The sequence below is a fragment of the Ranitomeya imitator genome, chromosome 3, assembly GCF_032444005.1.
Source record: "Ranitomeya imitator isolate aRanImi1 chromosome 3, aRanImi1.pri, whole genome shotgun sequence".
In the NCBI taxonomy this organism is placed as follows: Eukaryota; Metazoa; Chordata; class Amphibia; order Anura; family Dendrobatidae; genus Ranitomeya; species Ranitomeya imitator.
The window spans coordinates 380,392,559-380,464,647 of NC_091284.1; the positions used below are offsets into that span (position 1 = coordinate 380,392,559).

Below are 72,089 nucleotides of genomic sequence, written 5' to 3' on the forward strand. Positions count from 1 at the left end.
TCTCGTTTAGTAGTTGTTGGAAACTACACTGCATTAGGCCTACAAATTGGGTATGGGGTGTAGAGAGACGGTGTGTTACACTCCAAGGTGTTCCCCAGGTTTCGTCCTCATTGCTTCGATCTTCCTACTCTCGTTTAGTAGTTGGTGAAAACTACACTGCATAAGGCCTACAAATTGGGTATGGGGTGTAGAGACGGTGTGTTCCACTCCAAGGTGTTCCCCAGGTTTCCTCTCCATTGCTTCAATCTTAATGCTCTCGTTTAGTAGTTGTTGGAAACTACACTGCATTAGGCCTACAAAATGGGTATGGGGTGTAGAGGGACGGTGTGTTCCACTCCAAGGTGTTCCCCAGGTTTCCTCTCCATTGCTTCAATCTTAATGCTCTCGTTTAGTAGTTGTTGGAAACTACACTGCATTAGGCCTACAAATTGGGTATGGGGTGTAGAGAGACGGTGTGTTCAACTCCAAGGTGTTCCCAAGGTTTCCTCTCCATTGCTTCAATCTTAATGCTCTCGTTTAGTAGTTGTTGGAAACTACACTGCATTAGGCCTACACATTTGGTATGGGGTGTAGAGACGGAGTGTTCCACTCCAAGGTGTTCCCCAGGTTTCCTCTCCATTGCTTCAATCTTAATGCCCTTGTTTAGTAGTTGTTGGAAACTACACTGCATTAGGCCTACAAATTGGGTATGGGGTGTAGAGAGACGGTGTGTTACACTCCAAGGTGTTCCCCAGGTTTCGTCCACATTGCTTCGATCTTCCTACTCTCGTTTAGTAGTTGGTGAAAACTACACTGCATAAGGCTTACAAATTGGGTATGGGGTGTAGAGACGGTGTGTTCCACTCCAAGGTGTTCCCCAGGTTTCCTCTCCATTGATTCAATCTTAATGCTCTCGTTTAGTAGTTGTTGGAAACTACACTGCATTAGGCCTACAAATTGGGTATGGGGTGTAGAGAGACGGTGTGTTCCACTCCAAGGTGTTCCCCAGGTTTCCTCTCCATTGCTTCAATCTTAATGCTCTCGTTTAGTAGTTCTTGGAAACTACACTGCATTAGGCCTACAAATTGGGTATGGGGTGTAGAGAAACGGTGTGTTCAACTCCAAGGTGTTCCCCAGGTTTCCTCTCCATTGCTTCAATCTTAATGCTCTCGTTTAGTAGTTGTTGGAAACTACACTGCATTAGGCCTACAAATTGGGTATGGGGTGTAGAGAGATGGTGTGTTCAACTCCAAGGTGTTCCACAGGTTTCCTCTCCATTGCTTCAATCTTAATGCTCTCGTTTAGTAGTTGTTGGAAACTACACTGCATTAGGCCTACACATTTGGTATGGGGTGTAGGGACGGTGTGTTCCACTCCAAGGTGTTCCCCAGGTTTCCTCTCCATTGCTTCAATCTTAATGCTCTCGTTTAGTAGTTGTTGGAAACTACACTGCATTGGGCATACAAATTGGGTATGGGGTGTAGAGAGACGGTGTGTTACACTCCAAGGTGTTCCCCAGGTTTCGTCCACATTGCTTCGATCTTCCTATTCTCGTTTAGTAGTTGGTGAAAACTACACTGCATAAGGCCTACAAATTGGGTATGGGGTGTAGAGACGGTGTGTTCAACTCCAAGGTGTTCCCAATGTTTCCTCTCCATTGCTTCAATCTTAATGCTCTCGTTTAGTAGTTGTTGGAAACTACACTGCATTAGGCCTACACATTTGGTATGGGGTGTAGAGACGGTGTGTTCCACTCCAAGGTGTTCCCCAGGTTTCCTCTCCATTGCTTCAATCTTAATGCTCTCGTTTAGTAGTTGTTGGAAACTACACTGCATTAGGCCTACAAATTGGGTATGGGGTGTAGAGAGACGGTGTGTTACACTCCAAGGTGTTCCCCAGGTTTCGTCCACATTGCTTCGATCTTCCTACTCTCGTTTAGTAGTTGGTGAAAACTACACTGCATAAGGCCTACAAATTGGGTATGGGGTGTAGAGACGGTGTGTTCCACTCCAAGGTGTTCCCCAGGTTTCCTCTCCATTGCTTCAATCTTAATGCTCTCGTTTAGTAGTTGTTGGAAACTACACTGCATTAGGCCTACACATTTGGTATGGGGTGTAGAGACGGAGTGTTCCACTCCAAGGTGTTCCCCAGGTTTCCTCTCCATTGCTTCAATCTTAATGCTCTCGTTTAGTAGTTGTTGGAAACTACACTGCATTAGGCCTACAAATTGGGTATGGGGTGTAGAGAGACGGTGTGTTACACTCCAAGGTGTTCCCCAGGTTTCGTCCACATTGCTTCGATCTTCCTACTCTCGTTTAGTAGTTGGTGAAAACTACACTGCATAAGACCTACAAATTGGGTATGGGGTGTAGAGACGGTGTGTTCCACTCCAAGGTGTTCCCCAGGTTTCCTCTCCATTGCTTCAATCTTAATGCTCTCGTTTAGTAGTTGTTGGAAACTACACTGCATTAGGCCTACAAATTGGGTATGGGGTGTAGAGAGACGGTGTGTTCCACTCCAAGGTGTTCCCCAGGTTTCCTCTCCATTGCTTCAATCTTAATGCTCTCGTTTAGTAGTTGTTGGAAACTACACTGCATTAGGCCTACAAATTGGGTATGGGGTGTAGAGAGACGGTGTGTTCAACTCCAAGGTGTTCCCCAGGTTTCCTCTCCATTGCTTCAATCTTAATGCTCTCGTTTAGTAGTTTTTGGAAACTACACTGCATTAGGCCTACACATTTGGTATGGAGTGTAGAGACGGTGTGTTCCACTCCAAGGTGTTCCCCAGGTTTCCTCTCCATTGCTTCAATCTTAATGCTCTCGTTTAGTAGTTGTTGGAAACTACACTGCATTGGGCCTACAAATTGGGTATGGGGTGTAGAGAGACGGTGTGTTCCACTCCAAGGTGTTCCCCAGGTTTCCTCTCCATTGATTCAATCTTAATGCTCTCGTTTAGTAGTTGTTGGAAACTACACTGCATTAGGCCTACAAATTGGGTATGGGGTGTAGAGAGACGGTGTGTTCCACTCCAAGGTGTTCCCCAGGTTTCCTCTCCATTGCTTCAATCTTAATGCTCTCGTTTAGTAGTTCTTGGAAACTACACTGCATTAGGCCTACAAATTGGGTATGGGGTGTAGAGAAACGGTGTGTTCAACTCCAAGGTGTTCCCCAGGTTTCCTCTCCATTGCTTCAATCTTAATGCTCTCGTTTAGTAGTTGTTGGAAACTACACTGCATTAGGCCTACAAATTGGGTATGGGGTGTAGAGAGATGGTGTGTTCAACTCCAAGGTGTTCCACAGGTTTCCTCTCCATTGCTTCAATCTTAATGCTCTCGTTTAGTAGTTGTTGGAAACTACACTGCATTAGGCCTACACATTTGGTATGGGGTGTAGGGACGGTGTGTTCCACTCCAAGTTGTTCCCCAGGTTTCCTCTCCATTGCTTCAATCTTAATGCTCTCGTTTAGTAGTTGTTGGAAACTACACTGCATTGGGCATACAAATTGGGTATGGGGTGTAGAGAGACGGTGTGTTACACTCCAAGGTGTTCCCCAGGTTTCGTCCACATTGCTTCGATCTTCCTATTCTCGTTTAGTAGTTGGTGAAAACTACACTGCATAAGGCCTACAAATTGGGTATGGGGTGTAGAGACGGTGTGTTCAACTCCAAGGTGTTCCCAATGTTTCCTCTCCATTGCTTCAATCTTAATGCTCTCGTTTAGTAGTTGTTGGAAACTACACTGCATTAGGCCTACACATTTGGTATGGGGTGTAGAGACGGTGTGTTCCACTCCAAGGTGTTCCCCAGGTTTCCTCTCCATTGCTTCAATCTTAATGCTCTCGTTTAGTAGTTGTTGGAAACTACACTGCATTAGGCCTACAAATTGGGTATGGGGTGTAGAGAGACGGTGTGTTACACTCCAAGGTGTTCCCCAGGTTTCGTCCACATTGCTTCGATCTTCCTACTCTTGTTTAGTAGTTGGTGAAAACTACACTGCATAAGGCCTACAAATTGGGTATGGGGTGTAGAGACGGTGTGTTCCACTCCAAGGTGTTCCCCAGGTTTCCTCTCCATTGCTTCAATCTTAATGCTCTCGTTTAGTAGTTGTTGGAAACTACACTGCATTAGGCCTACACATTTGGTATGGGGTGTAGAGACGGAGTGTTCCACTCCAAGGTGTTCCCCAGGTTTCCTCTCCATTGCTTCAATCTTAATGCTCTCGTTTAGTAGTTGTTGGAAACTACACTGCATTAGGCCTACAAATTGGGTATGGGGTGTAGAGAGACGGTGTGTTACACTCCAAGGTGTTCCCCAGGTTTCGTCCACATTGCTTCGATCTTCCTACTCTCGTTTAGTAGTTGGTGAAAACTACACTGCATAAGACCTACAAATTGGGTATGGGGTGTAGAGACGGTGTGTTCCACTCCAAGGTGTTCCCCAGGTTTCCTCTCCATTGCTTCAATCTTAATGCTCTCGTTTAGTAGTTGTTGGAAACTACACTGCATTAGGCCTACAAATTGGGTATGGGGTGTAGAGAGACGGTGTGTTCCACTCCAAGGTGTTCCCCAGGTTTCCTCTCCATTGCTTCAATCTTAATGCTCTCGTTTAGTAGTTGTTGGAAACTACACTGCATTAGGCCTACAAATTGGGTATGGGGTGTAGAGAGACGGTGTGTTCAACTCCAAGGTGTTCCCCAGGTTTCCTCTCCATTGCTTCAATCTTAATGCTCTCGTTTAGTAGTTTTTGGAAACTACACTGCATTAGGCCTACACATTTGGTATGGAGTGTAGAGACGGTGTGTTCCACTCCAAGGTGTTCCCCAGGTTTCCTCTCCATTGCTTCAATCTTAATGCTCTCGTTTAGTAGTTGTTGGAAACTACACTGCATTGGGCCTACAAATTGGGTATCGGGTGTAGAGAGACGGTGTGTTACACTCCAAAGTGTTCCCCAGGTTTCGTCCACATTGCTTCGATCTTCCTACTCTCGTTTAGTAGTTGGTGAAAACTACACTGCATAAGGCCTACAAATTGGGTATGGGGTGTAGAGACGGTGTGTTCCACTCCAAGGTGTTCCCCAGGTTTCCTCTCCATTGCTTCAATCTTAATGCTCTCGTTTAGTAGTTGTTGGAAACTACACTGCATTAGGCCTACACATTTGGCATGGGGTGTAGAGACGGTGTGTTCCACTCCAAGGTGTTCCCCAGGTTTCCTCTCCATTGCTTCAATCTTAATGCTCTCGTTTAGTAGTTGTTGGAAACTACACTGCATTAGGCCTACAAATTGGGTATGGGGTGTAGAGAGACGGTGTGTTCCACTCCAAGGTGTTCCCCAGGTTTCCTCTCCATTGCTTCAATCTTAATGCTCTCGTTTAGTAGTTGTTGGAAACTACACTGCATTAGGCCTACAAATTGGGTATGGGGTGTAGAGAGACGGTGTGTTCAACTCCAAGGTGTTCCCCAGGTTTCGTCCACATTGCTTCGATCTTCCTACTCTCGTTTAGTAGTTGGTGAAAACTACACTGCATAAGGCCTACAAATTGGGTATGGGGTGTAGAGACGGTGTGTTCAACTCCAAGGTGTTCCCCAGGTTTCCTCTCCATTGCTTCAATCTTAATGCTCTCGTTTAGTAGTTGTTGGAAACTACACTGCATTAGGCCTACAAATTGGGTATGGGGTGTAGAGAGACGGTGTGTTCCACTCCAAGGTGTTCCCCAGGTTTCCTCTCCATTGCTTCAATCTTAATGCTCTCGTTTAGTAGTTGTTGGAAACTACACTGCATTAGGCCTACAAATTGGGTATGGGGTGTAGAGAGACGGTGTGTTCCACTCCAACGTGTTCCCCAGGTTTCCTCTCCATTGCTTCAATCTTAATGCTCTCGTTTAGTAGTTGTTGGAAAGTACACTGCATTAGGCCTACAAATTGGGTATGGGGTGTAGAGAGACGGTGTGTTCAACTCCAAGGTGTTCCCCAGGTTTCCTCTCCATTGCTTCAATCTTAATGCTCTCGTGTAGTATTTGTTGGAAACTACACTGCATTAGGCCTACAAATTGGGTATGGGGTGTAGAGAGACGGTGTGTTCAACTCCAAGGTGTTCCCCAGGTTTCGTCCACATTGCTTCGATCTTCCTACTCTCGTTTAGTAGTTGGTGAAAACTACACTGCATAAGGCCTACAAATTGGGTATGGGGTGTAGAGACGGTGTGTTCAACTCCAAGGTGTTCCCCAGGTTTCCTCTCCATTGCTTCAATCTTAATGCTCTCGTTTAGTAGTTGTTGGAAACTACACTGCATTAGGTCTACAAATTGGGTATGGGGTGTAGAGAGACGGTGTGTTCAACTCCAAGGTGTTCCCCAGGTTTCCTCTCCATTGCTTCAATCTTAATGCTCTCGTTTAGTAGTTGTTGGAAACTACACTGCATTAGGCCTACAAATTGGGTATGGGGTGTAGAGAGACGGTGTGTTCAACTCCAAGGTGTTCCCCAGGTTTCCTCTCCATTGCTTCAATCTTAATGCTCTCGTTTAGTAGTTGTTGGAAACTACACTGCATTAGGCCTACAAATTGGGTATGGGGTGTAGAGATACGGTGTGTTCAACTCCAAGGTGTTCCCCAGGTTTCGTCCACATTGCTTCGATCTTCCTACTCTCGTTTAGTAGTTGGTGAAAACTACACTGTATAAGGCCTACAAATTGGGTATGGGGTGTAGAGACGGTGTGTTCAACTCCAAGGTGTTCCCCAGGTTTCCTCTCCATTGCTTCAATCTTAATGCTCTCGTTTAGTAGTTGTTGGAAACTACACTGCATTAGGCCTACAAATTGGGTATGGGGTGTAGAGAGACGGTGTGTTCAACTCCAAGGTGTTCCCCAGGTTTCCTCTCCATTGCTTCAATCTTAATGCTCTCGTTTAGTAGTTGTTGGAAACTACACTGCATTAGGCCTACAAATTGGGTATGGGGTGTAGAGAGACGGTGTGTTCCACTCCAAGGTGTTCCCCAGGTTTCCTCTTCATTGCTTCAATCTTAATGCTCTCGTTTAGTAGTTGTTGGAAACTACACTGCATTAGGCCTACAAATTGGGTATGGGGTGTAGAGAGACGGTGTGTTCAACTCCAAGGTGTTCCCCAGGTTTCGTCCACATTGCTTCGATCTTCCTACTCTCGTTTAGTAGTTGGTGAAAACTACACTGCATAAGGCCTACAAATTGGGTATGGGGTGTAGAGACGGTGTGTTCAACTCTAAGGTGTTCCCCAGGTTTCCTCTCCATTGTTTCAATCTTAATGCTCTCGTTTAGTAGTTGTTGGAAACTACACTGCATTAGGCCTACAAATTGGGTATGGGGTGTGGAGACAGTGTCTTCCACTCCAAGGTTTTCTCCAGGTTGCCTTTCCTGAGCTTCTATCTTCAGGCTCTTGTTAAATAGTGGTTAAATGGAACAACTGCATTTGGCGTACTAGTTGGTTTGGGGCCTACTAACAGTGTCTGCCGCTCCTTGCTGCTCTCCTGGTTTCCTGTTCTGAAATTCCATTTTCAGGCTCTCGTTAAGTAGTTGTTAATGTTAGACTGCATTTGGCCTACTAGTTGGGTTGGGGCCTACTATCGGTGTCTGCCACTCCTTGCTGTTCTCCTCCACTGAACAAAGCTGTGCCGCCTGTTTACTACGGTTGCCAATTTTGAACTGCATTTCGACTACTTACTGATTTGGGCCTACTCTCTGTGTCAGCCTCTCATTCCAGTTGTCCTCCACTGCAATGCCCCCTGGTTAGTCCTGTGTTACCAATTTTGAACTGCATTTAGCCAACTTTATTCTTTGGGCCTATATCTGTGTTTCCTCCTCATCCTGCCCATTGCCCAGCCAGTGATAGATGAGTCTGCTGATACATTGACCCATAACGCAAGATTCCCCGTGCACGCTACACAACAAGATTGTGACCCTGCTGAAAGTCAGGTTCCTCTTCCCGCATACCATACCACCTTACACGGGGACAAAGAGGAAGGTGCAGATGAAAGTGCAGGTTCCTTCATCAGGTGGGGGGAGGAATACTAGTTGGCGACGTCACTGGCACAGGGCCTCTCATAGTACGCAAAAGTGTTTCTGCCGGTGGGAGGCGCCCCCGCCGTGCAAACACACCGCTGTACTTTGAGGGGCCCTGTGCCAGTGCCAATGCCACAGCACTTGCAAAGTTGAAATACTTACCTCTCCCTGCTCCACTGCCGTGACGTGGTCCAGATTTCCTGGGCCCACTAATGTCACACACCGTGCAAACACACCGCTGTACTTTGAGGGGCCCTGTGCCAGTGCCAATGTCACAGCACTTGCAAAGTTGAAATACTTACCTCTCCCTGCTCCACTGCCGTGACGTGGTCCAGATTTCCTGAGCCCACTAATTACTTGAACCAGCCCTACCCCCCACAACTTTAGCCAAATGACCCCCAATTTCAAATGCCTTCCAATTATTATAAGGTAAATTACGATTGACAAACTTCTGTAACAAGAATGGATGTTTTTGCATTAAAATGGGCAGTGTAGGTGTTTTCCTGGCCTCCACTCACTGCCGACTATGCTCCCCCATTGACTTGCATTGGGTTTCGTGTTTCGGTCGATACCGGAATTTTCGCGATAATCGGCCGATTCCACTCGACTCGACTTCTAAGATAGTCGGGTTTCGCGAAACACGGCTCGACTCTAAAAAGGTGAAGGTCGCTCAACCCTACCCTCCATAACAGGTTTCTGCATGGTCAGCCTCTGGGTAGACAGCCATGAGTGGCTGTGCGGCCCCCAATGAGGACATCAGGTTCGACCTTCCTTCAACATTTTATGTATAATACTCACATTCCCTGATTCATGTCTTGTAACTGCTGCATGATTCTTAGTTTTTGATTATAGGCTACAATGACAAGATGGGCGTTAGCTAGTCAAAAGGCATTTTGTGGTGCGGTAACTGCTCACCTGATCAAGTTGTGAGAAAGCACAACTCTTAGAACGGCTTAGAAACACTGGATCCAGCTATTGGTGCTCCGCTGACTGGCAGAACCAATGTTGAAATCAAAATGGTGTAGTGAGGTGGCTATGATGCGCTGCCGAAATCCCAATAAATAAGGATGTCCAGAATCGAAACCTACTTCTTCATCAAGAGAAACACAAATTCTACATATTCTACTAATTTAAATCTATTCTGGACTTCATTCACTGAGGCGCTAGAGCACAGCCCACGTAGTATATAGCACAGCCCACGTAGTATATAACACAGCCCACGTAGTATATAACACAGCCCACGTAGTATATAGCACAGCCTACGTAGTATATAGCACAGCCCACGTAGTATATAGCACAGCCCACGTAGTATATAACACAGCCCATGTAGTATATAGCACAGCCCACCTAGTATACAGTATAGCACAGCCCACGTAGTAAACAAAATAAAACATGGCTACCTATTCCCGAACATTTTGCCAAGTGTAGATACACGGTAGCACAACTACAATACCAGGTAATTGAGCAGGTACCCAGACCCAGGCGAGGGGGTAACCATATCAAACAACTAAAGCTTAGGGAAGCGTTCTGGATCCACAAGCTCAAGACCTTAACCCCTAAAGACCTTAACCCCTAAAGGCCTCAACAAAGAAATGGACTGGTTACTGTAACATCATATTAACCTTTGCACCCTTTTGCCTTCCAGACACGTTGAAATCTACTACCTAATAGGTGAGTCCCCTACCTCCATTTTTTCCTTTTTTTCCTATAACCAGTTTTTTATGTCATTTTTAATTTTATTTTTTATTTTCAATATTATTTCTCATTTCCTATGTTTTTGTTTTTTATTCTTTCACCATCATTTTTCATAATCATGTTCATTTTTTAATATTATTTTTTTATGTTTTTATTTTTCATCATTATTTTATTATTTTCATCCATTTTTCAACTTTTCTTCATGATTTGTATTTATTTCATCCCTTTTTATTTTCATTTTTTGTCCCATCTATTTTCCATATATTCTTTGTCCGGTCTCTTTGGCATCCGTGGCATCCACCCATCCACAATCCATTCCATGGCATCAATTAGCCCCACACTTTATTTATTTGGCGTATACTATGCAGGTAACCACGGCTTGCCTGCGGGATTCACTCACTACATCCCCTCTTAGTGTTCATTATGTAGTCATCCACCGCACGCTTTACAGTGCCTGGATACTCCCACAATTGGGCATTACCATGCCCATACTAGCTTATAGCATCATCTGCGCATGCGAGGCTCCCTCTGAGCATGGCATCGCGTCACTTCCGGTCTGGGAGCGTACACTTCCGGTACGGCGGTACTTCAGGGCGGCATCCCAGTCCACCCTCACTTCCTCTCCAGGACAGCACCTGCAGCAGGGCGCGGGAGCGCCGCTGACCTCGCATTACATGACAGGACACACAGGTACTTCAGCCCCTCTCCCCCCATCTCCTTTCCCCGCGTCACCGCCTACTTATCCATGGGTACCTTCCTACTTTGCAGGCCACTTCTAAGTGTGACGGCCCCTGCAACCAGCCTTCCTCCACCCGGGACACAGAGGCCTAACACTGGCCCTATAACAAGGTATCCAGCGACACCCTTATCATCTTGCCATTCAGTAGTTACACCATATAGGTTGTTTTATCTGCTACCACCTCTTATTTATTACGGCTTTCCACCTATAACCACCTATGATTATGATGCCTCTCAAGGGACCCTTACCTATACTCCATTATAATACCAGTTTCATTAGTATGGGGACTCTACCACTATATTCATAGACACTACTATATTCATAGACATATTAGATCCTCTAGGTTGTACTATACTTATTTGGGATCTCCTGGGCCCCTTCCTCGCAATCGGTTGTAGTATGACTCCTTGATATAGACTGTCTATCTACCTATACACTATATGTTTTATCATGATGACAGGTTATGCTTTAAAGGAATCGGTCACCCACCTTCTACTACTGCCACTCTTTTCCATTTGTAACAAAGGATCAGAGGTAAACTCTTTGTGCTCTACTTGCCATTACTTACCTAATGTATCATATTAGCTGACGTTGCTCCTTATCGCCAGCCCTCCACCACTACTGGCGGTTTTTTTAGTGTTTTATGTATTATTTTGTATCTGTTTCCTTTTTTATTTTTTTGGTATTCTTTACTTTTGTGTAGTGTTAATTAATTCCTTGGCTATTGTGGTTTTTATTTTTCTTTCATGATTATAATGTTATATGATGAACAGCCACTTATATTGTTTCCTTGTTTCCCTAGTAACCCCATGAATAAGACCCAGGAGTGTCGAAACGTTGGATTTCTGTCTACATTTATATTTCCGTCTGCAAAAATTTGTGGCAACCTTTTTGTTTCTTTTTTGAATAAACCTGGCATATACCTTTTTCTGCATCATACCAGTATTGTGTGCGGTAAATTTTCTCAATTTTTTTTCACGTAGTATATAGCACAGCCACGTAGTATATAACACAGCCCACATAGTATATAACACAGCCCACGTAGTATACAGCACAGCCTACGTAGTATATAGCACAGCCCACGTAGTATATAGCACAGCCCACGTAGTATATAACACAGCCCGCGTAGTATATAACACAGCCCGCGTAGTATATAGCACAGCCCGAGTAGTATATAACACACGCAACGTAGTATATAACACAGCCCACGTAGTATATAGCACAGCCCATGTAGTATATAGCACAGCCCACGTAGTATATAGCACAGCCCACGTAGTATATAACAGCCCATGTAGTATATCGCACAGCCCATGTAGTATATAACACAGCCCACGTAGTATATAACACAGCACACGTAGTATATAGCACAGTCCATGTAGTATATAACCCAGTCCACATAGTATATAACACAGCCATGTAGTGTAGTATATACAGACAGTAGTCTACAAATAACAAGTCCCAGCATCACTCTCACTCAGATGCAATACTGTAGGTCTGTAGGACTAGTCTACAAGTCCCAGCAATGCTTTGCTCCAGGAAGGAAGACTGCTTAACTTTCACCATCATGGACACAGGTGCTGCACTGCTGCTCGTCTTTCTGCTTGGTGACGCGCGGCTCATTCTCCGGGCACTGGATGGTCGGACCCCACGTGGTGCTGGATGATCCCAGGATCAGGATGGACGTCTCAGAGCTCGTCCTCACTCTCACTTGGAAGTGACGACACAGAGCGGAAGTCACTTTGCGTATCCATGGTGAGACTGAGGACTCGGACAGAGTATTCTAATCAATGGCGACGTGTCATGTGGCTCAGCAGCTGCGAAACTCCCAGAGCTCTGTGCCGCCTGCTGCCGGGGATGTGCTCCGAGTCCTGGGAGTTGTAGTGTGTAATACAGGGGATGTAGTCCGGCTGCGGGGCCCCCCAGGACTCCTCAGTGTCGTACCTAAAATGGGCCCCCCCATCTTGCCAGGGCCCGGCACTTGCCCCGATGCGCCGGGTGCTGACGCCGGCCCTGGCCCCCTTCCTGATTTCCTATTCTTTTGCATGTTTGTCACACTTAAATGTTTCAGATCAGCAAACAAGTTTAAATATTTGACAAAGATAACACAAGTAAACGCAAAATGCATTTTTTAAATTAAGGTCTTTATTATTAAGGGAATAATACTAATAATAATCTTTATTTTTATAAAGCGCTAACATATTCCGCAGCGCTTTACAGTTTGCACACATTATCATCGCTGCCCCCGATGGGGCTCACAATCTAAATTCCCTATCAGTATGTCTTTGGAATGTGGGAGGAAACCCACGCAAACATGGAGAGAACATACAAACTCTTTGCAGATGTTGTCCAGGGTGGGATTAGAACCCAGGACTCCAGCGCTGCAAAGCTGCAGTGCTAACCACTGCGCCACCATACTGCCCCAATCCATACCTACAGGGACTTGTGTAAAAAAGTGATTGATGGGACTTACACCTTCCAAAAAGTTCAACTTTTGTCTTATCAGTCCAGAGTATTCTCCCAAAAGTGTTGGGGATAAGAAGATTTTTTCTGGCATACCTGAGACAAGCCTTTATATTCTTATTGCTCAGCAGTGGTTTTCATCTTGGAACTCTGTTACGCATGCCATTTTTGCCCAGTCTCTTTCTTATAATGTAGTCATGAACACTGACCTTAAGTGAATCATGTACAGCCTGTAGCTCTTTGAATGTTGTTATGGAGTCTTTTGTGACCTCTTGGATGAGTCGTCGCCGCACTCTTGGGGTAATTTTGGTCAGCCAGCCACTTGTGAGAAGGTTCAACACTGTTTCATGTTTTCGTCATTTGTGGATAATGGCTCTCATTATGATTCACTATAGTCCCAAAGCTTTAGAAATAGTTTTATAAACTTTTCCAGACTGATAGATCCCAATTACTTTGTTTCACAATTGTTCCAATTTTTTTTGGGATCGTGACATGATGTCTAGCTTTTTAGTTTTTTTTGTCTACCTTTGTCAGGCAGGTCCTATTTGAGTGATTTCTTAATTGAGAACAAGTGTGGTAGTAATCAGGCCTGGGTGTGGATAGGAATAATTGAACTCAACTTCCCAAAGATGTCATAAAATCCAGCTAATTTATGTTTTAAGGTGGAGGGCAATTATTTTTTCCCAGAGGGCCCTGTAGGTTTGGATTTCTCTTTCCTTTATAATAATAAAAACCTTCATTTACCCCCTTAGTGACAGAGACAATTTGGTACTTAACTCCTTCACCCTCGAAGCTTTTTTATTTTTTTAGTTTTCGTTTTTCACTCCCCTTTTTTCCAGAGTCATAACTTTTTTATTTTTCCGTCAATATGGCCATGTGGGGGCTTATTTTTTGTGGACGAGTTGTAGTTTTGAAGGATACCATTGGTTTTACCATGACAGGAAACAGAAAATGGGAAAAAATTCCAACTGCGCTGAAATTGCAAAAAAAGTGCAATCCCACACTAGTGTTTTGCTTGGCTTTTTTGCTAGGTTCACTAAATGCTAAAACTGATATGCCATTATGATTCTCGAGGTGATTACGAGTTAATAGACACCAAACATGTCTAGGTTCTCTTTTATCTAAGTGGTAAAAGTTTGCTTAAAAAAAAATTGCGCAATTTTCCGATAACGGTAGCGTCTCCATTTTTCGTGATCTGGGGTCGGGTGAGGGCTTATTTTTTGCGTGCCGAGCTGATGTTTTTAATTATACCATTTTGGTGCAGATACGTTCTTTTGATTGCCCTTTATTGCATTTTAATGTAATGTTGCGGTGACCAAAAAAAAAGTAATTTTGGCGTTTTGATTTTTTTCTTGCCAAGCTGTTTAGCAATCAGGTTAATCCTTTTCTTTATTGATAAATCGGGCAATTCTGAATGCATCGATACCAATAATGTTTAGGTTTGATTTTCTTTTTATTGTTATTGTTTTATTTTGATTGGGGCGAAAGGGGGGTGATTTGAACCTTTATATTTTTTTAATTTTTTTTATATATTTTTAAACACTTTTTTTAAATTTTGGCATGCTTCAATAGCCTCCATGGGAGGCTAGAAGCATGCATTACTCGATCGCCTCTGCTACATAGAGGTGATGCACAGATCACCTCTATGCAGCAGAATTGCAGGCTTGCTACTGCTATGAGCGCCGGCCACAGGGTGGCGCTCATAGCAATCTGCCATCAACAACCATAGAGGTTTCAATGAGACCTCTGGTTGTGATGGCAAATCACCGATGACCCCCGATCACATGACGAGGGTCAGGGGTGCGAGCACCCCCTGGCCTCGTGGCCGGGAGCGCTTGTTAAATGCCGCTGTCAGAGTTTGACAGCGGCATTTAACTAGTTAATGGGCGCGGGTGGATCTCAATTCCGCTCACGCCCATTGTGTGCACATGTCAGCTGTTGAAAACAGCTGACATGTCGCGGCTTTGAGGTGGGCTCACTGCCGGAGCCCACCTCAAAGCGGGGGAAATTGCCAGCTGACGTACTATTCCGTCAGCTGGCAGAAAGGGGTTAATGACCTGGTCAGTTTTTACAATTCTGACCACTGTCACTTTATGAGGTTATAGCTCTGGAATGCTTCAACAGATCCCACTGATTCTGAGATTATTTTTTCATGATATAGAGTACATCATGACAGTGGTAACATTTTTCAACATAACTTACGTTTATTCATGAAAAAAATGGAAACATGGCAAAAATTTTGAAAATTTTGCAATTTTTAAACTTTTAATTTTTGTTCCCTTAAGGCCGAGGTCACACTAGACCGTAATACAGCCGAATGCAATGCGAAAAAATATCGCATTACACTCGGACCAATGTTACCATATGAGGCAGCTCCCACCAGCCGACTTTTTGTCGGCCGTTTTCCTCGGTCCGAGACAATCGCAGCATGCTGCGATTGTCTCGGACCGAGGAAAACTCTAGGCTCACTCGCACCCATATAAGCCTATGGGTGCGAGTGAGACAGCGCACACCACTCGGATATCATCCAAGTGATGTGCGCAATAAGCGGACCCCAGCAATGGAGGAGATGGAGAAATTCATTTCTCCACCTCCTCCGCAGCTGTGCTCCGATCCTCCCTGTGCGAGAGAATCGGAGCACAGACGCATGACACTCGGCTTCTGCTCTGCTGCGAGCAGGAGCCGAGTGTCATTAGCATATTGCATCCGATGCTCTCGCATCGGATGCAATACACTAGTGTGACCCCGGCCTAAGTCAGAGAGTGGTGTCACACAAAATAGTTAATAAATAACATTTCCCACATGTCAACTTTTGGAAGTGATTGCTGCTGAGGGGAAAAAAAAATCTCTTTAAATCTTCTAAATGTTTTTTTTTTTTGCCTTCCTCTGGATCAACATGTTAGGGCATGTTAGGTTAGGATATGGGTTGAACTAGATGGACTTAAAGTCTTCCTTCAATCTTAATAACGATGTTACTATGTTACTTTGTAACTTAACATCAGCACAATTTTGAAAACATAATTTTTTTTTTGTTAGGATGTTATAAGGCGTAAAAGTTGACCAGCGATTTCTCATTTTTCCAACAAAATTAACAAAACCAATATTTTCTGGGACCACCTCACATTTGAAGTGAGTTTGGGGGGTCAAATAACAGAAAATACGCAAAAGTGACACCATTCTAAAAACTGCACCACCCCCCAAGGTGCACAAAACCACATTCAAGAAGTTTATTAACCCTTCAGGTGCTTCACGAGAACTAAAGCAATGTGGAAGAAAAAAATGAACATTTTACTTTTTTTACAAAAAATTTAGTTTTTTTTTTTTATTTTCACAAGGATACCAGGAGAAAATTAACCACAACATTTGTTGTGCAATTTCACCTGAGTATGCCAATACCCTGTATGTGGGGGAAAGCCACTGTTTGGGCGCATGGCAGGGCTCAGAAGGGAGGGAGCACCATTTGACTTTTTTGAACGCAAGATTCACTGGAATCAATGGTGGGGGCCATGTCATGTTTGGAGACCCCCTGAAGTACCTAAACAGTGTAAACCCCCCCGATTCAACCTCCAATCCTAACCCCAACACACCCCTAACCCTAATCTCATCCCTAACTGTAATCCCAACCATAACCACAACCCTATCCACAACCCTAACCCCAACACAACCCTAACCCAAAGCCTAATCCTAGCCCAACCCTAACCCTAGCCCCAACCCTAGCCCAACTACAATCCTAGCCCAACGCTAACCCTAGCCCAACCCTAGCCCCAACACTAACCTAAGCCCCAACCCAACCCTAATGGAAAATTTGAAATAAATAATTTTTTTGTTCTATTATTTCTACCTAACTAAAGGTGGTTTGATTTCCTTTTTTTTTTTTTTAAATAGAACCAATACAAAACTTGCCTATTGTTGCTGGGTGACCGCCCTGCAGATCTCGGCGGGTGCACTTCTTCCCAGGAGAAGACGCTGGCGGCCAGGGGACAGGACCAAGGGAACGCAGAAGGGTCCAGAGACACTGAAGGTACCGAAATGGGCTCCAGGGACCCCATTTCTCCCTCCTCTGATGTGCTAGATCACATCAGAGGAAAAATTAAATGGGAAATCAGACTTATTTTTTTGTGGTCACCGTTATTCCATGAATAACGGTGATCGCAACACTGGGGTCGGTAAAAACCAACCCAAATCATGTTCTCCGGGGTCTCAGGTACCCCCAGTAGCCGAGACAACAGAGAATTTCTGACACTGGGGGGGAGCTATACAGTTATTTCTCGGCGCTGTTAAAAAGAGGCGCTGAGGAATAAGTTCCTTTAACTGCCGCCGTTAAAAGGCATATTGGCAGTTAAGGGGTTAAAAACTGCATGTTGTGTTTACGTGTTATCGTTGTTTAATATTTAAATTTCTTCGGTGATGTGAAACATTTAAGTGTGACAAACATATATATACGTGTATATAGATTTTCTGACCCTTCAAATCTCTTGTTTTGATAGTAGTGTGGTTCACACACACACTTGGCACTTCTGTTTGCTGGGAATACCATGGTGTCCAGATTTATGGCTCCAAAATCTCTTTTTCCTGGCACATTACAAGGCCAGAAGGGATAGCTGCTGAGGAGCGGGACGCCATTTGTGCATATTATAGGGTGCCAACCTCCGCTGCAAGGCAGGGAGAGTATAGTAGCTGTGCAGTGTCATGCACTGTTCCCAGGCTCTTCTATGTGTGCTGATTATTTTGGTGGTGGTGGTTCTATTCTGGTTTATTCACTTTTTGGTTGTTTGAGATTGTAATAAAATCATTAAAAATTATATTTTGTTATATCTTTAAAGTACAGAGTTTTTTTACGGTAAAATATTTTGTGATTAAATATTTGTATTATGCTATGTGCACACATAGGAAATGTGGTGCAGAATTTTCTGCACTAAATCTGCATCTCCTGGCAGAATCCGCAGGTGCGTTTTTGATGCGTTTTTATGCGGTTTTAGTTCGTTTTTTGTGCGGAATTGATGTGGATTTTGTGCAGTTTTTGTGCAGATTTTACCACTGCAGATTTCTATTAATGGAGGGGTGCAAAAACGCTGCAGAACTGCACAAAAGAAGTGACATGCACTTCTTTGAAATCTGCAGCGTTTCTGCGCAGATTTTTCTGCACCATGTGCACAGCTTTTTTTTCACATTGAATTACATTGTACTGTAAATCACAGTGCAGTTCTGCAGCGTTTCTGCTGCAGAAAAAAACGCTGCAAAACTGCACTAAATCTGCATCGTGTGCACATACCCTTATGGTATCTTGAGACTGTGAATTCCTGCTACCGTTGATCAAATTCTTTTGTTCCAAAAATTTGCTATTGTCATCCACATAGTTTAACCTGCTTTGTGTAAAATTACCGTGGTTTAAAATGATTAAAATCTGCTTGGCCTGCTATAGGTGATCAAATTTTTTTTTTTTTATTAAAATTTTTTTGTTTTAATTAATCAAGGAAACTTGGTTTCCATAGACCTAGAATTACAAAATAAGTAAGGAATGTTGTAAGGGGCATGGAAGTGGAAGTGCTGATGGCAGTGCACACAGACGACAAGGACGTGGGACAAGTGCGACTGTGCCTGTTGTTTGAGTACAAGCAACATTCCAATCCACAACACATAGTTTCCTGTCCCACTTTGCAGGGAGGCATAGGACACGACTTCTGAAGCCAAACCAGTGCGAACAGGTGGTTGGTTGGATAGCTGATGATGCTTTCAGCATGCATGCCAGCACCACTCAGGCTTACACACGTTCCAGTCTCTCCACCCAAGAGTCTGGATCACTTAATTCTCATCCTGATCCTCCTTCCTCCCACCTTGTCAAATCCCAGGAGACCAGTGACCCCACACTAGGACAGTTTAAGGAGCTCTTTACATTGTAATTTCTTGACTGTGGCCTCTCACCCTGCATGTTACAAGAGGGAAAAGAGGACATGTTGTTTAGTGATGCACAAAACGTACAGCAGCCACGGTCACTAGAAGATGATGGTGGGGAATAGAACATTTTTGTCTAAGGAGGTAGTTGATGATGAAACACAGATGCCCATAAGTCAGGTTGTTGTTAAGTCACCAAGTTAGGAGGACCAGGGTGCAGCGGTGGAAGATGAAGTGGCCGATGACGAAGTCATGCAGGGGAAGCCCAGAAGTGCTGAGGAGGAGGGATCGGCAGCCCCAAAACAGGCAGTGGGGTGATCAGCGGGAGAAGGCAGGTAACTGTTCCATAGAGCACCGACAATTTCTTCGTCAAAGATTTAGGTATTCCCCAGTCTGGGACTCTTTTAAAGAGAGTTCTGAGACAATAAAAAAGCATTTGCAACCTGTGCCATGCCACGATCAACAGGGGCATTACCGCTTAACAACCTCCAGTATGATCAGGCACATGTCATCTAGGCACCCAACTTGGTGGGCTGAACGCATGGGTTCACAATTGCTGCCATCAGGTGACACCACTGCTTCTTCCCCTGTGCCTGGTGCTTGCCAATCCCTGCCCGAGAAACTGGTGCAGATACCTCCTGCCCTGCACCTTTCCTTGAAAATTCGGAGGCACCATTATCGGACACTTCCAAATCCTTGTTACAGCACAGCGTTCAGCTGTCCCTATCCCAGGCCTTAGAACAAAAGATAAAGTTCCCAGCCACCCACCCACATGTCCAAACTCTAAACAGACACATTTCCAGGTTGCTTGCCTTGAAAAATGTAGCCGTCTAGGCTTATAGACACGGTGGATTTCCCTCCGACTCATGGAGCCAGCTGTCCCTCAGCCAACAATATTTCTCCTTGTGTGGCGTCCCCGCCTTATACCAGTATGTCTTCAGTAATATTACTTCAGAGTAAGGCACTTACTCTGATTGTCCACTTAACGACTGACACGTGGACAAGCACTTGTGGCCAGGGACACTACATTTCCTTGATGACACACTAAGTGAACATTGTGGAAGCCAGGGCTGAGTCCCACCCTGGCATGGCACATGTACTACCGTCGCCGAGGATCAGGGTTCCGACAACTTCTACCCCATTTCCTGCACCCCCTCCTGCTGTTCCTCATCTTCATTATCCGGTGTGTTATCTCAGAGCACGTAGTCCACATTAGCCGAAAACTGGAAGCTCTGCAACACTTCCTCAGCGAAGTGGCAAGAGGCTCTGCCGAAGTGAATTTGTCTAGGAGACACACAAATCGGTGCTCATACTGCTAAACCTACAACCAGGCATGGTCATGTGTGAAAATGGGTGTAACCTGGTGACTGCTGTGAAGCTTAGCAAGCTCACACACGTACCATGCTTGGCCCCAAGTGCTCAACTTAGTAGTTCATCGGTTTCTGAAAATGTATCAAGATTTGCCAAAGCTTCTGGTGAAGGTACACCATGTCAGCACCCATATCTGCAAAACAGCTACAGTCGCTCTGGCAGTGCTGCAGCAGCGTATGCAAGTGCCAGTTCACCAACTAGTGTGCACATGCTTGCAAGGCTTTGTGAGCAGCAGAAGCCAGCTGTTGAATACCAGATCAAATACACCCATCAGTATTCTGGTCAGCCTCCGCACATAACAACTGGAGAGTGGGCATGGATATCTGACATTTTCACCAAGACATTGAGGACTACACAAAGAAGGTGAGCGGCGATGATGCCATAATCAGCACAACAATCCCACTTTTATGCCTACTTAAAGAGTCGCTGATGACAAATAAACATGAAGCTTTGAATGCGGACCAGGTGGAGATGGAGGAAGACATGAAACAGGGAAATACTACCCAGCCCAACCTCATCTAATCTGCTCAACTTGGATTGGGTAACAATGAGAAGGTGGAGACTGAGGAGGAGGAGAGGAAAAGGAGCTGTTTTCTAGCACAACAAAGGCTAATACTCACACAAGATTTATCCCATCTCTCCTATGTGGATTGGCTGAGGAGGGGAATGAGGAGGAAGAGAGAGAGGAGGAGATGGAGAGTCGTCATCATGGTGGAGACAGGTAGGTGTTGGCTATAGGGAGCTTGGCACATATGGCTGACCTTATGTACAGCTGCCTTTACCATGACCCTAATGCTATATTCATCTTTGCCAAAAAAAATCTCTCCTTCCTGAGACGGAGAGGTCTAGTAAAATGGTGCTATTACAGAGAGCCATAGTGGAAAATATGTTGAAAAAATTCTTTAGAAGAAAACCTCTCCTGCATCCTCACCATAAAATGTCAGAAATTTGCAAAAGAACAATTGAACAAGCCTGATGTATTTTTTAAACAAGTCCGGCGGACAACAGATGTTAAAATAGAAGTCTTTAGTCACAATATTCAAAGGTATGTGTGGAGAAATAAGGGCATAGAATTTCAAATCAGTCATTCTTTTGGGTTGTGTGGCAACAATGGCACAGGGATATTTCATGGGTAGATGCAAGAATGGATTCAATGAAATTTCAACAAATTCTTGATGCAAACAGAACACCATTTGTAAAAAAGTGGAAGTTGAAAAGAGGATGGTTTCTACAAATGGATAATAATCCTAGACACTGGTGATGAGCAAGCATGCTCGCCACTACTCGGTACTAGCCCGAGCATCTCACTGCTCGAGATGCTCAGAGCTCGCCAAATATTTCCGGGGTTGCTCGGCAGGAGCTCGGGTCCCCGCCCTGCATGTTTGGTGCTCTTTAGAGAGCTAATGAACATGCAGGGATTGTCTGCCACACGCTGTAATGTTGCAGCCATATTGGTTGTGGTATCACAGTGATTAGATGGCCGCACAGCCTCATCAGGTCTATATCAGACCTGGCACCGCCATGCTCATCACATTCTACTATGGAATCAGGCAGCGTGGGGAGAGTTGTTGCTGAGCTAGGGAGAGATTTGCTTGGTTCTTACTTAGTGTGGGTATACCATATATTATACACATATCTATCTCAACTAACAGTCCTTCTGAGGACTAATAAAGCTGCATAGATATCAGGCAAGGTGCGTGGCAGGGGATGGGGAACTGGACGTGATGGTGCATGCAAAGGCCAAGGCCGGAGGCAAGCAAAAATTGTGCCACAACACCCACATCTTCTCGCCCGACCTTCCTGTCCCAATTACTAGAGGACTGCAGCACACCACTATTGAACTAAGAGCAGTGTCAAAAGGTTGTTGGTTGGATAGCACATAATGCTTCCAGTCACTTTGCCACCACCACCACCACCACCCTGTCTTCCGCATGGTCAAGTCTCAGTAGCTGTAAGTCTGGACTGCATTTTCCATATCCTGATCCTCCTTCCTCCCGGCCGAGTGCCCGGAGACAACGGATCCCACACTTGGACACTCCGAAGAGCTGTTCACTTTTCCATTTATAGATTCGGGCCCCTCACCCGGTTCACTTGAAGCAGAGCAAGAAGAAATGGCATGTAGCGATGCCCAAATATTTGAGCAGCCATGGTCACACGAAGGCGACAGTGGGAAAGTGTCACAAGAGGTGGACGATGATGAGACACAATTGCGAGAAAGTCAGAAGGACCAGGGTGCAGAAGTGGAAGACGAGGTGGTGGATGATATAGTAACTCACCCAAGCTGGCAGGAGGACATGCAGAGCGAGGACAGCAGCACACAGGGGGAGGGATGCGTAACACCCCAACAGGCAGGAAGAAGCAGTGAGGTGGCCGCAGACAGAAGGCAGGCAACCATTCCCCATAACACCAACACAACAGAACTTGCCAGTCCAACTGTTAGGTCTTCCCGAGTCTGGTTGCTTTTTAAAGACTCTGCCAGTAACCCCAAAAAGGCTATTTGCACCACCTGCCAGGCCAGCATCAGCAGGGGTAGCAAAACTACCAGCCTGACCACCACTCAGCATGATAAGGCACATGGCAGCAATGCACCTGACTTTGTGGGCCAAACCCCAGGGTCCAGGAACAGTGTCTGCGGGTGACACCACTGCTTCTTCCTCTGTTGTGCGTGCAAGTCAATCTCCTTTCCATGATGCATGCGAAGATGCCTCCTGCCCTGCAACTGTCATTGCACACACTCAACTACCACCATCAGCAAGGACGTCCTTGTCCCAGTGCCGCGTTCATTTGTCCATACGCCAGTCCTTGGAATACAAGCGCAAATACACAGGCAACGCCCCACAAGCCACAATACTAAATTCATACATTTCGCAACTGCTTGCGCTCAAAATGTTACCTTTTAGGCTCATGGAGACGGAAGCTTTTCGCAATCTGATGGCGGCGGCCATCCCTTGGTACAAGGTCCCCAGCCGCAACTATTTCCACCCATTGTGCCGTCCCCGCATTACACAAGCATGTGTCCCACAACATTAGCCGTACCCTCAACAATGCAGTTACTGGGAAAGTCCATCTAACCATGGACACGTGGACAAGTGCTTGTGGGCAAGGATAGAACATCTTGCTGATGGCACACTGGGTTAATACTGGAAGATGGGACCCAGTCTGACCTTGGGATGGAACATGTCCTCCCCACGCCGAGGATTGCGGGACCTAGGTCAATCAGGGTTGCCCCCACAGTCTATAGCTCCTGCAACTCAGCCTCCTCCTCTTCAGCCTCCATCTCCAAAATGACCACATCAGTCACAAGCTGGAAGCACTGCAGCACTGCCTCAGCCTAGCGGCAACAGTCTGTGCTGAAGCTAATATGCTTAGGAGACAAACCGCACAATGCTGAAGAGTTCTGGACAGCTCTGAAAGAGCAGGCAGATCTGTGGCTGACACCGCTGAACCTACAGCCAGGTATGGTCATGTGTGACAGTGGACGGAATCTGGTCGCAGCTCTGGGGCGTGGTGAGCTCACACACGTACCATGCCTGGCCCTCGTGCTTAACCTCGTGGTTCAGCGGTTTCTCAAAACCTACCCAGAGCTGCCGGATCTGCTTGTCAAAGTGCGCCACCTGTGTGCCCATTTTAGAAAGTCAGCTACAGCTTTCGCCACCCTTGCCGTGCTTCAGCTGCGTTTGTAGCTTCCGACTCACCGACTGGTGTGTGATGTCCCCAAGCATTGGAACTTTACACTGCAGATGTTGGAAAGGAATTGTGAGAAGAGGGCAGTTGTTGACTACCAGCATCAACAAGGCCTTTGGTATTCAGTTCAGACTCCACACATAAGACCTCAGGAGTGGACATGTATGTCAGACATATGTACCATCCTCCAAAACTTTGAGGACTCCACCAAGATGGTGAGCGGCAATGACGCCATACTTAGCATCACCATCCCGCTTCTCTGTGTTCTGAAACGCTCTCTGCTCACAATCAAAGAGAATGCATTGCAGGCAGAGCACAATGAGATGGAGCAAGGAACCATACAGGGTGATTACACACAGCCCAGCCTCATCTCATCCCCACGTGGGTCGGGTGACAATGAGGAAGAGGAGGAAGAACAAGAGCTAGTTTCATTCGCTATACAGTACTACCTGCACAACAGTCATACCATCTGTTCAGGGTGGATGGCCTGAGGACTGGCAGGAGGAGGAGGGCATGGTCAGTCATCCACTTGGTGAGGACACGGAAGTCTTGCCTGTTAGCAGTCTGGCAAGCATGACTGAATTTATGTTACGCTGCCTTTCCGATGACCCTCACATTCTCAAAATTTTGGGCGACAGTCATTTCTGATTGGTGACACTTCTAGACCCATGCTACAAGGAGAACTTTCTATCTCTTATTCCCGAGGCGGACATGTCTACTAAAATGGGGCAGTACCAGAAGGCCCTTGTTGCGGAATTATTAAAAAAATTCCCATCTGAAAATGCTGGCGGCAGAGGTCACAGTTCGTTGGACAACCAAGGAGTACAGTCGAGAACGACACAACTCCAATCCAGCAGAGGTAGGGGAACACTGGCAAAGTTCTGGGAGAGTTTTCTCAGACCCTCCCATCGCACAGGCCCTGAGGCGTGGAGTACTCTCACAAGGAATGCAAAGTTTGGAAAGATGCTGAGGGAGTACCTTGCTGACCGTACCAACGTCCTCCGTGATTTCTCTGTGCCTTTTAATTATTGGGTATCCATGCTGGACACGTGGCATGAACTGGCTCTCTTCACCTTGGAGGTCATGGCCTGCCCTGCCTCTAGCGTTTTGTCAGAGCAGGTTTTTAGTGCCACTGGTGGAATTATAACGGATAAGTGCATCCGCCTGTCAACTGAAAATGCTAACAGGCTGACTCCTATGAAAATGAACAAGGGCTGGATTGAGCTCAACACCACCGAATGATAGCAGCGTACCATAAACTCAAATCCAGTCTCTTTTTTTGGAAGGTCTATTCCCATGCACCTCTTTACACCCACACATGGGTATACGCTTCCTGATTTTGGCTACTTGCTGTTGTCCTCCTCCTTTTCCACATCCTCCACCACCATATCACCAGGGTGACCGTGGTCTGTGATGCAACACCCACATAATTTTTTTAAAGGGTGCTTATGATGCTCGTAAAACAAAAAATTGGTATACAGAATGTTCATGTATACCCCCTGGGGTAAATGTTTGTCAGCCCATACACTTAGTGCATGGGCATTACAAGTATAGGAGACCCTATTGGAACATTTTTTGATAAGGCCCTTCTCCATGTCTCTTCAATGGGGCATTGGAGTGCCTCCAAATTTTTGGCAGCCCTTGCATTCATTGCATAGAAAAACACTATGGGGGACCCACTTCCTAATAATGGGAACATTGTTTTCATAAGGCCCTCCTGCACTTCTCTTCAAAGGGGCATTGGAGTGCCTCCAAATTTTTGGCAGCCCTTGCATTCACTGCATAAGCAAACACTATGGGAGACCCACTTCCTAATAATGGGAACATTGTTTTCAGGAGGCCCTCCTGCACGACTCTTCAAAGGGGTATTGGGGTGCAAAGCATAGCTGGCTGATGGATCTCTAAGAATAGTGAGGGCCGAGTGCTGGCCCTTTAATAATAGTAAAGTTCACCTGATGGCCCTATAAAAACAGGCTTTGTGACTTTCAGAGTCCCTACTTCATAAATTAAACAGGATGTATGTCTGATGATGTGTCACACACCACATGGTCAGATAAGTTTGTAAAATGTTAAACTGAACATTTCCCAGTGAATGCATTTATCTTGGTTCAAAGCAATTCTAAAGTTGAAAAACGCATCAAAAACGCTACGTGTGAACATAGCCCAAGGTGTGGAGGAGCATTTTTGTTTTGCCTTATATACAAGTCATTACCCTGGAAAGGATGTTTCTTAACATATTTCCCAGGAAAGTCCATTTTGGTTTAGTTTTTGTATGTTTTATTGTGAGTCTGTAAAAGTGGCGCTAGACTCTGACAACATTGTTCACAGCAGTGACCTGAGAGTCAGAAATGCTTCCAGGAGTCTTCCCGATGCTGTTCCCATGTCGTTTGAGCACTGTAACCATCGATTTCCGCAATTTCTTGTCCCTCTGCAGACTGCCAGGGGGGCCGCCGGAAAAATGCTTGAGTTTCCCATAGACTTACATTGGGCTCATTGCTCGGGTCAAGCACCCGAGCATTACAATTTGCTCGACCCGAGCAACGAGCACCTGAGCATATTAGTGCTCACCCATCACTACTAGACACACGGTAAAATCCACAATACACTACCTCAAAAGGGTCAAGCTGAAGGTTTTACAATGGCTCTCAAAGTCCCCTGATCTGAACATGATTGAAAACCTGTGGCAAGGCCTCAAAATAGCAGTGCATGCAAGACAACACTGGAATCTCACAGAAATAGAAGAATTTTCCAAGGAACAATGGATGAAAATCCCTAAAAAAATAATTGATAGACTCTTAGAGGACTACAAAAAGCATTTAAAAGCTGAAAGTGATACTGTTAAAAGGGGATGCTGCTAAGTACTATCCATGCAGGGTTCCCAAACTTTTGCATCAGCCCATTTTGCTTTTTGTAATTATTAAAATGTAGCAGATGAAAATATTTTTTTTGTGCAAAATAAAAAAAGAAATGAGTCATCATTAGCTTTAGGCCTTTTAGAGATCATTTCATCTTCATCTTGCTAAACTGTTCACAATAACAGTAATTTTGACTATTGGTACCCCAACCTTTAAATGTCACTGTAATGTTGCTTTGCATTTTGTTGTAGAATTCTGCAACTTTCGAATCATCTGAAGCAAATTTATTCAGATGAATGAAACCAATTGTTGATCAGAAATGTTTGCAAAAAAATAAATCATTATATAGCTACTGAGCAAGTAGTAATAACGCTCCAAAATTAGTTCAGAAAAGAGAAAAATCTGAATATTGCCACTAGTTATCACTTGATACGTATTTGATTAGTACTGGCCCATGACTGGATCAACAAAAGAAAGGTGATGTAAGAAGAATTTTATGGTGTTCCATGTGGACGGATATTCGAAATGATTTAACCCGTTAGTGACAGAGCCTATTTGGTACTTAAAGACCAAGCCAATTTTTACAATTCTTACCACTGTCACTTTATGAGGTTTTAGCTCTGGAACGCTTCAAGGCATCCCACCGATTCTGAGACTGTTTTTCATAACATATTGTACTTCATGTTAGTGATAAAATTTCTTCGATATAACTTATGTTTATTATGAAAAAAAATCGAAATTTGGCAAAAATTTGGCAATTTTCAAACTTTTAATTTTTGTACCCTTAAATCAGAGAATGGAGTCAGACAAAATAGTTAATAAATAACATTTCCCACATGTCAACTTTACATCAGCACTATTTTTGAATTTTTAAGGTTAAAAGTTGACCAGTGATTTCTAATTTTTCCAAACAAAATTTACAAAACCATTTTTTTAGGGACCACCTCATATTTGAAGTGAGTTAGGGGGATTAATATAACAGAAAATACCCAAAAGTAACACCATTCTAAAAACTGCACCCCTCAAGGTGCACAAATCCACATTCAAGAAAATGTGCAATTTCTATGTGGGGGGAAGCCACTGTTTGGGCGTATGGTGAGGCTCAGAAGGTAGGGAGCACCATTTGATTTTTTGAACGCAAAATTCCCTGGAATCTATGGTGGGGGCCATGTCGCGTTTGGAGACCCCCTGAAGTACCTAAACAGAGGAAACACCCCAATTCTAACTCCAACCCTAACCCCAACACACCTCTAATCCTAATCTCATTCCTAACCATAACACTAACTACAACCCTAACCCAAACACACCCCTAACCCTAATCCCATCCCTAACCATAACCCTAACCTCAAACCTAACCCTAACACACCCCAAACCCTAATCCCAACCATAACCATAACCCCAACACACCCCTAACCCTAATCCCAGCCCTAACCCTAATCACAACCCTAACCCCAACACACCTCTAACCCCAACCCTAAATATAACCCACAAACCTAACACCCCTAACCCTAATCCCAACCCTAACCATAATTCCAACCCTAAACATAGCCCTAACCCTAGCTCTAATGCTAACCCTAACACTAACTCTAGCCCAACGCACTTTAGTCCAACTCTAACCCTGATGGAAAATGGAAATAAACATATACATTTTTTATTTTATTATTTTTCCCTAACTAAGGGGATGATAAAGGGGGTTTTTATTTACTTTTTTTATTTTGCTCACTGTGATAGGGTCTATCACAGTGATCAAAATGAACCAATAGGAAAAATTTCTTACTGTTGCCAGGTGCCGGCCGGCAGATTTCGGTGGGCGCACTGCGCATGTGCCTGCCATTTTATCCCGGAAGAAGACACCGCAGGCCAGGGAGACATCACGGCGGGATGCAGGGACACCAGAGGTACAAGGGGAGTGATCGGGGAACCCTATTTCTCTCTCCTCTGATGTGCAATCACATCAGAGGAGAAATTAAATGGAAAATCTGACTTTGTTTTTTGCGGTCGCCGTTATACTGTGAATAACGGCGATTGCAACACTGGAGTTGGTAAAAAACGACTCAAATCATGTTCTCTGGGGTCTCAGCTACCCCCCTTAACTGAGACCCCTGGAAAGTTCCAACTCTGGAGGGGCCATACACTTAAACCTCAGTGCCGTTAAAAGGCATATTGACAGTCATTAAGGGGTTAGGCGTGGCCTAAAAATGCATTTATTTAGACTGGCCTATCACCCAACCTCACTTACCTAACTATCCACATTTTGACCATACAACATTTTCTTCAAAATCATGACCATCATAGCATCAGTTCACTCACCCTCCATGCACTTAATAGCCACCTGTGTCTGTACTGTACACATACTGGTTGGTGACCGATTCATGCAGCGTTATGTGCATACCTTATTTAGTATATTATGGCTGTACCATACAATACAAGCACATTTTATCATTTACCTTTCCTGTCTCCCCTATTTCCTCATAGATTGTAAGCTTGCAAGCAGCAGGGCCCTCACTCCTTTTGTTTTCTGAATTGTGTTTTTTTTATAATTACTTTATTGTCTGTACAAGTTTCCTCTAAAATGTACAGTGCTGCGGAATATGTTGGCAATAGTGATGAGCGAATATACTCGTTACTTGAGATTTCTCGAGCACGCTCGGGGTCCTTCGAGTATTTTTTAGTGCTCGCAGATTTAGTTTTTGTTGCCGCAGCTGAATGATTTACATCTGCTAGTCAGCATAAGTGTCACGGCCACTCCTTCTGCTGCTGTGCCTGCTGCTGGGGCCACCTCCGCTCCCCCGCTCATACTTACCTACTGTTGTGTGCTCCTCCTGCAGGCGCGCGTCCTCTCCTTCATTCTTCTCCGCTCTCTGGTTCTCATCAGGTGCTTGTGCGCACAGCCCACTCCAGCACTTCTTCTTTCTGATTTACAGGTGCTCTCCTCTCTGTAATCCTGGAGGATTCCTTCCTCTTTTCCTTGCCTGTCTGTCATTTGTACTTCTGTGACTCAGTTCCACCTTTAGGTACCGTCACATATAGTGACGCTGCAGCGATATAGACAACGATGCCGATCGCTGCAGCGTCGCTGTTTAGGTCGTTGTGTGGTCGCTGGAGAGCTGTCACACAGACAGCTCTCCAGTGACCAACGATGCCGAAGTCCCCGGGCAACAAGGGTAAACATCGGGTTACTAAGCGCAGGGCCGTGCTTAGTAACCCGATGTTTACCCTGGTTACCATTGTAAAAGTAAAAAAAAAAAAACAGTACATACTTACATTCTGGTGTCTGTCACGTCCCTCGGCGTCAGCTTCCCTGCACTGTGTCAGCGCCGGCCGGCTGTAAAGCAGACCAAAAAAAAGGTCCTGATCATTCCCAGCGACCAACGATCTCCCAGCTGGGGCCTGATCGTTGGTTGCTGTCACGCATAACGATTTTGTTAACGATATCGTTGCTACGTCACAAAAAGCAACAATATCGTTAACGAAATTGTTATGTGTGAAGGTACCTTTAGTCTTTGCAGTGCCTGTTCTGAGTCTCCGCCTGTCCAGCCAGTTCAGCTTCTCTGCCTTTCCCAGGCTTCCTTGTCTCCTCAACCAGTCCAGCCTTCCCAGTGTCTGCTCCGTACTCTGTTAGTCTAGTGTCTCTGTCCTGTCCTGCTTTCTTTGTGTCTTCCCCTTCCCAGTGCTCCTTTGGTCTCGCCTGTACCCAGCTCTTACCAAACTATACTTCATCTTACCCCGCTCTGTCCGTCCTACGCCCAGCTTCTCTATTTTGTACCTCCTACTACCTGTCTCCAGGTTCCAGCTTCTGCGGCAATAGTCTCCCTTGGGTCTGCCTCTAATGCTCCCTGTATAGGGGGTGGTCTACCTGGTCAGCTCACCCTTGGGAGGTTCGTTGTCATGGATCTGCGGGTCCACTCCAGGTGTTCCAAAAGATCTCACAGTACAGACAGGCCATGGACCCCGCTGGTACCCCGACTCCTACCCAGAAGGAATTATTGTTCCTTAGGGAGAATCAGTTTAGGATTATGTCCTTTTTGAAAACCTTGGAATCTCGTCTCTCGTCCCTGCAGGCCTCCAATCCTGTGAGCTCTTCGCAGTTAGCAAGTCTCCAACAGGAGCTGGCCCAACAGCGTGACACTCAAGCTCATATTCTAAATTTTATGGCTTCTGTGAATGATCGTCTTCGCGCCCTCCAGTCTTCGGCTCCCGTCTCTTCTCTGGCCTCGGCTCCTCACCCACCTCCCAGCCTGGCTAAACCTCCTCGCTATAGTGGGGATCCAAAATTGTGTAGAGGGTTTTTAAATCAATGTTAGCTTCATTTTGAGCTACTTCCCATGCAGTATCCCACTGACCATTCTAAAGTGGCTTTTGTAACCTCTCACTTAGAGAGTGAGGCTTTGGCATGGGTTAATCCTCTCTGGGAGCGCCATGATCCCCTTGTTTCTCAACTCTCCACCTTCTTTGATACTTTTCGCAAAGTGTTTGATGAATCCGGTTGTTTGGCCTCTACCACCGAGTCTCTGTTCAACCTTCAACAAGGTACACTTTCGGTGGGCCAATACGCTATCCAGTTTTGCACCCTTTCATCCGAAATAGGATGGAATAATGAGGCTTTGGTGGGAGCCTTCTGGCGGGGGCTTTCTCCTCGAATTAAGGAAGAGTTGGCGGGTTGTGATACTCTGACTTCCTTGGAGGATCTCATCTCGTTGGCAACCCGCATTGACTTACGTTTTCAAGAACGTTCTCAAGAATCCGCTAGAGAGAGATTTCCTCGACTTCCTCCTGTTTCTCCTAGCTCTTCCCGTCCTCGGTCTGAGTCTTCTTCTGCTAATTCTGCCCCAGAACCCATGCAGGTGGATCGTCTTAAGCCTTTCGAGCAACGTCGGAAAGAGAGACTAACTCAAGGTCTCTGTTTCTATTGTGGTAGTGCGCCTCATCTCTTGCGTTCCTGTCCTTTGAGGCCGGGAAACACCTCCACCTAGGACTGCTAAGAGAGGTCTCCATAGGTATCCCAGAACCCTCTCAAGCCCTCACTCTTTCTGTTCTTTTACATCTGGGTAATAAACGTTTCTCTGACTCTGCTTATATAGATTCCGGGGCAGCCGGGAACTTTATTCAACTCGAGGCAGTTAGGAGAGTGCGGATTCCGGTCAGATCCCTGGAGACTCTTGACAGATTGCGTCAGTCGATGGCCAACCTCTGCGGGAGTCCGTTACGTTGGTTACCGAAGAATTGGAACTCCAAATTGGAATCCTGCATCGTGAGAAGATCGTCTTGTATGTGCTGCCTTCTTTATCCCACACGTTTCTTCTTGGACTTCCTTGGTTGAGGACTCACGAGCCATGTATTGACCTGCGGTCTGGCGAAATCCTGCATTGGGGACTCTTCTGCCAGAGTAACTGCTTCCTGTTTTGCCAAAAGAACGTTCTTGTCCAATTTCAGTGTCTTCAAATTTACCTTCTTCGTATTTATCTTTCCTGGATGTCTTCAATAAGAAAGAGACAGAGACTTTACCTCCGCATCGACCCTACGATTGCCCAACTGATCTTGTTCCGGGCTCTACTCCTCCCCGAGGTCGAATCTACCCGTTGTCTCCTACTGAGACTCAAGCCATGACTGAATACGTCCGGGAGAATTTATCCAAAGGTTTTATTTGCAAATCCTCCTCCCCTGCAGGTGCAGGTTTCTTCTTCGTTAAGAAGGACGGGTTCCTTCGTCCTTGTATTGACTACTATGGTCTCAACAATCTCACGATCAAGAACAAGTACCCGCTACATCTCATTCCTGAGTTGTTTGATCGCCTGAGGGGAGCCCGAATTTTCACGAAATTGGATCTTCGTGGAGCTTACAATCTAATCCGTATTCGTTCAGGAGACGAATGGAAAACCGCTTTTAACACTCGAGATAGCCACTATGAGTATTTAGTCATGCCTTTCGGCTTGTGTAACGCTCGAGCGGTGTTCCAGGAGTTTGTGAATGATGTTTTTCGTGATCTACTCTACTCTTGTGTGGTGGTATATTTAGACGACATTTTGGTGCTCTCCTCAGATCTTGCTTCCCACAGAAGGGATGTCCGCCAAGTGCTGTCTCGTCTTAGAGAGAACCGTCTTTATGCCAAACTCGAGAAGTGCGTTTTTGAGCAGTCTTCGCTACCATTTCTTCTTCTTTCTACTCATTTCTGACACTGGCTTGCAAATGGACCCGGAAAAAGTGTCTGCTGTGCTTAACTGGCCACGTCCTCAGGGAGTAAAAGCTATCCAATGCTTCCTCGAATTAGCAAATTACTACCAGCAGTTTATATCACATTTCTCCACTCTAGTTGCCTCAATTTCTGCTTTGAATGGCAAGGGGTCCAACCCCCACATCTGGTCTTCTGAAGCTGAAGATGCTTTTTGCTCTCTGAAACAAGCCTTTGCTTCGGCTCCTGTACTCCGTCGGCCTGTGATCAACAAGTCCTCTATTCTTGAGGTAGATGCTTCTGCCATTGGTGCTGGTGCGGTACTGTCACGGGGCTACCGCGACAGAGAGGTTCCAGAGAACTGCAGCGCTCTGGGACTCGTTCACACAAGATGAACAGAAGCTCTTCTCCTAAATTCTGACCTGACTGTCTTGTGCCAGCAGGGCAGGAGTTAAACCTTGTTACTGAAGTTACTGAGAGCTATGTCTCTCAGCTGATTTGGTTTTGGTAATCTGCGCTCCTATATAGACTGAGCTTTGTCTACAACTGTTGTCAGTGATCAGTTCTGCTGCCTGGCTTGGTGTGTGAAGGAGCGTGGTAATAAGAGCTTGGAGGTTTATTTACAGAGATTGGTGTCTGCTGTTTTTGTTGCATGTTAAACCTGTTTTCCTTACTAGTTTTTTCCTTCTCTTCCCTTCTCTGTGTTTCCTCTGTGGTTGTGTGAGCATTTGGTGAGTTTGAGACTTTTAGTTGCCTTGTCTGTATACCCTGTTTATTGTTGTATTTATACACTGGTGCAGCCAACTTCTCTTGGGGAGAGAGGGGGCAACTGATAGGGCCTGCACAGGAGACAGGGATACGCTGGCGGCTCATGCCTCCTAACCATCATAGGTACCCCTGAGATAAGGGAAAGCCAGGGCCCATTATAGTGGCAGGGACAGGTGCGGGTCCCAGTACGCCGTCCTGCCCCTTTATCGCCGTTAACGGCGTGACAGTATCACTGACCTTAAAAATCTTCTTGGTCCAATATGGATCCCATTGCTGCTTTAGCTGGACAATTGCAGCAACTCAGTCTAGAGGTGTATACCTAATCTGAACAAACGGGAGCAAATGCCAATATAAAAATCTTTCAAATCTTTATTGTAAACACATATTAATAACGAAGTACAAAATAATTAAAATAGAGGAAATACGACTGCACAATACAGCCGCCTCACTCAGTAACATACCCCTTACAAATCCTCAGTATAATTGTAGGTAAACGCCCATTTGGCTAATCAACACATATACACTTAGAACTACCTATGTATGACCATAGTTAACTAATGGATCATTCCAATATAGAAATGTTAATATATCCTATCTAACAAATGTTCCCTGCACAAGTAGTTGTTGGGGATTGCTCCCAGATAAGATGCAGAGTATAGAGACGGAGTCTGTCTAATGATCCATAAGGATACAGCAAAGTTAACAGCCCCCATATACTAATGTCAGGGCTGTTCACAGTGGTAACTGACTACAGATACTGTGCTCTAATTAGAAGGCAAGTGCCAGAGTATAAATACAACTTCTTAAATATACATGCAAAGTACAGTCAATAGTGCTTAACCAGCGTATCCAAGGCAACATTTAGCAACACCCAATACATGGTATCAGTTAGAGTGGTAAATAAAGGGGTATACGACCTAGTGTGGCGGCGAGGGTCCCCGACGCGCGTTTCGCGTTCCGCTTCTTCCAGGGGGATTCTTACCTTATGTGTGAGCATGTCCAGCGTGCTTTTATCCCTGCATGTTACAATGGTGGCAGTGGTTTGAACGGCGCTTCCGCCCACATCCCGGGCATGACGTACGTCCCCGTCACGTGCTACCGGCGCGCACACCCATCCGACGCGTCAGGACTGGGGGGCGGAGCCGGCAGCTGAAGAGACGCGTCTCCGGGACAACACATACCCGGAAGTCTGCAGAAGCGCTCACCGCTGCATGGAAAAGAGTGTAAGTCTCAGCCTGCCCTGTTCTAAATGGAGATGACAGTGTACCATTGGATCATACTAAAGGTCCCAAAAAGTCTAATACGCACTGCAGAAATGGTGATAAAAATGTTAGTGAATAATAAAGTGCATGTAGGTAACAGTGAATGTAACCATGATGCTAGGTAACTAGAATTGGTGAACTCTATTAAAATTGGTGCCCTGAATAAAGTGACTACTACATCTAGTCTAATTTATCTAATTATTCATCTTATGAGTAGTGTGTGAATAATGTGTAAAGGATAAACCTTTGAAAATTGCTGAATAGTGTGGGGGGGGGGAGAAGTCCCACTCGAACTGATCCCATATAGTGCATATCATGCCCTCAGCTGCAGGTTCGGTCTCTGCTGTGAAGGGAGACCGGCACCTTTCACACAGCTCCACTGGTACTACTCACCCTGTCCGTGGCTCCAGACGATCAGCGGCTCCTTTCTCTGCTAAGAACCTGCATCCTCTTGGCAGGTCTCCTGGAAATGCTCTTAGGAGGCGCGCCCCGCTTCCTGCACATACTTAAAACAGCAGAACACCTGTTCTCTATTAAGGCTCTCTGTGCTATGATGCTCTGTGCATAAAAGGCATCCTCCCATTATGGGAGGTGCCTGGACAATGTGTTCATTCTATTGTTTATGGCCCTCTGCTCAGTCCACACTCTGCTGTGCTCTGCAAAGTGTAGTTTACTTTTGGTTTTCTAATCCCTCTGTCTCCTCAGTATCCTCCGCTGGCAGTTCCCTATTCTGGATCCTTCTGGACTCCCCGGTTTCCACTCCAGGCTGACTGAGCTGCTCCTCGCAGAACTATCCTGATATTGCTGCTGGCTGGATCAGCCTTTCCGAAACTACACAGAGCTTCCAGGATCCTCTTCACGGATAGAGCTTGAATTCCACCATCTTGTTTATATGGTCTGTACGGGTCGTCCCTCTGGTCCGGGTACTGCGGCATTTAGGCCATCTGGTGTTGTGACGGGGGAATCCCTGTATAGGGGTACACCTTGCCCGGTGCTCCACTACGTGGTTCGGTGTTGTGGTCCAGAGGGTTCTTCTCTCAGGCACCTTTCTGTTTGTTTAAAACTTCATTTAATTAAATACCTTTGCATTTTGAAGCCATTCTCTTGTCTCTTGTGTACCGGGTATACAGCTGCCACTGCTCCATCAGTGGTCTAGTGAGTCCACTATATTTCCCCATGCCCCGTGGGCGTAACAGTTTGTCCAGGCCATGGACTCCGCTGATACCCGATACTCAGTTCAGAGAGAGCTGGCTACGCTTTGTCAGGGCCAGGATCAGCTAGTTTCCTTCATGCAAACTCTGGATACCCGCTTATCTACTCTACAGGTTGCCGAGTCCACCAACATGACACAGCTAGCAGAGCTCCGTCTGGAATTCAATCGCCAACTTGAGACGCACACCCGCTTGTTGGACTACATGACCTCTGTGGATGACCGGTTAACTAAGGTACAGCATCTGACGGTTGAGCCCACCATGAACCTGTCCTGGATTGGCTGTCTGGGGATATCCTTCATTGGGGTCAGTCCTGTTTCGATCACTGCCTCAAACCAGTTCGGCCTGGTTCTATCCTGCGGCCTCCTGCAGCTTTACCCGGGTTACCTCGTGCCTACTGGTCCTTCGCAGATGTGTTCGACGAGAAGGAAGCTGAGACTATTCCTTCTCACAGGCCTTACGATTGTCCCATCTATCTTGTTCCTGGATCTTCTCCGCCTCGAGGTAGGATCTACCCTCTTTCTCCCACTGAGACTCAAGCCATGACCGAGTACATTAAGGAGAATTTGGCTCGAGGGTTTATCCAGAAGTCCTCCTCTCCGGCTAGAGCTGGATTCTTCTTCGTCAAGAAGATGGATCTCTTCGCCCGTGCATCGACTATCGTGGTCTCAACCTAATAACTGTAAAGAATAGATATCCTCTTCCCCTAATTCCAGAGCTTTTTGATCGTCTTCGAGGTTCCCGAATTTTCACCAAGTTGGATCTCCGTGGGGCTTACAACCTCATCAGGATACGATCTGGGGATGAGTGGAAAACTGCCTTCAACACGAGAGATGGTCACTATGAATATCTGGTGATGCCCTTCGGGTTAAGCAATGCACCCGCCGTCTTCCAAGAGTTTCCTCTCCTTCAGACCCTGGGAACCATATGCACCGCACACGCCGAAGATGACTGGGAACACTTCCGATTCCGATATCGCAAAAATATCGGAACTCGGTATCGGAATTCCGATACAGCAAATATCGGCCAATACCCGATATTTGCAGTATCGGAATGCTCAACACTAATTACGTATAGGCCAGGAAGCAAGAATGTCAAGGCTGATGCATTATCCCGTTGTTTTCCAGGGGGTGGGGATAATTGTGAGCCAGGTACTATACTTCAGAAGGGTGTAATTGTTGCCGCAATTAATTCGGATCTTGAGAGAGAGAGAGGTCCTAGAGGCGCAGGGGGACGCCCCAACAGCCTGTCCTTTAGGTAAACTTTATGTTCCTGCTAATCTTCGTCTTAGGGTCATTAATGAACATCATGATTCGGTCCTGGCCGGATACCCTGGAAGTAAAGATACTACGGACCCTCTCACTCGGCGTTTTTGGTGGTCTGGGGTAAATCATGATGTACAGGAATATGTCGCTGCCTGCGGTGTGTGTGTGCGTTCCAAGACCCCTCGTACTCGCCCGTCTGGGACTCTCCAACCTCTGGAGATTCCCAGTAGACCTTGGACCCATTTTTCAATAGACTTCATCACTGACTTACCGATTTCTGAGGGTAATACAGTTATTTTAGTCGTAGTTGACAGATTTAGCAAGATGTCACATTTTATTGCCCTTCCTGCGTTACCTAATGCCAAGACTCTGGCGCAGATCTTTATCAAGGAGGTTGTGAGATTACATGGTGTTCCTTCAGATATTGTGTCAGACCGTGGGGTACAGTTTATTTCTAAGTTCTGGAGGGCTTTTTTGCAGCCGGCTGGGGATTCATTTGTCGTTTTCTTCAGCTTTTCATCCTCAATCTAATGGTCAAACAAAACGTGAAAATCAAAATCTTGAAACTTATCTCAGGTGTTTCATTTCAGAAAATCAGGAGGACTGGGTTAAATACTTACCGTTGGCAGAGTTTGCTATAAACAACCGTACTCATGAGTCCACTGGTAAGTCCCCGTTTTTCGGGGCATATGGTTTTCATCCTCAATTCAGTTCAGGAAGGATTCCTCGGGGGTGCCTGAAGAGGAGAGGTTTTCTTCGTCCATCACTTCTGTATGGCAAGGGGTTCTGGATAAGTTAAACAGGATGAGTTCCAGATATAGGAATGCGGCTGATCAGAGACGTATGAAAGGTCCGGACCTATGTGTGGGTGATTGGGTTTGGTTGTCTTCAAAGAATATTAAACAGAGTTCCCTCGTGGAAATTAGGCCCTAGGTTTATTGCCCCTTATAGGATTGTGACCGTCGTCAATCCTGTCGCATTTCGGCTGGCTTTACCTCAGTCGTTTAGGATCCATAATGTTTTTCATCGCTCCTTACTCAAGAGGTTTGTGGCATCATCTAATCCATCACCATTACCTCCCTCTCCGGTCCTTGTTGATGGAAATCTCGAGTTCCAGATAGCCAGGGTCATGGATTCTCGATTTATTTGCCGGTCTCTACAGTATCTTATACATTGGAAAGGGTACGGTCCTGAGGAGAGGATGTGGGTACCTGCAACTGATGTCCATGTGGTTAGGTTAGTCCGGGCATTTCATACAGCTCCTCCTGAGAAACCTGGCCTTGAGGTTCCGGAGGTCCCTCGTAGAAGGGGGGGGTACTGTCACGGGCTACCACGACAGAGAGGTTCCAGAGAACCGCAGCGCTCTGGGCCTCGTTCACACACGATGAACAGAAGCTCTTCTGAATTCTGACCTGGCTGTCTTGTGCCAGCAGGGCAGGAGTTAAACCTTGTTACTGAAAGCTATGTCTCTCAGCTGATTTGGTTTTGGTAATCTGCGCTCGTATATACTTTCAGCTTTGTCTACAACTGTTGTCAGTGATCAGTTCTGCTGCCTGGCTTGGAGTGTGAAGGAGCGTGGTATTAAGAGCTTGGAGGTTTATTTACAGAGATTGGTGTCTGCTGTTTTGGTTGCATGTTAAACCTGTTTTCCTTTTAGTTTTTTCCTTCTCTTCCCTTCTCTGTGTTTCCTCTGTGGTTGTGTGAGCATTTGGTGAGTTTGAGACTTTTAGTTGCCTTGTCTGTATACCCTGTTTATTGTTGTATTTATACACTGGTGCAGTCCACTTCCCTTGGGGGGGGGAGAGGGGGCCACTGATAGGGCCTGCACAGGAGACAGGGATACACTGGTGGCTTAGGCCTCCTAACCATCATAGGTACCCCTGAGATAAGGGAAAGCCAGGGCCCCATTATAGTGGCAGGGACAGGTGTGGGTCCCAGTACGCCGTCCTGCCCCTTTATCGCAGTTAACGGCGTGATAGTTACTTTCCCAAAGATCCTCTTCCGGACATCTGGCTTCTTGTGGTTTCTTTTTTGAAAAATCTTCTCCGCCTCGGAGAGGAACTACGCCATCGGTGACAAGGAACTATTGGCCATAAAATTGGCGCCGGAGTTGTGTTATCTGTTGGAGGGAGCTGTTCACCCTTTCAAGAACTTCACAGATCATAAGAATTTGGAATATATTCGCTCGGCGCAGATTGAATCCTCGACAAGCCAGATGGTCGTTGTCCTTTGCCCGTTTTGACTTCGAATTACATTTTCGTCCTGGAAACAAGAACTTCAAAGCCTATGCTTTGTCCAGGTCATTTCTTGCATCTGATGTTGAGGAGGAGCCAGCACACATCCCAGCAAAATTATTCTTGTGGCTCCGGTCAGCATGTCTTCTTTACCACCAGGTAAAACCTTTGTCCAGGGGAACGAAAGGTCTCGAGTCCTACGTTGGGGCCATGCCTCAAAACTAGCAGGCCACGTACCACGTAGGCTACAAGAAGACACTCGCTCTCATCACGGCCACTATTGGTGGCCGTCTCTTCTTCCGGATGTTCAAAGTTTTGTCGTCTCATGTCCTTCCTGTGTAAGAAACAAGATCCCCAGACATCTGCCCTCCGGTCTCCTACATCCGCTTCCAGTTCCTTCGGCTCCCTGGCAGCATATCGCTATGGATTTTATTACTGACCTTCCTCGGTCTTCTGGTCATACGGTCATTTTTGTCATCGTGGATCGATTCTCCAAGATGGCTCATTTCATCCCTTTGCCAGGATTACCTTCAGCTTCTGAATTGGCGAGAATCTTCATTGCTCATATTTTCCGGATTCACGGTTTTCCGTTGCACATAGTCTCTGATAGAGGAGTCCAGTTCACCTCTCGTTTTTGGCGAGCTCTATGCAAACTGATGCATGTTACCTTGGTTTTATCTACAGCTTATCATCCAATGGACAAGCAGAGCACAAACCAAATACTGATGACTTATCTCCGTCATTTTTCCAACGGTCATCAAAATGGTCTGATTTGCTTCCGTGGGCTGAGTTCACGTACAATAACCACATCAATGAGTCTTCTTCCAAATCTCCCTTCTTCATCATCTATGGGCAACATCCTGGTATCCCTCTACCGGTATTTCCTGTCTCGGGTGTGCCAGCGGCTGATCTTCTGTCCGAGGAGCTCTCCAGGGTCTGGCAGGAGACCAAAATTGCCTTGGAACGAGCACAGGCCTCCCTTATCTTCCCGATTACTGTTGGAAGAATTAATGGAGGAAAAGTATATGCTTTCTGAAATGTCCATGGAACCTGAAGGGCGTCGAGAATATCGGGATTGTTGGTCCGGAACAATGAAGCAAATCTTTTTAACTGCCTGTTGTCTCTTGTAGTGAAGAGATCTATATCAGGTATACCCCATTTCACGGCTATCATTTTGAAGATTTAGAATCCACTCCCCTTGGCGGAGGGTATGACGACTGAGGAAGTCCGCTTTTGAGTTGTCCACTCCTCTGACATGTAGCGCTGACAGGGACAGATGTTCTTCGGCTATAGACATGAGGGTTCCTGATCTTGTTCCTCCTTGATGATTGATATAAGCCACTGATGTCATGTTGTCTGACAGAATTCTGGTATGTGTCCCGTGTAGCTGCGGAAGGAATTCACATAGAGCATGATAGCTTTTAGCTCTCTTATGTTAGAAGAGTCGTCTGACTCCGCAACTGACCATAGTCCTTGGACTAGGTGGTCTCCTAAATGTGCTCCCCAACCACTAGGACTGGCATCCGTATATATTGTGTTTGAGGGTTTAACTACCCAGGGGACCCCACTAACCAAGTGTTTTGGTTCTAGCCACCAGTCCAGAGATTGGATTACCTCACCCGAAAGGGAAATTTTACCGTCTAAACGACCTTGTGATTTTACCTCTTCATGTAAAATTGCATACTGTAAATGCCTTGCATGGAATTGAGCCCATGGAACAGCTGGGATACAAGACGTGAAGGAGCCAAGAAGGGAAATGCCTTCTCTCAAAGAAACTATAGGTTTATCTATTACAGACTGAACCTTATTTCTATTATTTGTTTAGTTTCCGGGAGGAAACATCTCTGGCTTATAGAATCTAATATAATCCCCAGAAAAATTTGCTGAGTTGTTGGGAATAGCCTAGATTTTTCCCAGTTTATTAACCACCCTAACCCCTGTAGAGATGAAATCAAATCACACAATCGTTGCTGACATTGTGAAGGGGAATTTCCTACTACCAAAAGGTGGTCTAGGTATGGAATTATGAGGGTGTCTTTTAACCTTAGGTATGACATTACCTCCGCCATTAATTTAGTGAACACTCTTGGAGCTATTGATAGTCCAAAGGGCATTGCGGCATACTGAAAGTGCCGTATACACCCATTCAATACAATCGCCACGCGGAGATATTGTTGATGTTCTATATAGATTGGTAGATGGTAATACGCAATGGGGAAACAGGAGTTTTATGGTGGACCGGATAGACTTCATTTTAAAGGTTTGATTTTCGAAGATGTTCAACTTTTTAAGGTTTATCATGGTTCTGAATGATCCATCCGGTTTTGGAATCAAAAATAAAGGGGAATAGAATCCCTTTCCCTCCTGAAGGAATGGAACTTCCACCAAAACTCCCTTGGATAGAAGATTCATTACTTCCTGCTCCAATGCCTCCTGTTGCAACTGAGACTTTAAAGAAGTCAATAGAAATGAGTCCGGAGGGACTCGGGAAAATTTTAATCTTAAGCCAGAGGTGATGAGGCTATTTGCCCAAACATTTGACGTTATCACTCGCCACTGATTTGAGAAGGAGGACAATCTACCTCCCACAGGTAGCTCTGCTCTAACGGGGTTTGTCTTCAACTTTGAAAGGGCGCTTCCCAAAGAATGCACCTCTTTGTTTGGTGTCTCTTGTGGCCCAGCGGTCTTGGTTCTTAAAATCCTTCCTTTTATTAAACGCGGGCTTTCAGAACGCTCTCCTATAGAATGGAAGGTAATTATTATTATTAGGGAAGCCCTTTTTTCTCTCTCCCGCTTTTGGTTAGGATCTCATCCAGTTTAGTACCAAACAGGTACTCACCCTGACATGGGAGGCCACACAATTTGGATTTTGTTTGGGGATCACCCTTCCAGCCCTTAAGCCACAGGGCCCTACGTGCTGCATTCGTCAGTCCTGCCGACTTGGCTGCCAGGCGTATGGAGTCAGCAGATGAGTCCACCAGAAAAGCTGTAGCACCCCTAATTAGGGGTATAGAGGATAACAATTTTTCTCTCGAGAGACCTCCTTTCAGCCCTTCCTCCAAGTCACTTAGCCAGACTAGCATGGACCTAGCGGTGCATTGTAGCCAATATAGCCAGTCTAAAAGCCCCCGTAGAAGTCTCCCAGGCTCTTTTTAAAAGAGAGTCGGCTTTACGGTCCAGTGGATCTTGTAATGAGCCCGAATCCTCCACAGGCAGCAAGGATTTTTTGGATGTGGACGCTACTGCCGCGTCTACCTTCGGGGCTTTTGACCATGTAGAAAACTCTTCATCATTGAAGGGATAACGCCTTTTTGAAGATGGTGGTAATCCCCTTTGCCCCTGGCTTTCCCACTCTTTTTTGACTAAATTTTTTACTGCTGCTATTACCGGAAAGGAGGGTCTTTTCCTTTCGGATAGACCAGCAAACATTATGTCTTGCTGTGTTCTAGGGACCTTAGAATCCTCGATGCCCATGGTGTTACAAACGGATTTCACAAGGTTATAAATACTATCAGTGGGAAAGCATGTATCTTGATCCTCGTCTGAGGAAACATATTCCTGGGATTTATCAGAGTCTGCATTCTCTATATCAGAAGACTGGTCAGATATAGGGGAAACGTATCCCCTTTTTCCCTTAGTACGCGGCTCCTTGTCAGAACTATGCAGGGCTCGTAATTCTTCCCTAATCATGACTCTAATGTCTTCTGCTTTAACTGACGCTTCCTCCCGTAAGGTAGTATCAATGCATGGTTTACAAAGCCTCTTAGTGTGACTATCCGGAACGGGCTGGAGACATAACGCACACTGTTTGTGTTTCGTTTTTTCAGTTCTTTTTGCCTAGGGTGTATAGAGGGAGAGGGGACAATAATCAGCTTAGTGGGGTAGATGCACACTCACCCAGTGAAGCTGTCTGTCAAGGTACCGGCTGATGAGGAGACTGAGGCACAAGCAGAGGAATTGCTTGATCCGACTTGCTCTTCCTAGAAGATCCGCTCTGTCTAGAGCGACTGCTGCTGGCATGGCTGCGTGGAGTAGTAGCGGTGACTTCCATGGAAGACATCGCAGGGTCCTGTGCAGAATCCATATCGGACGCCAGAATGTCAGCGCCGGCGTCCTTTTCACATGGGGGCCGCCATCTTCTTCCTGTTGAACCCGGAAGTGCTAACCACCTCCGGGTCGCGGCTATACTCTATGCGCCTGCGCTGCCACCGGCATCAGCGCAGGCGCCGTCTCCCTCCTCCATCACCCCGGAAGCTTACCTGCACTTCCAGGGGAACACACTGGGGCTCCACGCTGCCTGAGCGTCCGCCGAGGACGGCGCGACGCTCCCTACCGCAGCGCTTGCTCCCCGCAGACAACCAGGATGGATCCCCGTGAGCCAGCAACCGCCCGTCCTGGCCTCACGGCATCTGTCAGCAGAGGGGGGAAACTGAGCCAGGACCCCCGACGCTGCTTCCAGCTCTGGAGCCCTTGCCGTCCTCAAAGGTAAACTGCGCAAGCGGCATCCAGGCTGGGCATCCTCTTCTCTCCGTGGATTTTCCCGTAGGAACAGGAAACCAAACTATGGGAGCGAGGGGGACCGCCCCTTTTATCTCTCCGTAGGGTTTCCTGTTCCTAGGGGCGGATCCCCTCTCTCAGTGGGTGCTGTCGTGGCGAAGAGAAAAAGTGCCCTCTTCCTGATTTCCTATTATTTTGTCACACTTAAATGTTTCAGATCACCAAATAAATTTAAATATTAGACAAAGGTAACACAAGTAAATACAAAATGCAGTTTTTAAATGAAGGTCTTTATTATTAAGAAAAAAAGAAATCCAAACCTACAGGGCCCTGTGTGAAAAAAGTGATTGCCCAACCCCTCCTTAAAACATATATTTAGGGCTTGTTTCCAATTGCGAGAAACACGTCCGTGTCTCGCATGTGGAAACGATGCTCTGGTGCCGGCACTCCGGAGCGGAGCGTGCGGCTGCATGTGTTGCTATGCGGCCGCACGCTCCGCTCTGGAGTGCCGGCACCAGAGCTTCGTTTCCACATGCGAGACACGGACGTGTTTCTCGCAAATGGAAACAAGCCCTAACTGTGGTTTATTAAATCTTTCAGAAGCCGAGTTCAAATTCCCTAGCCACATTCAGGCCTGATTACCGCCACACCTGTTCTCAATCAAGAAATAACTGACCTGCCTAACAAAGTGAAGTAGACCAAAAGATCCTCAAGACTTAGACATCATGCTGTGATCCAAAGAAATTCTGAAACAAATGAGAAACAAAGCAATTGAGATCTATCACTCTGGAAAAGTTAATAAAGCTATTTCTAAAGCTTTGGGACTCCAGTGAACCACAGTGAGAGCCATTATCCACAAATGGCAAAAACATGGAACAGTGGTGAACCTTCTCCCGTGTTGTGCCAATCCTCTGGAATGCTCTACTCCAAGAAATTAGGACCAGCCACAACTTGCACAGTTTTAGGCACTCCCTCAAAACACATTTATTCAGAGCGGCCTATCAGGTTCCCTAATCAAAGTCAATTTATGTGTAAGTGTGCGTGTGTAGCCCATTCACTATCTCCACCTATCCCCCACCCCCTGAAGATGGCTTGACCTTCACTGTAAATACATCATTGTAAATTCACACCTGTACTTTGTATCTCCCCCCACCTCATTGTAGATTGTAAGTTCTCACGAGCAGGGTTGTTTTATCTTGCTTTAATCATTATACTTTTGTTAATGCCGTTACTTATGACTGTTGTGTTTGAAACTGTTTAACTGTAAAGCGCTGCAGAATATATTGGGGCTATATAAATAAATATTATATTATAAGAACATAAAGGGTTGTCTCAGTTTTGCCAGAAAACATCTTGATCATCCCCAAGACTTTTGGGAGAATACTCTGTGGACTGATGAGACAAGAGTTGAACTTTTTGGAAGACGTATGTTGCATTACATCTGGCTTAGAAGTAACACCGCATTTCAGAAAAGGAACACCATACCAACAGTAAAATATGGTGATGGTAGTAAGAGGGTCTAGGGTTGTTTTGCTGCTTCAGGACCTGGAAGACTTGCCATGGTAAATGGAAACATGGATTCTGCTGTCTAACCAAAAAATCCTGAAGAATGTCCGGCCATGTGTTAGTGACCTCAAGCTGACGTGCACTTGGGTTATGCAGCAGGACAATGATCAAAAACTCAACAGCAAGTCCACCTCTGAATGGTTTAAGAAAAACAAAATTAAGACTTTGAAGTGGCCTAGTCAAAGTTCTGACCTTAATCCGATTGAGATGCCTTAAAAAGGCGGCTCATGCTCGGAAACCCTTGAATGTGGCTGAATTACAACAATTCTTCAAAGATTAGTGGGTAAAAATTTCTCTAGAGCGTTGTAAAAGCCTCATTGCCAATTATCGCAAACACTTGATTATATATGTATATAATGTATATGGGACAGTCAGAACAGTGAGCGCGTCTGTATATGGGACAGTCAGAACAGTGAGTGCTCCTGTATACAGGACAGTCAGAACAGTGAGCGCTCCTGTATATGAGAAAGTCAGAAGAATTAGCTCTCCTTTATATGGGACAGTCGGAACAGTGAGCGCGCCTGTATAAGGGACAGTCAGAAGAGTGAGCACGCCTGTATATGGGACAGTCAGAACAGTGAGCGCTCCTGTGTATGGACAGTCAGAACAGTGAGCGCTCCTGTATATGAGAAGGTCAGAACAGTGAGCGCTCCTGTATATGAGAAAGTCAGAACAGTGAGCGCTCCTGTGTATGGACAGTCAGAACAGTGAGCGCTCCTGTATATGAGAAGGTCAGAACAGTGAGCGCTCCTGTATATGAGAAAGTCAGAACAGTGAGCGCTCCTGTACATGGGACAGTCAGGAGAGTTAGCTCTCCTGTATATGGGACTGTCGGAACAGTGAGTGCTCCTGTATATGGGACAGTCAGAACAGTGAGCGCTCCTGTATATGAGAAAGTCAGAAGAGTTAGCTCTCCTGTATATGGGACAGTCGGAGCAGTGAGCGCGCCTGTATATGGGACAGTCAGAACAGTGAGCGCGCCTGTATATGGGACAGTCAGAACAGTGAGCGCTCCTGTGTATGGACAGTCAGAACAGTGAGCGCTCCTGTATGTGAGAAAGTCAGAACAGTGAGCGCTCCTGTATATGGGACAGTCAGGAGAGTTACAGTTAGGTCCAAATATATTTGGACAGAGACAACATTTTTCTGATTTTGTTTATAGACATTACCACAATGAATTTTAAACAAAACAATTCAGATGTAGTTGAAGTACAGACTTTCAGCTTTCATTTGAGGGTATCCACATTAAAATTGGATGAAGGGTTTAGGAGTTTCAGCTCCTTAACATGTGCCACCCCTGTTTTTAAAGGGACCAAAAGTAATTGGACAGATTCAATAATTTTAAATAAAATGTTCATTTTTAGTACTTGGTTGAAAACCCTTTGTTGGCAATGACTGCCTGAAGTCTTGAACTCATGGACATCACCAGACGCTGTGTTTCCTCCTTTTTGATGCTCTGCCAGGCCTACACTGTGGTAGTTTTCAGTTACTGTTTGTTTGTGGGCCTTTCTGTCTGAAGTTTAGTCTTTAACAAGTGAAATGCATGCTCAATTGGGTTGAGATCAGATGACTGACTTGGCCATTCCAGAATATTCCACTTCTTTGCTTTAATAAACTCCTGGGTTGCTTTGGCTTTATGTTTTGGGTCATTGTCCATCTGTAGTATGAAACAACGACCAATCAGTTTGGCTGCATTTGGCTGGATCTGAGCACACAGTATGTCTCCGAATACCTCAGAATTAATTTGGCTGCTCCTGTCCTGTGTCACATCATCAATAAACACTAGTGACCCAGTGCCACTGGCAGCCATGCATGCCCAAGCCATCACACCGCCTACGCCGTGTTTTACAGATGATGTGGTGTGCTTTGGATCATGAGCTGTACCACGCCTTCGCCATACTTTTCTCTTTCCATCATTCTGGTAGAGGTTGATCTTGGTTTCATCTGTCCAAAGAATGTTATTCCAGAACTGTGCTGGCTTTTTTAGATGCTTTTTAGCAGAGTCCAGTCTAGCCTTTTTATTCTTGATGCTTATGAGTGGCTCGCACCGTGCAGTGAACCCTCTGTATTTACTTTCATGCAGTCTTCTCTTTACGGTAGATTTGGATATTGATACGCCGACCTCCTGGAGAGTGTTGTTCACTTGGTTGGCTGTTGTGAAGGGGTTTCTCTTCACCATGGAGATTATTCTGCAATCATCCACCACTGTTGTCTTCCGTGGGCACCCAGGTCTTTTTGCATTGATGAGTTCACCAGTGCTTTCTTTCTTTCTCAGGATGTACCAAATTGTAGATTTTGCCACTCCTAATATTGTAGCAATTTCTCGGATGGGTTTTTTCTGTTTTCGCAGCTTAAGGATGGCTTGTTTCACCTATACGGAGAGCTTCTTTGACCTCATGTTTACTTCACAGCAAAACCTTCCAAATGCAAGCACCACAACTCAAATCAACTCCAGGCCTTTTATCTGCTAAATTGAGAATGACATAACGAAGGGATTGCCCACACCTGTCCATGAAATAGTCTTGGAGTCAATTGTCCAATTACTTTTGGTCCCTTTAAAAAACAGGGCGGCACATGTTAAGGAGCTGAAACTCCTAAACAATTCATCCAATTTTAATGTGGATACCCTTAAATGAAAGCTAAAAGTCTCAACTTCAGCTGCATCTGAATTGCTTTGTCTAAAATTCATTGTGGTAATTTCTATAACCAAAATTAGAAAAATGTTGTCTCTGTCCAAATATATATGGACCTAACTGTAGCTCTCCTGTATATGGGACTGTCGGAACAGTGATCGAGCCTATATATGGGACAGTCAGAACAGTGAGCACTCCTGTATATGGACAGTCAGAACAGTGAGCACTCCTGTATATGGGACAGTCAGAACAGTGAGCGCTCCTGTATATGGGACAGTCACAACAGTGAGCGTTCCTGTATATGGGGCAGTCAGGAGAGTTAGCTCTCCTGTATATGGGACAGTTGGAAAAGTGAGAGCTCCTGTATATGGGACAGTCGGAACAGTGAGCGCTCCTGTATATGGGACAGTCAGAACAGTGAGCGCGCCTGTATATGGGACAGTCAGAACAGTGAGCGCTCCTGTGTATGGACAGTCAGAACAGTGAGCGCTCCCGTGTATGGACAGTCAGAACAGTGAGCGCTCCTGTATATAAGAAAGTCAGAACAGTGAGCGCTCCTGTATATGAGACAGTCAGGAGAGTTAGCTCTCCTGTATATGGGACTGTCGGAACAGTGAGTGCTCCTGTATATGGGACAGTCAGAACAGTGAGCGCTCCTGTATATGAGAAAGTCAGAAGAGTTAGCTCTCCTGTATATGGGACAGTAAGAACAGTGAGCGCGCCTGTATAAGGGACAGTCAGAACAGTGAGCGCGCCTGTATATGGGACAGTCAGAACAGTGAGCGCGCCTGTGTATGGACAGTCAGAACAGTGAGCGCTCCTGTATATGAGAACAGTGAGCGCTCCTGTATATGAGAAAGTCAGAACAGTGAGCGCTCCTGTATATGGGACAGTCAGGAGAGTTAGCTCTCCTGTATATGGGACTGTCGGAACAGTGAGCGCTCCTGTATATGGGACAGTCAGGAGAGTTAGCTCTCCTGTATATGGGACTGTCGGAACAGTGAGCGCTCCTGTATATGGTACAGTCAGAACAGTGAGCACGCCTGTATGTGGGACAGTCAGAACAGTGAGCGCGCCTATATATGGACAGTCAGAACAGTGAGCGCACCTATATATGGGACAGTCAGAACAGTGAGCACGCCTGTATACGGGACAGTCAGAACAGTGAGCTTGCCTGTATACGGGACAGTCAGAACAGTGAGCGCGCCTATATATGGGACAGTCAGAACAGTGAGCGCTCCTGTATATGAGACATCCAAATCCAAACTGAAGAAAGGGACAGCGCCACACCGGATAGTGAAAAAAGCAGCTCATATTTTATTCTGCCTCCTGCATCCGCAGGAGGCAGAATAAAATGTGAGCTGCTTTTTTCAGTTGCCGCAGGAGGCAGAATAAAATGTGAGCTGCTTTTTTCACTGGCCGCAGGAGGCAGAATAAAATGTGAGCTACTTTTTTCACTATCCGCCGCAGGAGGCAGAATAAAATGTGAGCTGCTTTTTTCACTATCAGGTGTGGCGCTGTCCCTTTCTTCAGTTTGGATTTGGATGTTCTATCCGGGATGGACCCCCTGGTGAGGACGTGCGCCTTAATGTCCATAGAGACAATATGATTATAGGGTGCGGCTTTCCTGCTTTCTTTGGAACGTGCCCCGTATATGGGACAGTCAGAACAGTTAACCCCCCCCATGTATATGGGAGTCAGAATATTGAGCGCGTCTGTATATGGGACAGTCAGGAGAGTTAGCTTTCCTGTATATGGGACAGTTGGAACAGTGAGCGCTCCTGTATATGGGACAGTCACAACAGTGAGCGCTCCTGTATATGGGACAGTCAGGAGAGTTAGCTCTCCTGTATATGGGACAGTCGGAACAGTGAGCGCTCCTGTATATGGGAGTCAGAATAGTGAGCGCTCCTGTATACGGGACAGTCAGAACAGTGAGCGCTCCTGTATATGGGACAGTCAGAACAGTGAGCGCGCCTGTACACGGGACAGTCAGAACAGTGAGCGCTCCTGTATACGGGACTGTCAGAACAGTGAGCGCGCCTGTATACGGGACAGTCAGAACAGTGAGCGCGCCTGTATACGGGACAGTCAGAACAATGAGCGCTCCTGTATACGGGACAGTCAGAACAGTGAGCGCTCCTGTATATGGGACAGTCGGAAGAGTGAGCGCTCCTGTGTATGGGACAGTCGGAACAGTGAGCGCGCCTGTATACGGGACAGTCAACAGTGAGCGCGCCTGTATACGGGACTGTCAGAACAGTGAGCGCTCCTGTATACGGGACAGTCAGAACAGTGATCGCTCCTGTATACGGGACAGTCAGAACAGTGAGCGCTCCTGTATACGGGACAGTCAGAACAGTGAGCGCTCCTGTATACGGGACAGTCAGAAAAGTGAGCGCACCTGTATATGGGACAGTCAGAACAGTTAGCGCTCCTGTATATGGGACAGTCAACAGTGAGCGCGCCTGTATACGGGACAGTCAGAACAGTGAGCGCGCCTGTATACGGGACAGTCAACAGTGAGCGGGCCTGTATACGGGACAGTCAGAACAGTGAGCGCGCCTGTATACGGGACAGTCAGAACAGTGAGCGCTCCTGTATATGGGACAGTCAACAGTGAGCGCGCCTGTATACGGGACAGTCAGAACAGTGAGCGCGCCTGTATATGGGACAGTCAGAACAGTGAGCGCGCCTGTATACGGGAGTCAGAACAGTGAGCTCGCCTGTATACGGGAGTCAGAACAGTGAGCGCTCCTGTATACGGGACAGTCAGAACAGTGAGTGCGCCTGTATACGGGACAGTCAGAACAGTGAGCGCTCCTGTATACAGGACAGTCAGAAAAGTGAGCGCACCTGTATATGGGACAGTCAGAACAGTGAGCACTCCTGTATATGGGACAGTCAACATTGAGCGCGCCTGTATACGGGACTGTCAGAACAGTGAGCGCTCCTGTATATGGGACAGTCAACAGTGAGCGCGCCTGTATACGGGAGTCAGAAAAGTGAGCGCACCTGTATATGGGACAGTCAGAACAGTGAGCGTTCCTGTATATGGGACAGTCAACAGTGAGCGCGCCTGTATACGGGACAGTCAGAACAGTGAGCGCGCCTGTATACGGGACAGTCAGAACAGTGAGCGCTCGTGTATATGGGACAGTCAACAGTGAGCGCGCCTGTATACGGGACAGTCAGAACAGTGAGCGCGCCTGTATACGGGACAGTCAGAACAGTGAGCGCTCCTGTATACGGGACAGTCAGAACAGTGAGCGCTCCTGTATACGGGAGTCAGAAAAGTGAGCGCACCTGTATATGGGACAGTCAGAACAGTGAGCGCTCCTGTATATGGGACAGTCAACAGTGAGCGCGCCTGTATACGGGACAGTCAGAACAGTGAGCGCTCGTGTATATGGGACAGTCAACAGTGAGCGCGCCTGTATACGGGACAGTCAGGACAGTGAGCGCGCCTGTATACGGGACAGTCAACAGTGAGCGCGCCTGTATATGGGACAGTCAACAGTGAGCGCGCCTGTATACGGGACAGTCAGAACAGTGAGCGCGCCTGTATATGGGACAGTCAGAACAGTGAGCGCTCCTGTATACGGGACAGTCAGAACAGTGAGCGCGCCTGTATACGGGACAGTCAGAAAAGTGAGCGCACCTGTATATGGGACAGTCAGAACAGTTAGCGCTCCTGTATATGGGACAGTCAACAGTGAGCGCGCCTGTATACGGGACAGTCAGAACAGTGAGCGCGCCTGTATACGGGACAGTCAACAGTGAGCGCGCCTGTATACGGGACAGTCAGAACAGTGAGCGCGCCTGTATACGGGACAGTCAGAACAGTGAGCGCTCCTGTATATGGGACAGTCAACAGTGAGCGCGCCTGTATACGGGACAGTCAGAACAGTGAGCGCGCCTGTATATGGGACAGTCAGAACAGTGAGCGCGCCTGTATACGGGAGTCAGAACAGTGAGCTCGCCTGTATACGGGAGTCAGAACAGTGAGCGCTCCTGTATACGGGACAGTCAGAACAGTGAGCACTCCTGTATATGGGACAGTCAACAGTGAGCGCGCCTGTATACGGGACTGTCAGAACAGTGAGCGCTCCTGTATATGGGACAGTCAACAGTGAGCGCGCCTGTATACGGGACTGTCAGAACAGTGAGCGCTCCTGTATACGGGACAGTCAGAACAGTGAGCGCTCCTGTATACGGGACAGTCAGAACAGTGAGCGCTCCTGTATACGGGAGTCAGAAAAGTGAGCGCACCTGTATATGGGACAGTCAGAACAGTGAGCGCGCCTGTATACGGGACAGTCAGAACAGTGAGCGCGCCTGTATACGGGACAGTCAGAACAGTGAGCGCTCGTGTATATGGGACAGTCAACAGTGAGCGCGCCTGTATACGGGACAGTCAGAACAGTGAGCGCGCCTGTATACGGGACAGTCAGAACAGTGAGCGCTCCTGTATACGGGACAGTCAGAACAGTGAGCGCTCCTGTATACGGGAGTCAGAAAAGTGAGCGCACCTGTATATGGGACAGTCAGAACAGTGAGCGCTCCTGTATATGGGACAGTCAACAGTGAGCGCGCCTGTATACGGGACAGTTAGAACAGTGAGCGCGCCTGTATACGGGACAGTCAGAACAGTGAGCGCTCGTGTATATGGGACAGTCAACAGTGAGCGCGCCTGTATACGGGACAGTCAGGACAGTGAGCGCGCCTGTATACGGGACAGTCAGAACAGTGAGCGCTCCTGTATATGGGACAGTCAACAGTGAGCGCGCCTGTATACGGGACAGTCAGAACAGTGAGCGCGCCTGTATATGGGACAGTCAGAACAGTGAGCGCGCCTGTATACGGGAGTCAGAACAGTGAGCTCGCCTGTATACGGGAGTCAGAACAGTGAGCGCTCCTGTATACGGGACAGTCAGAACAGTGAGTGCGCCTGTATACGGGACAGTCAGAACAGTGAGCGCTCCTGTATACAGGACAGTCAGAAAAGTGAGCGCACCTGTATATGGGACAGTCAGAACAGTGAGCACTCCTGTATATGGGACAGTCAACATTGAGCGCGCCTGTATACGGGACTGTCAGAACAGTGAGCGCTCCTGTATATGGGACAGTCAACAGTGAGCGCGCCTGTATACGGGAGTCAGAAAAGTGAGCGCACCTGTATACGGGACAGTCAGAACAGTGAGCGCTCCTGTATACGGGTGTCAGAAAAGTGAGCGCACCTGTATATGGGACAGTCAGAACAGTGAGCGCTCCTGTATATGGGACAGTCAACAGTGAGCGCGCCTGTATACGGGACAGTTAGAACAGTGAGCGCTCCTGTATATGGGACAGTCAACAGTGAGCGCGCCTGTATACGGGACAGTCAGAACAGTGAGCGCGCCTGTATATGGGAGTCAGAACAGTGAGCGCTCCTGTATACGGGACAGTCAGAACAGTGAGCGCGCCTGTATTCGGGACAGTCAGAACAGTGAGCGCGCCTGTATATGGGACAGTCAGGAGAGTTAGCTCTCCTGTATATGGGACAGTCGGAACAGTGAGCGCGCCTGTATACGGGAGTCAGAACAGTGAGCTCGCCTGTATACGGGACAGTCAGAACAGTGAGCGCTCCTGTATACGGGACAGTCAGAACAGTGAGCGCGCCTGTATACGGGACAGTCAGAACAGTGAGCGCGCCTGTATATGGGACAGTCAGAACAGTGAGCGCGCCTGTATACGGGAGTCAGAACAGTGAGCTCGTCTGTATACGGGAGTCAGAACAGTGAGCGCTCCTGTATACGGGACAGTCAGAACAGTGAGTGCGCCTGTATAAGGGACAGTCAGAACAGTGAGTGCTCCTGTATACGGGACAGTCAGAAAAGTGAGCGCACCTGTATATGGGACAGTCAGAACAGTGAGCACTCCTGTATATGGGACAGTCAACAGTGAGCGCGCCTGTATACGGGACTGTCAGAACAGTGAGCGCTCCTGTATACGGGACAGTCAGAACAGTGAGCGCGCCTGTATATGGGACAGTCAGAACAGTGAGCGCTCCTGTATACGGGACAGTCAGAACAGTGAGCGCTCCTGTATACGGGACAGTCAGAACAGTGAGCGCTCCTGTATACGGGAGTCAGAAAAGTGAGCGCACCTGTATATGGGACAGTCAGAACAGTGAGCGCGCCTGTATACGGGACAGTCAGAACAGTGAGCGCGGCTGTATACGGGACAGTCAGAACAGTGAGCGCTCGTGTATATGGGACAGTCAACAGTGAGCGCGCCTGTATACGGGACAGTCAGAACAGTGAGCGCGCCTGTATACGGGACAGTCAGAACAGTGAGCGCTCCTGTATACGGGACAGTCAGAACAGTGAGCGCTCCTGTACACGGGAGTCAGAAAAGTGAGCGCACCTGTATATGGGACAGTCAGAACAGTGAGCGCTCCTGTATATGGGACAGTCAACAGTGAGCGCGCCTGTATACGGGACAGTTAGAACAGTGAGCGCGCCTGTATACGGGACAGTCAGAACAGTGAGTGCTCGTGTATATGGGACAGTCAACAGTGAGCGCGTCTGTATACGGGACAGTCAGAACAGTGAGCGCGCCTGTATACGGGACAGTCAGAACAGTGAGCGCTTGTGTATATGGGACAGTCAACAGTGAGCGCGCCTGTATACGGGACAGTCAGAACAGTGAGCGCGCCTGTATATGGGACAGTCAGAACAGTGAGCGCGCCTGTATACGGGAGTCAGAACAGTGAGCTCGCCTGTATACGGGACAGTCAGAACAGTGAGCGCTCCTGTATACGGGACAGTCAGAACAGTGAGCGCGCCTGTATACGGGACAGTCAGAACAGTGAGCGCGCCTGTATATAGGACAGTCAGGAGAGTTAGCTCTCCTGTATATGGGACAGTCGGAACAGTGAGCGCGCCTGTATACGGGAGTCAGAACAGTGAGCTCGCCTGTATACGGGACAGTCAGAACAGTGAGCGCTCCTGTATACGGGACAGTCAGAACAGTGAGCGCGCCTGTATACGGGACAGTCAGAACAGTGAGCGCGCCTGTATACGGGAGTCAGAACAGTGAGCTCGCCTGTATACGGGAGTCAGAACAGTGAGCGCTCCTGTATACGGGACAGTCAGAACAGTGAGTGCGCCTGTATAAGGGACAGTCAGAACAGTGAGTGCTCCTGTATACGGGACAGTCAGAAAAGTGAGCGCACCTGTATATGGGACAGTCAGAACAGTGAGCACTCCTGTATATGGGACAGTCAACAGTGAGGGCGCCTGTATACGGGACTGTCAGAACAGTGAGCGCTCCTGTATACGGGACAGTCAACAGTGAGCGCGTCTGTATACGGGACTGTCAGAACAGTGAGCGCTCCTGTATACGGGACAGTCAGAACAGTGAGCGCTCCTGTATACGGGACAGTCAGAAAAGTGAGCGCTCCTGTATACGGGAGTCAGAAAAGTGAGCGCACCTGTATATGGGACAGTCAGAACAGTGAGCGCTCCTGTATATGGGACAGTCAACAGTGAGCGCGCCTGTATACGGGACAGTTAGAACAGTGAGCGCGCCTGTATACGGGACAGTCAGAACAGTGAGCGCGGCTGTATACGGGACAGTCAGAACAGTGAGCGCTCCTGTATATGGGACAGTCAACAGTGAGCGCGCCTGTATACGGGACAGTCAGAACAGTGAGCGCGCCTGTATACGGGACAGTCAGAACAGTGAGCGCTCCTGTATACGGGACAGTCAGAACAGTGAGCGCTCCTGTATACGGGAGTCAGAAAAGTGAGCGCACCTGTATATGGGACAGTCAACAGTGAGCGCGCCTGTATACGGGACAGTCAGAACAGTGAGCGCGCCTGTATACGGGACAGTCAGAACAGTGAGCGCTCGTGTATATGGGACAGTCAACAGTGAGCGCGCCTGTATACGGGACAGTCAGAACAGTGAGCGCGCCTGTATACGGGACAGTCAGAACAGTGAGCGCTCCTGTATACGGGACAGTCAGAACAGTGAGCGCTCCTGTATACGGGTGTCAGAAAAGTGAGCGCACCTGTATATGGGACAGTCAGAACAGTGAGCGCTCCTGTATATGGGACAGTCAACAGTGAGCGCGCCTGTATACGGGACAGTTAGAACAGTGAGCGCGCCTGTATACGGGACAGTCAGAACAGTGAGCGCTCGTGTAATGGGACAGTCAACAGTGAGCGCGCCTGTATACGGGACAGTCAGAACAGTGAGCGCGCCTGTATACGGGACAGTCAGAACAGTGAGCGCGCCTGTATATTGGACAGTCAGAACAGTGAGCGCGCCTGTATACGGGAGTCAGAACAGTGAGCTCGCCTGTATACGGGAGTCAGAACAGTGAGCGCTCCTGTATACGGGACAGTCAGAACAGTGAGTGCGCCTGTATAAGGGACAGTCAGAACAGTGAGTGCTCCTGTATACGGGACAGTCAGAAAAGTGAGCGCACCTGTATATGGGACAGTCAGAACAGTGAGCACTCCTGTATATGGGACAGTCAACAGTGAGCGCGCCTGTATACGGGACTGTCAGAACAGTGAGCGCTCCTGTATATGGGACAGTCAACAGTGAGCGCTCCTGTATATGGGACAGTCAACAGTGAGCGCGCCTGTATACGGGACTGTCAGAACAGTGAGCGCTCCTGTATACGGGACAGTCAGAACAGTGAGCGCTCCTGTATACGGGACAGTCAGAACAGTGAGCGCTCCTGTATACGGGAGTCAGAAAAGTGAGCGCACCTGTATATGGGACAGTCAGAACAGTGATCGCGCCTGTATACGGGACAGTCAGAACAGTGAGCGCGCCTGTATACGGGACAGTCAGAACAGTGAGCGCGCCTGTATACGGGACAGTCAGAACAGTGAGCGCTCCTGTATACGGGACAGTCAGAACAGTGAGCGCTCCTGTATACGGGAGTCAGAAAAGTGAGCGCACCTGTATATGGGACAGTCAGAACAGTGAGCGCTCCTGTATATGGGACAGTCAACAGTGAGCGCGCCTGTATACGGGACAGTTAGAACAGTGAGCGCGCCTGTATACGGGACAGTCAGAACAGTGAGCGCTCGTGTATATGGGACAGTCAACAGTGAGCGCGCCTGTATACGGGACAGTCAGAACAGTGAGCGCGCCTGTATACGGGACAGTCAGAACAGTGAGCGCTCCTGTATATGGGACAGTCAACAGTGAGCGCGCCTGCATACGGGACAGTCAGAACAGTGAGCGCGCCTGTATATGGGACAGTCAGAACAGTGAGCGCGCCTGTATACGGGAGTCAGAACAGTGAGCTCGCCTGTATACGGGACAGTCAGAACAGTGAGCGCTCCTGTATACGGGACAGTCAGAACAGTGAGCGCGCCTGTATATGGGACAGTCAGGAGAGTTAGCTCTCCTGTATATGGGACAGTCGGAACAGTGAGCGCGCCTGTATACGAGAGTCAGAACAGTGAGCTCGCCTGTATACGGGACAGTCAGAACAGTGAGCGCTCCTGTATACGGGACAGTCAGAACAGTGAGCGCGCCTGTATACGGGACAGTCAGAACAGTGAGCGCGCCTGTATACGGGAGTCAGAACAGTGAGCTCGCCTGTATACGGGAGTCAGAACAGTGAGCGCTCCTGTATACGGGACAGTAAGAACAGTGAGTGCGCCTGTATAAGGGACAGTCAGAACAGTGAGTGCTCCTGTATACGGGACAGTCAGAAAAGTGAGCGCACCTGTATATGGGACAGTCAGAACAGTGAGCACTCCTGTATATGGGACAGTCAACAGTGAGCGCGCCTGTATACGGGACTGTCAGAACAGTGAGCGCTCCTGTATATGGGACAGTCAACAGTGAGCGCGTCTGTATACGGGACTGTCAGAACAGTGAGCGCTCCTGTATACGGGACAGTCAGAACAGTGAGCGCTCCTGTATACGGGACAGTCAGAACAGTGAGCGCTCCTGTATACGGGAGTCAGAAAAGTGAGCGCACCTGTATATGGGACAGTCAGAACAGTGAGCGCTCCTGTATATGGGACAGTCAACAGTGAGCGCGCCTGTATACGGGACAGTCAGAACAGTGAGCGCGGCTGTATACGGGACAGTCAGAACAGTGAGCGCTCGTGTATATGGGACAGTCAACAGTGAGCGCGCCTGTATACGGGACAGTCAGAACAGTGAGCGCGCCTGTATACGGGACAGTCAGAACAGTGAGCGCTCCTGTATACGGGACAGTCAGAACAGTGAGCGCTCCTGTATACGGGAGTCAGAAAAGTGAGCGCACCTGTATATGGGACAGTCAGAACAGTGAGCGCTCCTGTATATGGGACAGTCAACAGTGAGCGCGCCTGTATACGGGACAGTTAGAACAGTGAGCGCGCCTGTATACGGGACAGTCAGAACAGTGAGCGCTCCTGTATACGGGACAGTCAGAACAGTGAGCGCTCCTGTACACGGGAGTCAGAAAAGTGAGCGCACCTGTATATGGGACAGTCAGAACAGTGAGCGCTCCTGTATATGGGACAGTCAACAGTGAGCGCGCCTGTATACGGGACAGTTAGAACAGTGAGCGCGCCTGTATACGGGACAGTCAGAACAGTGAGCGCTCGTGTATATGGGACAGTCAACAGTGAGCGCGTCTGTATACGGGACAGTCAGAACAGTGAGCGCGCCTGTATACGGGACAGTCAGAACAGTGAGCGCTTGTGTATATGGGACAGTCAACAGTGAGCGCGCCTGTATACGGGACAGTCAGAACAGTGAGCGCGCCTGTATATGGGACAGTCAGAACAGTGAGCGCGCCTGTATACGGGAGTCAGAACAGTGAGCTCGCCTGTATACGGGACAGTCAGAACAGTGAGCGCTCCTGTATACGGGACAGTCAGAACAGTGAGCGCGCCTGTATACGGGACAGTCAGAACAGTGAGCGCGCCTGTATATAGGACAGTCAGGAGAGTTAGCTCTCCTGTATATGGGACAGTCGGAACAGTGAGCGCGCCTGTATACGGGAGTCAGAACAGTGAGCTCGCCTGTATACGGGACAGTCAGAACAGTGAGCGCTCCTGTATACGGGACAGTCAGAACAGTGAGCGCGCCTGTATACGGGACAGTCAGAACAGTGAGCGCGCCTGTATACGGGAGTCAGAACAGTGAGCTCGCCTGTATACGGGAGTCAGAACAGTGAGCGCTCCTGTATACGGGACAGTCAGAACAGTGAGTGCGCCTGTATAAGGGACAGTCAGAACAGTGAGTGCTCCTGTATACGGGACAGTCAGAAAAGTGAGCGCACCTGTATATGGGACAGTCAGAACAGTGAGCACTCCTGTATATGGGACAGTCAACAGTGAGGGCGCCTGTATACGGGACTGTCAGAACAGTGAGCGCTCCTGTATACGGGACAGTCAACAGTGAGCGCGTCTGTATACGGGACTGTCAGAACAGTGAGCGCTCCTGTATACGGGACAGTCAGAACAGTGAGCGCTCCTGTATACGGGACAGTCAGAAAAGTGAGCGCTCCTGTATACGGGAGTCAGAAAAGTGAGCGCACCTGTATATGGGACAGTCAGAACAGTGAGCGCTCCTGTATATGGGACAGTCAACAGTGAGCGCGCCTGTATACGGGACAGTTAGAACAGTGAGCGCGCCTGTATACGGGACAGTCAGAACAGTGAGCGCGGCTGTATACGGGACAGTCAGAACAGTGAGCGCTCCTGTATATGGGACAGTCAACAGTGAGCGCGCCTGTATACGGGACAGTCAGAACAGTGAGCGCGCCTGTATACGGGACAGTCAGAACAGTGAGCGCTCCTGTATACGGGACAGTCAGAACAGTGAGCGCTCCTGTATACGGGAGTCAGAAAAGTGAGCGCACCTGTATATGGGACAGTCAACAGTGAGCGCGCCTGTATACGGGACAGTCAGAACAGTGAGCGCGCCTGTATACGGGACAGTCAGAACAGTGAGCGCTCGTGTATATGGGACAGTCAACAGTGAGCGCGCCTGTATACGGGACAGTCAGAACAGTGAGCGCGCCTGTATACGGGACAGTCAGAACAGTGAGCGCTCCTGTATACGGGACAGTCAGAACAGTGAGCGCTCCTGTATACGGGTGTCAGAAAAGTGAGCGCACCTGTATATGGGACAGTCAGAACAGTGAGCGCTCCTGTATATGGGACAGTCAACAGTGAGCGCGCCTGTATACGGGACAGTTAGAACAGTGAGCGCGCCTGTATACGGGACAGTCAGAACAGTGAGCGCTCGTGTAATGGGACAGTCAACAGTGAGCGCGCCTGTATACGGGACAGTCAGAACAGTGAGCGCGCCTGTATACGGGACAGTCAGAACAGTGAGCGCGCCTGTATATTGGACAGTCAGAAGAGTGAGCGCGCCTGTATACGGGAGTCAGAACAGTGAGCTCGCCTGTATACGGGAGTCAGAACAGTGAGCGCTCCTGTATACGGGACAGTCAGAACAGTGAGTGCGCCTGTATAAGGGACAGTCAGAACAGTGAGTGCTCCTGTATACGGGACAGTCAGAAAAGTGAGCGCACCTGTATATGGGACAGTCAGAACAGTGAGCACTCCTGTATATGGGACAGTCAACAGTGAGCGCGCCTGTATACGGGACTGTCAGAACAGTGAGCGCTCCTGTATATGGGACAGTCAACAGTGAGCGCTCCTGTATATGGGACAGTCAACAGTGAGCGCGCCTGTATACGGGACTGTCAGAACAGTGAGCGCTCCTGTATACGGGACAGTCAGAACAGTGAGCGCTCCTGTATACGGGACAGTCAGAACAGTGAGCGCTCCTGTATACGGGAGTCAGAAAAGTGAGCGCACCTGTATATGGGACAGTCAGAACAGTGATCGCGCCTGTATACGGGACAGTCAGAACAGTGAGCGCGCCTGTATACGGGACAGTCAGAACAGTGAGCGCGCCTGTATACGGGACAGTCAGAACAGTGAGCGCTCCTGTATACGGGACAGTCAGAACAGTGAGCGCTCCTGTATACGGGAGTCAGAAAAGTGAGCGCACCTGTATATGGGACAGTCAGAACAGTGAGCGCTCCTGTATATGGGACAGTCAACAGTGAGCGCGCCTGTATACGGGACAGTTAGAACAGTGAGCGCGCCTGTATACGGGACAGTCAGAACAGTGAGCGCTCGTGTATATGGGACAGTCAACAGTGAGCGCGCCTGTATACGGGACAGTCAGAACAGTGAGCGCGCCTGTATACGGGACAGTCAGAACAGTGAGCGCTCCTGTATATGGGACAGTCAACAGTGAGCGCGCCTGCATACGGGACAGTCAGAACAGTGAGCGCGCCTGTATATGGGACAGTCAGAACAGTGAGCGCGCCTGTATACGGGAGTCAGAACAGTGAGCTCGCCTGTATACGGGACAGTCAGAACAGTGAGCGCTCCTGTATACGGGACAGTCAGAACAGTGAGCGCGCCTGTATATGGGACAGTCAGGAGAGTTAGCTCTCCTGTATATGGGACAGTCGGAACAGTGAGCGCGCCTGTATACGAGAGTCAGAACAGTGAGCTCGCCTGTATACGGGACAGTCAGAACAGTGAGCGCTCCTGTATACGGGACAGTCAGAACAGTGAGCGCGCCTGTATACGGGACAGTCAGAACAGTGAGCGCGCCTGTATACGGGAGTCAGAACAGTGAGCTCGCCTGTATACGGGAGTCAGAACAGTGAGCGCTCCTGTATACGGGACAGTAAGAACAGTGAGTGCGCCTGTATAAGGGACAGTCAGAACAGTGAGTGCTCCTGTATACGGGACAGTCAGAAAAGTGAGCGCACCTGTATATGGGACAGTCAGAACAGTGAGCACTCCTGTATATGGGACAGTCAACAGTGAGCGCGCCTGTATACGGGACTGTCAGAACAGTGAGCGCTCCTGTATATGGGACAGTCAACAGTGAGCGCGTCTGTATACGGGACTGTCAGAACAGTGAGCGCTCCTGTATACGGGACAGTCAGAACAGTGAGCGCTCCTGTATACGGGACAGTCAGAACAGTGAGCGCTCCTGTATACGGGAGTCAGAAAAGTGAGCGCACCTGTATATGGGACAGTCAGAACAGTGAGCGCTCCTGTATATGGGACAGTCAACAGTGAGCGCGCCTGTATACGGGACAGTCAGAACAGTGAGCGCGGCTGTATACGGGACAGTCAGAACAGTGAGCGCTCGTGTATATGGGACAGTCAACAGTGAGCGCGCCTGTATACGGGACAGTCAGAACAGTGAGCGCGCCTGTATACGGGACAGTCAGAACAGTGAGCGCTCCTGTATACGGGACAGTCAGAACAGTGAGCGCTCCTGTATACGGGAGTCAGAAAAGTGAGCGCACCTGTATATGGGACAGTCAGAACAGTGAGCGCTCCTGTATATGGGACAGTCAACAGTGAGCGCGCCTGTATACGGGACAGTTAGAACAGTGAGCGCGCCTGTATACGGGACAGTCAGAACAGTGAGCGCTCGTGTATATGGGACAGTCAACAGTGAGCGCGCCTGTATACGGGACAGTCAGAACAGTGAGCGCGCCTGTATACGGGACAGTCAGAACAGTGAGCGCTCCTGTATACGGGACAGTCAGAACAGTGAGCGCTCCTGTATACGGGAGTCAGAAAAGTGAGCGCACCTGTATATGGGACAGTCAGAACAGTGAGCGCTCCTGTATATGGGACAGTCAACAGTGAGCGCGCCTGTATACGGGACAGTCAGAACAGTGAGCGCGCCTGTATACGGGACAGTCAGAACAGTGAGCGCTCCTGTATACGGGACAGTCAGAACAGTGAGCGCTCCTGTATACGGGAGTCAGAAAAGTGAGCGCACCTGTATATGGGACAGTCAGAACAGTGAGCGCTCCTGTATATGGGACAGTCAACAGTGAGCGCGCCTGTATACGGGACAGTTAGAACAGTGAGCGCGCCTGTATACGGGACAGTCAGAACAGTGAGCGCTCGTGTAATGGGACAGTCAACAGTGAGCGCGCCTGTATACTGGACAGTCAGAACAGTGAGCGCGCCTGTATACGGGACAGTCAGAACAGTGAGCGCTCCTGTATATGGGACAGTCAACAGTGAGCGCGCCTGTATACGGGACAGTCAGAACAGTGAGCGCGCCTGTATATGGGACAGTCAGAACAGTGAGCGCGCCTGTATACGGGAGTCAGAACAGTGAGCTCGCCTGTATACGGGACAGTCAGAACAGTGAGCGCTCCTGTATACGGGAGTCAGAACAGTGAGCGCGCCTGTATACGGGACAGTCAGAACAGTGAGCGCGCCTGTATATGGGACAGTCAGGAGAGTTAGCTCTCCTGTATATGGGACAGTCGGAACAGTGAGCGCGCCTGTATATGGGACAGTCAGGAGAGTTAGCTCTCCTGTATATGGGACAGTCAACAGTGAGCGCGCCTGTATACGGGACAGTCAGAACAGTGAGCGCGCCTGTATACGGGAGTCAGAACAGTGAGCGCGCCTGTATACGGGACAGTCAGAACAGTGAGCTCGCCTGTATACGGGACAGTTAGAACAGTGAGCTCGCCTGTATACGGGAGTCAGCACAGTGAGCTCGCCTGTATACGGGACAGTCAGAACAGTGAGCGCGCCTGTATAAGGGACAGTCAGTACAGTGAGTGCGCCTGTATAAGGGACAGTCAGAACAGTGAGTGCTCCTGTATACGGGACAGTCAGAAAAGTGAGCGCACCTGTATATGGGACAGTCAGAACAGTGAGCACTCCTGTATATGGGACAGTCAACAGTGAGCGCGCCTGTATACGGGACTGTCAGAACAGTGAGCGCTCCTGTGTATGGGACAGTCAACAGTGAGCGCGTCTGTATACGGGACTGTCAGAACAGTGAGCGCTCCTGTATACGGGACAGTCAGAACAGTGAGCGCTCCTGTATACGGGACAGTCAGAACAGTGAGCGCTCCTGTATACGGGACAGTCAGAACAGTGAGCGCTCCTGTATACGGGAGTCAGAAAAGTGAGCGCACCTGTATATGGGACAGTCAGAACAGTGAGCGCTCCTGTATATGGGACAGTCAACAGTGAGCGCGCCTGTATACGGGACAGTTAGAATAGTGAGCGCGCCTGTATACGGGACAGTCAGAACAGTGAGCGCTCGTGTATATGGGACAGTCAACAGTGAGCGCGCCTGTATACGGGACAGTCAGAACAGTGAGCGCGCCTGTATACGGGACAGTCAGAACAGTGAGCGCTCCTGTATACGGGACAGTCAGAACAGTGAGCGCTCCTGTATACGGGAGTCAGAAAAGTGAGCGCACCTGTATATGGGACAGTCAGAACAGTGAGCGCTCCTGTATATGGGACAGTCAACAGTGAGCGCGCCTGTATACGGGACAGTTAGAACAGTGAGCGCGCCTGTATACGGGACAGTCAGAACAGTGAGCGCTCGTGTAATGGGACAGTCAACAGTGAGCGCGCCTGTATACGGGACAGTCAGAACAGTGAGCGCGCCTGTATACGGGACAGTCAGAACAGTGAGCGCTCCTGTATATGGGACAGTCAACAGTGAGCGCGCCTGTATACGGGAGTCAGAACAGTGAGCGCGCCTGTATATGGGACAGTCAGAACAGTGAGCGCGCCTGTATACGGGAGTCAGAACAGTGAGCTCGCCTGTATACGGGACAGTCAGAACAGTGAGCGCTCCTGTATACGGGAGTCAGAACAGTGAGCTCGCCTGTATACGGGACAGTCAGAACAGTGAGCGCTCCTGTATACGGGAGTCAGAACAGTGAGCTCGCCTGTATACGGGACAGTCAGAACAGTGAGCGCTCCTGTATACGGGAGTCAGAACAGTGAGCGCGCCTGTATACGGGACAGTCAGAACAGTGAGCGCGCCTGTATATGGGACAGTCAGGAGAGTTAGCTCTCCTGTATATGGGACAGTCGGAACAGTGAGCGCGCCTGTATATGGGACAGTCAGGAGAGTTAGCTCTCCTGTATATGGGACAGTCAACAGTGAGCGCGCCTGTATACGGGACAGTCAGAACAGTGAGCGCGCCTGTATACGGGAGTCAGAACAGTGAGCGCGCCTGTATACGGGACAGTTAGAACAGTGAGCTCGCCTGTATACGGGACAGTTAGAACAGTGAGCTCGCCTGTATACGGGAGTCAGCACAGTGAGCTCGCCTGTATACGGGACAGTCAGAACAGTGAGCGCGCCTGTATAAGGGACAGTCAGTACAGTGAGTGCGCCTGTATAAGGGACAGTCAGAACAGTGAGTGCTCCTGTATACGGGACAGTCAGAAAAGTGAGCGCACCTGTATATGGGACAGTCAGAACAGTGAGCACTCCTGTATATGGGACAGTCAACAGTGAGCGCGCCTGTATACGGGACTGTCAGAACAGTGAGCGCTCCTGTGTATGGGACAGTCAACAGTGAGCGCGTCTGTATACGGGACTGTCAGAACAGTGAGCGCTCCTGTATACGGGACAGTCAGAACAGTGAGCGCTCCTGTATACGGGACAGTCAGAACAGTGAGCGCTCCTGTATACGGGACAGTCAGAACAGTGAGCGCTCCTGTATACGGGAGTCAGAAAAGTGAGCGCACCTGTATATGGGACAGTCAGAACAGTGAGCGCTCCTGTATATGGGACAGTCAACAGTGAGCGCGCCTGTATACGGGACAGTCAGAACAGTGAGCGCGGCTGTATACGGGACAGTCAGAACAGTGAGCGCTCGTGTATATGGGACAGTCAACAGTGAGCGCGCCTGTATACGGGACAGTCAGAACAGTGAGCGCGCCTGTATACGGGACAGTCAGAACAGTGAGCGCGCCTGTATACGGGACAGTCAGAACAGTGAGCGCTCCTGTATATGGGACAGTCAACAGTGAGCGCGCCTGTATACGGGACAGTCAGAACAGTGAGCGCGCCTGTATATGGGACAGTCAGAACAGTGAGCGCGCCTGTATACGGGAGTCAGAACAGTGAGCTCGCCTGTATACGGGAGTCAGAACAGTGAGCGCTCCTGTATACGGGACAGTCAGAACAGTGAGTGCGCCTGTATACGGGACAGTCAGAACAGTGAGCGCTCCTGTATACAGGACAGTCAGAAAAGTGAGCGCACCTGTATATGGGACAGTCAGAACAGTGAGCACTCCTGTATATGGGACAGTCAACATTGAGCGCGCCTGTATACGGGACTGTCAGAACAGTGAGCGCTCCTGTATATGGGACAGTCAACAGTGAGCGCGCCTGTATACGGGAGTCAGAAAAGTGAGCGCACCTGTATACGGGACAGTCAGAACAGTGAGCGCTCCTGTATACGGGTGTCAGAAAAGTGAGCGCACCTGTATATGGGACAGTCAGAACAGTGAGCGCTCCTGTATATGGGACAGTCAACAGTGAGCGCGCCTGTATACGGGACAGTTAGAACAGTGAGCGCTCCTGTATATGGGACAGTCAACAGTGAGCGCGCCTGTATACGGGACAGTCAGAACAGTGAGCGCGCCTGTATATGGGAGTCAGAACAGTGAGCGCTCCTGTATACGGGACAGTCAGAACAGTGAGCGCGCCTGTATTCGGGACAGTCAGAACAGTGAGCGCGCCTGTATATGGGACAGTCAGGAGAGTTAGCTCTCCTGTATATGGGACAGTCGGAACAGTGAGCGCGCCTGTATACGGGAGTCAGAACAGTGAGCTCGCCTGTATACGGGACAGTCAGAACAGTGAGCGCTCCTGTATACGGGACAGTCAGAACAGTGAGCGCGCCTGTATACGGGACAGTCAGAACAGTGAGCGCGCCTGTATATGGGACAGTCAGAACAGTGAGCGCGCCTGTATACGGGAGTCAGAACAGTGAGCTCGTCTGTATACGGGAGTCAGAACAGTGAGCGCTCCTGTATACGGGACAGTCAGAACAGTGAGTGCGCCTGTATAAGGGACAGTCAGAACAGTGAGTGCTCCTGTATACGGGACAGTCAGAAAAGTGAGCGCACCTGTATATGGGACAGTCAGAACAGTGAGCACTCCTGTATATGGGACAGTCAACAGTGAGCGCGCCTGTATACGGGACTGTCAGAACAGTGAGCGCTCCTGTATACGGGACAGTCAGAACAGTGAGCGCGCCTGTATATGGGACAGTCAGAACAGTGAGCGCTCCTGTATACGGGACAGTCAGAACAGTGAGCGCTCCTGTATACGGGACAGTCAGAACAGTGAGCGCTCCTGTATACGGGAGTCAGAAAAGTGAGCGCACCTGTATATGGGACAGTCAGAACAGTGAGCGCGCCTGTATACGGGACAGTCAGAACAGTGAGCGCGGCTGTATACGGGACAGTCAGAACAGTGAGCGCTCGTGTATATGGGACAGTCAACAGTGAGCGCGCCTGTATACGGGACAGTCAGAACAGTGAGCGCGCCTGTATACGGGACAGTCAGAACAGTGAGCGCTCCTGTATACGGGACAGTCAGAACAGTGAGCGCTCCTGTACACGGGAGTCAGAAAAGTGAGCGCACCTGTATATGGGACAGTCAGAACAGTGAGCGCTCCTGTATATGGGACAGTCAACAGTGAGCGCGCCTGTATACGGGACAGTTAGAACAGTGAGCGCGCCTGTATACGGGACAGTCAGAACAGTGAGCGCTCGTGTATATGGGACAGTCAACAGTGAGCGCGTCTGTATACGGGACAGTCAGAACAGTGAGCGCGCCTGTATACGGGACAGTCAGAACAGTGAGCGCTTGTGTATATGGGACAGTCAACAGTGAGCGCGCCTGTATACGGGACAGTCAGAACAGTGAGCGCGCCTGTATATGGGACAGTCAGAACAGTGAGCGCGCCTGTATACGGGAGTCAGAACAGTGAGCTCGCCTGTATACGGGACAGTCAGAACAGTGAGCGCTCCTGTATACGGGACAGTCAGAACAGTGAGCGCGCCTGTATACGGGACAGTCAGAACAGTGAGCGCGCCTGTATATAGGACAGTCAGGAGAGTTAGCTCTCCTGTATATGGGACAGTCGGAACAGTGAGCGCGCCTGTATACGGGAGTCAGAACAGTGAGCTCGCCTGTATACGGGACAGTCAGAACAGTGAGCGCTCCTGTATACGGGACAGTCAGAACAGTGAGCGCGCCTGTATACGGGACAGTCAGAACAGTGAGCGCGCCTGTATACGGGAGTCAGAACAGTGAGCTCGCCTGTATACGGGAGTCAGAACAGTGAGCGCTCCTGTATACGGGACAGTCAGAACAGTGAGTGCGCCTGTATAAGGGACAGTCAGAACAGTGAGTGCTCCTGTATACGGGACAGTCAGAAAAGTGAGCGCACCTGTATATGGGACAGTCAGAACAGTGAGCACTCCTGTATATGGGACAGTCAACAGTGAGGGCGCCTGTATACGGGACTGTCAGAACAGTGAGCGCTCCTGTATACGGGACAGTCAACAGTGAGCGCGTCTGTATACGGGACTGTCAGAACAGTGAGCGCTCCTGTATACGGGACAGTCAGAACAGTGAGCGCTCCTGTATACGGGACAGTCAGAAAAGTGAGCGCTCCTGTATACGGGAGTCAGAAAAGTGAGCGCACCTGTATATGGGACAGTCAGAACAGTGAGCGCTCCTGTATATGGGACAGTCAACAGTGAGCGCGCCTGTATACGGGACAGTTAGAACAGTGAGCGCGCCTGTATACGGGACAGTCAGAACAGTGAGCGCGGCTGTATACGGGACAGTCAGAACAGTGAGCGCTCCTGTATATGGGACAGTCAACAGTGAGCGCGCCTGTATACGGGACAGTCAGAACAGTGAGCGCGCCTGTATACGGGACAGTCAGAACAGTGAGCGCTCCTGTATACGGGACAGTCAGAACAGTGAGCGCTCCTGTATACGGGAGTCAGAAAAGTGAGCGCACCTGTATATGGGACAGTCAACAGTGAGCGCGCCTGTATACGGGACAGTCAGAACAGTGAGCGCGCCTGTATACGGGACAGTCAGAACAGTGAGCGCTCGTGTATATGGGACAGTCAACAGTGAGCGCGCCTGTATACGGGACAGTCAGAACAGTGAGCGCGCCTGTATACGGGACAGTCAGAACAGTGAGCGCTCCTGTATACGGGACAGTCAGAACAGTGAGCGCTCCTGTATACGGGTGTCAGAAAAGTGAGCGCACCTGTATATGGGACAGTCAGAACAGTGAGCGCTCCTGTATATGGGACAGTCAACAGTGAGCGCGCCTGTATACGGGACAGTTAGAACAGTGAGCGCGCCTGTATACGGGACAGTCAGAACAGTGAGCGCTCGTGTAATGGGACAGTCAACAGTGAGCGCGCCTGTATACGGGACAGTCAGAACAGTGAGCGCGCCTGTATACGGGACAGTCAGAACAGTGAGCGCGCCTGTATATTGGACAGTCAGAACAGTGAGCGCGCCTGTATACGGGAGTCAGAACAGTGAGCTCGCCTGTATACGGGAGTCAGAACAGTGAGCGCTCCTGTATACGGGACAGTCAGAACAGTGAGTGCGCCTGTATAAGGGACAGTCAGAACAGTGAGTGCTCCTGTATACGGGACAGTCAGAAAAGTGAGCGCACCTGTATATGGGACAGTCAGAACAGTGAGCACTCCTGTATATGGGACAGTCAACAGTGAGCGCGCCTGTATACGGGACTGTCAGAACAGTGAGCGCTCCTGTATATGGGACAGTCAACAGTGAGCGCTCCTGTATATGGGACAGTCAACAGTGAGCGCGCCTGTATACGGGACTGTCAGAACAGTGAGCGCTCCTGTATACGGGACAGTCAGAACAGTGAGCGCTCCTGTATACGGGACAGTCAGAACAGTGAGCGCTCCTGTATACGGGAGTCAGAAAAGTGAGCGCACCTGTATATGGGACAGTCAGAACAGTGATCGCGCCTGTATACGGGACAGTCAGAACAGTGAGCGCGCCTGTATACGGGACAGTCAGAACAGTGAGCGCGCCTGTATACGGGACAGTCAGAACAGTGAGCGCTCCTGTATACGGGACAGTCAGAACAGTGAGCGCTCCTGTATACGGGAGTCAGAAAAGTGAGCGCACCTGTATATGGGACAGTCAGAACAGTGAGCGCGCCTGTATACGGGACAGTTAGAACAGTGAGCGCGCCTGTATACGGGACAGTCAGAACAGTGAGCGCTCGTGTATATGGGACAGTCAACAGTGAGCGCGCCTGTATACGGGACAGTCAGAACAGTGAGCGCGCCTGTATACGGGACAGTCAGAACAGTGAGCGCTCCTGTATATGGGACAGTCAACAGTGAGCGCGCCTGCATACGGGACAGTCAGAACAGTGAGCGCGCCTGTATATGGGACAGTCAGAACAGTGAGCGCGCCTGTATACGGGAGTCAGAACAGTGAGCTCGCCTGTATACGGGACAGTCAGAACAGTGAGCGCTCCTGTATACGGGACAGTCAGAACAGTGAGCGCGCCTGTATATGGGACAGTCAGGAGAGTTAGCTCTCCTGTATATGGGACAGTCGGAACAGTGAGCGCGCCTGTATACGAGAGTCAGAACAGTGAGCTCGCCTGTATACGGGACAGTCAGAACAGTGAGCGCTCCTGTATACGGGACAGTCAGAACAGTGAGCGCGCCTGTATACGGGACAGTCAGAACAGTGAGCGCGCCTGTATACGGGAGTCAGAACAGTGAGCTCGCCTGTATACGGAGTCAGAACAGTGAGCGCTCCTGTATACGGGACAGTAAGAACAGTGAGTGCGCCTGTATAGGGGACAGTCAGAACAGTGAGTGCTCCTGTATACGGGACAGTCAGAAAAGTGAGCGCACCTGTATATGGGACAGTCAGAACAGTGAGCACTCCTGTATATGGGACAGTCAACAGTGAGCGCGCCTGTATACGGGACTGTCAGAACAGTGAGCGCTCCTGTATATGGGACAGTCAACAGTGAGCGCGTCTGTATACGGGACTGTCAGAACAGTGAGCGCTCCTGTATACGGGACAGTCAGAACAGTGAGCGCTCCTGTATACGGGACAGTCAGAACAGTGAGCGCTCCTGTATACGGGAGTCAGAAAAGTGAGCGCACCTGTATATGGGACAGTCAGAACAGTGAGCGCTCCTGTATATGGGACAGTCAACAGTGAGCGCGCCTGTATACGGGACAGTCAGAACAGTGAGCGCGGCTGTATACGGGACAGTCAGAACAGTGAGCGCTCGTGTATATGGGACAGTCAACAGTGAGCGCGCCTGTATACGGGACAGTCAGAACAGTGAGCGCGCCTGTATACGGGACAGTCAGAACAGTGAGCGCTCCTGTATACGGGACAGTCAGAACAGTGAGCGCTCCTGTATACGGGAGTCAGAAAAGTGAGCGCACCTGTATATGGGACAGTCAGAACAGTGAGCGCTCCTGTATATGGGACAGTCAACAGTGAGCGCGCCTGTATACGGGACAGTTAGAACAGTGAGCGCGCCTGTATACGGGACAGTCAGAACAGTGAGCGCTCGTGTATATGGGACAGTCAACAGTGAGCGCGCCTGTATACGGGACAGTCAGAACAGTGAGCGCGCCTGTATACGGGACAGTCAGAACAGTGAGCGCTCCTGTATACGGGACAGTCAGAACAGTGAGCGCTCCTGTATACGGGAGTCAGAAAAGTGAGCGCACCTGTATATGGGACAGTCAGAACAGTGAGCGCTCCTGTATATGGGACAGTCAACAGTGAGCGCGCCTGTATACGGGACAGTCAGAACAGTGAGCGCGCCTGTATACGGGACAGTCAGAACAGTGAGCGCTCCTGTAT

The 72,089-nt window shown here is 48.3% G+C and overlaps 1 long non-coding RNA gene across 2 annotated transcripts; it reads left to right on the forward strand.

The window, feature by feature from the left end:
• Positions 1–10,266: 10,266 nt before the first annotated feature.
• Positions 10,267–35,934, forward strand: LOC138672109 (uncharacterized). Of its 2 annotated transcripts, XR_011319583.1 has the most exons (7): positions 10,267–10,386; positions 10,465–10,545; positions 10,896–10,969; positions 11,238–11,389; positions 12,010–12,187; positions 16,781–16,916; positions 35,602–35,934. It is a non-coding gene; the product is annotated as an uncharacterized lncRNA (long non-coding RNA). The 2 variants fall into 2 exon arrangements; XR_011319582.1 differs by lacking the exon at positions 35,602–35,934 and having other exon boundaries at positions 16,781–17,665.
• Positions 35,935–72,089: the final 36,155 nt, after the last annotated feature.